Source organism: Equus quagga, chromosome 5 (genome assembly GCF_021613505.1).
Source record: "Equus quagga isolate Etosha38 chromosome 5, UCLA_HA_Equagga_1.0, whole genome shotgun sequence".
NCBI lineage: Eukaryota > Metazoa > Chordata > Mammalia > Perissodactyla > Equidae > Equus > Equus quagga.
The window spans coordinates 91,563,594-91,635,682 of record NC_060271.1 but is presented as its reverse complement, the minus strand read 5'-3'; the positions used below and the strand labels follow the sequence as shown (position 1 = coordinate 91,635,682).

Sequence of the window (72,089 nt, the reverse complement as noted above, 5' to 3'; positions counted from 1 at the left end):
AGTCACCCATCTTGGCCAGCCTAACATAAGAACCACCATTGACATCTGTCTTCTCCCAAACTTCTACCTTTGTCTTGTTTACCTTCCTCCTTTTAAAGACATGCTACCCTCGTCTAAATTCCATTCAACCTAAGGATTTCTTTCTTCATGCTCAAACTCCCCTTACATCTTCCGTCTCTTCCTTAAGTGGCCCCTCACTTCACATTAACAGATACTTGACTTTCTCCCTTGAGGACATTTCCTATTGAGACTCTGGCAAGAGGAATCTCATTTACTTCTCTGAACTAATACAGAATTTTATTGTTACTCATCTAAGTTTCTGGTTTTGATATTAATTCATTTACACCATGCTTTCCACATTCTTATTGTAATCACACCCAAACTCCAATGAATAAATCTATTTTAACAATTTATATGAAAAGGAAAAATGTTCTACCGTTTTTTTATTATAAATTTAATAGTAGCAACAATTTGGAATTGCTACTTCCACAAAGCTAATTTGTTTGGAGATTGCAAAAATAGATAGAGATGTAGAGAAATAGGTAGATTTTGGTTCCCAATTTACTTTGCATTTCAATGTCTGAAGTTGCTCAAGCTCTGACAACTACATTTTAAAGAACAGATGTCAAAAGCTCAATACTAGAGAGGAGGAGAGCCAGAATAGTGGATATGTGTGGAAAGTATGTCAAATAAGAAAGACATTGTTGTATTCAAGGGTTATGCTTTTTCTATTTAGGTATACTTCTATCTATCAGGTCTAGATATGTATTTCTCTGTGTATAAGTAGGAAAGAGAACTATGAATAGTCAGGAAGAAAGAAGAAACTGTATCAAGGACAGGAAGGAATTAACAGGTAGCTAAGCATAGTAACCCGGTGGAAAAAGGGTCCAAGAAGGAGTTCCAATATGATGGATTGACCGCATGCAATAAAAGAAGACGTTATAACACAGATTCAGCGTCTCCTTTACTGAGAGATAAAGCCTCTGGATGACTGCCAGCAACAATGCATTGCTAATAAGTCACACTGACTACGGGGCAACGTTCTGTGGACAATGCTTGCTGGATTTAGGGAGATTCTGGGGAGGCAGCGAGAAAGAAGTTGGAAGTGAAGAGAAAAGTGAACGAAAGGCCTCCTAAATTTTGTGCTAATACTTGGAACCTTGTGGTTGTCTATTACTTACTTCAAATTACAGGTCATGGTGTAAAGCAAGTATTTTCAACAGAAGAGTTGAAGACATTAGCCTTGGTTAGCAATGAAAATAGAAGACATTAGTAGCCATCATCAAAACTAAAGGACTGACTTAAAGAACTGAGATTAGGGGCCGACCTGGTGGCACAGAGGTTAAGGGCACACGTTCTGCTTTGGTGACCTGGGATTCGCTGCTTCGGATCCCGGGTGCAGACATGGCATCACTTGGCAAGCCATGCTGTGGTAGGCATCCCACATATAAAGTAGAGGAAGATGGGCATGGATGTTAGCTCAGGGCCAGTCTTCCTCAGCAAAAAGAGGAGGAATGGCAGCAGTTAGCTCAGGTCTAATCTTCCACAAAAAAACAAAAAAAAAAAGAAGTGAGATTAGAGCAACTGGTACCATCCTTAGACCCATTCAAGGGATTCCCCTGCTCTGCACCATGTGATACAGGACGCCCTGCATATCACACATGCACACAAAATAAATGTTCTAGAGAACGCTCAGGTACCTCTGTCACTCAAACTCTGGCAGTCAGTGCTGGCACAGCTCAACCCATAACCCAAACATTTGTTCTTGTGACTAAGTCTTTCAGGCCTCTAGGAAATTCTTCACCACATTTCTTGCCCTCCATCTTTGAAACAAAAGGCAACTGTGTGTGAAGGTTTTGCAGGTTTGAATTGTGCTGCTAACCCCTTTGGAGGTCTCTGCTTTGAGCAAGAAGATGAATTTCCACAGTGGAAACATTTGTGTAAGAGGAGAAACAATATAACTTGTGAATCCTTCCTCTCCAATCACAAGAATGCAGTACAGTCTTGCAAAGTGGAGTAGCTTTGGCTGTTTGTGGTAAGCATTTTTTTGCTTGCCTCTCTTTTTCCAATCTGTGTTTCTGGAGATAATCACCAAAATAAAGCAATTAGATTTATTTTAGACAAGACATGAAATGCAATAGGAAAAAAAAGTGAAACAAGAGTGATCTTCAACAAGGAGGAAATCGTGGTCTTTGGCAGAAATTAAACAAGTGTGATTTGCATTATCCACATGACTTGGTATAAACTGTCATTTATTTTTAATAATATGAGTAAAAGCTTAGCAAAAAACAGTTAATGGATCTGACTGCAAAAATTGCAACACAAGTAGCATTCAAATAAAAAATAAGATAATTAGAACAAGGAAATGAACACCATACCCATGACTGCGAAGAACAAGATTTATGTGCAAATAATCTCAACACTGATTTCTACAAAGAATAATATTTTCTGGCAAGTATGGATTGAAGTGTGTGAAGAGAAATTGGAACAAATTGGGCACCATACTGCTATTTTCATTTTCTGCATAATATCCTAGCATTGAAAAATTTGAAACAAGAACACAAGCACTAATCTATGGAACTATATATTGCCTTACGAGATGGTGAAAATGGCAATCTGAGATAGCAATTTATAAGGTGATTTTAAAATATTTTGTAATATTTTCTGTGATGATGTGACTTTACTACTTGCTACCCCATTACAATGTTTGAGCATATTATTTAAAATCTATAATTTCTTTTTAAACCTTTCACTTTAAGAATTTTATTGACAATTCCAGTGGCTACTGTCTCAGTAGGCTACAATTTTCCGTATTGAAATTGTAAAATAACTAAGAACGATAATAACTCAATAAGAGCTGTTGGGGGCTGAGGGTGATGGGAGGGGATTATCTAAAGAGCATGAGGGAACTTCTGGGAGTGATGGAAATATCAAATAACTTCATGGTTTTGGGGTTTTCATGACTTTAAACATTGGTAAAATTCATCAAGTGTACATCTAAAAAGGGTGAATATCATGATTTTTAAAGTGTACTTCAATAAAATTGACTTTTAGAAAGGTTGCAACATCTGATCTTTGAGCTCTAATGCATAATATGTAATAATACACCACTATTTCAATAAATGATCTAAAAATCATTTGATTGTTTTTGAAAGTTGTCTAATTCGGTATTACTGTCAAGAAAACAAAAATACATTAAAATTGTGATTACAGCAACAATCAATGATGTTGCTAAAATGAAAGCTAAGATTGCATAGAACAAACATAATAATTTATGAATTATGTCAGTCTTAATTTATTAATCATCCAAACATCACTGACACATTAATATTGAATATCCAGATAAACACAATGAAATTAATTTATTTACTGTTTACATTTAGCCATATTTTAGTCTACTAAAAATGGCATCTTAATGCATAAATTTCCATTTTTTTATTATGTAGATATTTTTAAGAACAGGAAAATAGAAAATATTTTATGTATAAATTGTGCTAGTTTGATTGTAAGTTTTAGACAAAGGGTATGTGATCCTCCATGTCCCAGGAGGTGCCACAAATGTTAGAAGGGGTTCTGAGGCCCCCTTAATCTATAAGGCTATTTATTAGGGAAGTAATTTCAGTTGTAACATAAAAAAGAACATGTTAGCCATTGGTGCTGCCCCAAACCAGAATGAGCCAACTCCTTAGGCTGTGTATGACCCGTAACTAAAAGGGTTCACGTTCAGGTTGAACAGTTGCCGGAGAAAGACACTGTAGACAAGATTTCTTGCATTAGAATAGAGTTGATAAATGACATAGTGAGGTATTTCAAATACTAAACCACCTTCTGAAGACATTACTGTTTACTATTTATTGAGTACTAGATTCTGTTGTAAGCACTTCTTAGATCTCAACTCATTTAAACTACAAATTTTAAGGTAGGTGCCATGTTCTCTGTTTCATAGATAAGGAAGCCCAGCCCGAGAGAAATTAAAGGATATTCTCAAGATCAGCCAGCCAGGATATTCAGTCTGCATTTGACTTCTGGTCTCTCAGCCCCCAGTGAGTCACCAGAAGTCAGTGTGATTATTCATTAGATGATACTGCTTTTCATTTATTTCTCATTTTTAAAAGGATGTTTCTTCTAGAAAATGTTGTAACATGTGTTGTCAATGCCTTACCATATCCTCTGAGCACTTAGTTATTCCCTGCATTTCAGCCTACCTTCCAGCACATCTTCCAAAATCTAGCAGCTTCATCTTGTTGCCAGAGGACTTTCTCTGAGCCAGGAACTAGCCCTGCATACACGGCTGACAGGTTAGAAACAGCACGGAACTAAGGGTCCCTGGGAACAGCTCCTGGCCAATGACAGATGGGAATTACACCGTAAAGACCCTACCCCTTTCCACTTCAACTGGGAAAACTCTAAGGTATATGTCTCCAGTGCTCCCCAGTAGAATTGAGTTCCCTTCAATTTATTTGGAGAATGATACACTATTAGTTTATCTTATATAATAAAACATATTCTATAGAATGTATTACAAATATATAAATTTGATTTCATTATATAAAAGCATATTAATTAACTGGTCAATTCATATCATACGGTTTCCAGTTGGAAACCCAGGTAAAGCAGCAGTGCTTCAAGCTATTAATTTCTATTGTCAGTCTACAGGGTGTTCAGGACTATTCAATATAGAATCCCCAACAATTCAAGTTAAAGTTACTAAAGAAAATATTTTATAGTGTCATAAAAAAGTTAAAGGTAGCTTAATTGAAAAATGCTTAAAAATACAAAGTTGAGTATAATTGAAAATAAGTCTTCTGTCTAACTTTTTAGGCTTTGTCTGAAATCTACTAATAATTGAATGGTATTCATTCTCCTGTATTATAGGTATTGCATTACAGGATTAAAGATTTTTATTTCTTACATGGATAAAATCATTTACCTTTCAAATACTCAGTATTAACTAACTCTGCATGCTTATCAAATAATCCTTAATTTTCTTTTTTTTTCTTGAGGAAGATGAGCCCTGAGTTAACATCTGTGGCCAATCCTCCTCTTTTTGCTTGAGGAAGATTGTTGCTGAGCTAACATCTGTGCTGATCTTCCTCTATTTTATATGGGATGCTGCCACATTGTGGCTTGATGAGCATGACTAGGTCCATGCTCAGGGTCCAAACCCGTGACCCCAGTCCGCTGAATTGGAGCACGTGAACTTGATGCTACCCCACCAGGCCAGCCCCAAGTTGTCCTTAAGTTGTAGAATAAATGAAATAGCTTGAAGTGCTATCATAGTGCTTGTTACAAGTGGGTGTTGAACAATCATTACCTCCTTTCCCCCATTTCTGCTGATTAGTTTAGTGCCAGTATATAAAATTTTTTTTAGAAGAATCACACTTAGAAAATGTAATTATGTAATAAACCTTAATTGAATGAAATGATCTTTATATTTGTGTGCTCAGGGATTTCAAAAAGAGAGGTGCTGATAGAATCAGAGGATTAGAGGTTGTTGCAGTGGACCCAGTGATTTCTCTTTTTCCTAAAGGAGAAGATGCAAGGTTCGCAGCTCTCAGGAGGTCCAGACAATGGCATGGGGACTGCAGGGGGCTCTATGGGAGCTGGATATATTGGGAGGACTCCAGATGTTATGATCCTTCAGTTCTCAGTGCTCACCAACATGCCTCCATGCTGAAAAACAGATGTGCCTCCTGGTTAAGACTAGCTATTTATTTACTTTTTGTTAGACATTTTAAAATGTATCCTTTTAATGGTATGCTTTTAATTGCTCACATATTCATTTTTTATAAGTATGTTTGGAGCAATCACCTTGGGATTTAGCCCAGTATTTTGGAAAGACTTATATACTGTGTTTTGGGGACTCTCATTCTGTGGTATGTGAATAGAATCATGAGAAACCAAAAGTTTCTATGCACACATAAGTTAGGAAATGCTGTAATTAACCAATGTCAGTCAGTCTATTATTTAGTAATTGTAATGTGTTAAGAGGAAGATATGAAACATCAGCAAAAGAGGGGGGAAAACAAAAAAGAAAAAAAAAGAAAACACAGAGCCAATATTGAACAGGAATATCCCTCAAGACTTGGGCTCCACACACCATACCTACATACGTGTACTAACGCTTCAGCATAAGCTTTAGGGTAGTGTGGTAATTACCTTGGTTTCCAACTTTTTACTGAAGAGGAAATGGAAGAGCAAAAGGAAAGAGAAGTATTCTTCCTACTGACTGTATTTAGGGAAGGAATAACTAACAAAATTACAGGCTGTGTCTCCATGCCCTCAAAATTCTCCAAAACTGAGTTGGAAGGCCAAATCAGGACAATGTTCACAACAGTTCCTGAACAGTACAGTGTAGAAACAGTGTCAGGATCAGGAGATGATAGAGTAAAAGCTTTCTGTAAAAATTAATCATCAGGCAAATATAAGTGGTGGCTACAGAATGTTAGGAATAAGAAAGCTAATATATCTTTAAATTAAAAGGAGAATAACTTAAAAATAACCATAGAACTACCTAGGAAAAAAATCTCACTACATAATGTGGTATTTACGCTAAGAAATTTATAGTTTTTAAGACATTTGCAGGATTTAAATGTTAATTGTTTTCATGAATGTTCCATGTCATGAATATTCATGTTTAAATAACTTTGGGAAGGAAATACAGGTAATAAAATCAGGCAGGGTATCATTTAGCCTACCCCATGTAATTCTGTGCTACCTGGTTGGAAGGGATTAGAAATGTATGTACTTATTCCTGTGGTATGAAGAACGCAGTCCCTTCCTCATGGTGAGTACTTTGTATACATCCTGGATTTGGGCTCCAGAGCAGCTAAAACCTCACTTTGGGGGAAAGTTATGTTGCTCTAAAGAAAATGAATTTCTCCATCTAATACTCCTTTTTATGAGTTTTTTTATTTCAAGTTTATAACGGTAAGCTACCTAAAACATCTCAAAGGATGTTACTTATGGTGGCTTTATTTTGCTTTTATTTTATGTTTTAAAGATTGGCACCTGAGCTAACAACTGTTGCCAATCTTCTTCTTCTTTTTTTAATTTTTCTTCTCCCCAAAGCTCCCCAGTTACATAGTGTATATTCTAGTTGTGAGTGCCTCTGGTTGTGCTATGTGGGATGCCACCTCAGCATGGCCTGATGAGTGGTGCCATGTCCCCGCCTGGGATCCGAACGGGTGAAACCCTGAGCCACTGAAGCGGAGCGCACGAACTTAACCACTCGGCCACGGGGCCAGCCCTATTTTGCTTTTAGTTGTCACTCTACGAATGTTACTAAAATTGAATTGCAGTGGTAACTATTTTTAAAACAGGCTGACCTAATTTCAAAGGAGTAACACAAATGTTAATAACCACGAGAAATCGGAGTACTACACAAGCACTGGGAAAAAGTAGAAGGAAGAGGTGCTTCTACCAAGTCTTTAATGATTAATTGGCATTATAATTAACACCTTAATCCATTCTTTCTTTGTAATGCTGGATATTTAACCCTTAGAATCTATTTCTCTACTCTAAACACAACACACATACACACACGCACATCTGCACCCTCCCCCACAGTGAGAGAAAGGAAATATACATGCACCAAGATAACAAGAGAAAGTCTAGAATCTCTACAAGGCAATAGTTTTTGAAGCATTAAAAATATCAAAAGGCTAAAAAGTTTATATCCACAGAAAATTATTTTGATTATATATGTGAATAAAACCAATGAATGAAGTTGGTTGAGTATTCTCTTTGAATTTTGTGAAAAATCTGCTTGAGTAATAGTATAGACATGAAGATTAAGACGCTGAGATAGAATCTGAAAAAGAACAGCAGAGCTGATCAATAAGAAAAAAAGTACAGGCACTTGAGAAGGGCACTGACTAGACTGAATTGAATTTTTTCTCAGCCTAATAGAGTAATAAAAAAAAGTCACTCCTACAGTGATTATTACTCCCATCACCACCACCGCTAACTGCAGTGAATGTAAACAGAATGAACGTGGAATCTCAGCACTAAATGATGCTTCTGCGGATCACAGTACCCTTAATTAAAGCAAGGAAGCAATTCTATATACTGAGTGCACCACGTAATTTGTCATTTAATCTGCACAACAACTTTGTTAGGCAGCCTTCTTATCTGCTTTCAAGTCATGAGAAACCTGAGGTGACTGGAGATTCCCAGTCTCCCATCATTTGTAGGATTGAAGGTGTGTGTTTATTTGCCTATTTGTGGTTGTACATTCAATGGATCGATGGAATCAGGAGGAGAAAGTTTCTGTTTCTCAATGACTTTTTATGGATGTGAGACCCAAAATGAAGTTGAGAGAAATGAGAAAGTACAAAATCCTAGTAGGATTAACATATAAAATAGATAGACATATTTAATATTCCCAACAGCTCTTTCAGATTCGTACGGTTGTTATGCTCATTTTACAGATAGGAAAGCTGAAGTGGAGAATTAATAAGCCTAGAAATCAAGCAAGAATAGGGAAATTTAAGGAAAAAAATAGATGAACAACTTAAATGTTCCAGAAGCGGATATTTAATCTATCAAACTGGCTTCTTCAAATTACAGATAACTTCAGGAACGTGTAAACTTCTGGAAAGCATCCTTATAATATTTTCCCAGAATTGGGAGAATGTCTCCTGGAAAGGCGGTCCTAGTTGCCACGTGAAGGCCTTTGGTTTCAGCTAGCTCAATGTGGAGGAGCTATGCACTGCCCTGTAGACACCGCTATGAAGTTCTCTGACTTTGCTTATGACAGTGAATGCTACACACGAAAAGATCACATGGGATCCAAAAGGCATCACTTTGCCTAAGATGAACTTTTCTTCTTTCTGGTTATTTTTCACTGAGCCATTTCTCAGGGTGGAGTTTGGATTATAGCTGTAGAAAGGAGGGGATTTAGAATAGGGTGTTGTCACATCCTTCTCTGTTATTTAGAGGAAGATGTCAGAGCAACAGTCTATAACCAAAACTAAAATGAATGGTCTATTCCACTGGGCCTCTGTGTGTTCATATTCCATAGTGCTATATCAAAGCAACATACGACATTGTCATGTCCCCAGATTTTTCCTTTAACTTCCCAATTTCATCCCTGTGTATTCTTACCACAGGGAAAACAGGTAGAGTGCTATCCTAGAAGAGAATGGAAGAGAGAATTTAAAATAAAAGGATGTAATAATAATGCCCGAAAGCTGAAGAAATTAAAGAAATTCAAAACTAGCAAATGTCCGTTAAACTTTAGTATGATGTCATTGGTGATTTTGAAGACTGTAAAATCAATAAACACAAAGACTAAGGAGAAAGCAAGAGATGAAGATGAAAAGATAGATACCAAGTATATATTCTTTAAAATAATTTTGTTGAGGGGGAAGGGTGAGATGGAGCCCTAGCTTAGAAGGGTAAGAAGATTAAGTGTGGGGATTTTTTGTTTGCTTTTTGGTTTTTAATGTTGGAAGAAACTTAGGCATAGAAGTTGCAGAGCAAAGACAGTGATGAAGACAGATAGCGAAAGGAGGGCGGTGGGGATGTGATCCACAGCAGAGTTGCGGGGTAAGTTTGGATGTGAGGAGGGGCATTTTCCAAGGACTCCAAAATGAAGCAGAGAAAGGCTGATTGGATGGAAATGCACAGGGATGTTTGTGAAAGTGACAGGATTTAAGGGACTTCACACCTACGGGACTCAATAGTCATTAGGAAATAGGAGCCAAGGACATTTGCTGAACGTGAGAAGAAGGTGGGGTGGCAGGGCTGAAATGAGTGGCAGTGATATAAATTACCAATTGAAGGGAAAGATTTCTATGAAAATAGAGCATTCAACTAAGGCTAGAGATAGGAATGTGTAATGACTTCAGGATAAACAGTTGTGAATCTTTTGTCTAGGACTTAGCAATTAGGGTGTAGGGACTGGAGAGATGAGCAGTTAGATTTATACAAGGTTGTTCCTCTTCTGGATACAAGTGGGTAAGTGTTTTTAGATAATTTGTGCTAAATTTGGTAAGGAAAATGAATGAAAAATACAAATTCAAAGTATCTGTAGCTTTGGTTTCTGCTGAAGGATTTTGGGTGAGGGGCTGTGTTGGTGGAGCGTTCCTAGCCTCTCTGAAGTCACACTTTGCACCTGTGTAACTAACAAGCCGGAATCACAGAGTGGTTACTTGCTTGGGCACTGTACTCAGAATGCTTGGTTTCGAGCCCTGCCTCTGGTACTTTCCAGCTGTGTAATACAGGGTCAGTTTCTAAATTGTTCGGTTTCCTTACTTTTAAAATGGAAATAAAAGTAATTGTACAAGCCTCACAAAGACTGATTAAGCTAATACCTAGAACAGCGTCTGCCTGGTCACATTAAGTATTCTATAAATGTTGGTACTAATTAGACTCTGTGGCAGTCCCTTCCTCAAATTCAATGCGATCTCCAAGTGATAAAAGCAGAAAGTTTAAAATATGCAAGGAGTGAAGCCAAGAAATGCTTATTTTATTTTTCTATTAATGTTATAAATAATATATGGAGTGTTCTATCTTTCAATTCCATTAACTACTGAAAAAGGATAAGGTTCAGGGTTAATTTTTAAAAAGAAGTTAGTTTGCTCCAGTAGTGACAGAACCTATTAACTTATTGCCACTTACTCCATTTCTTTACACATGAACGGGAATCTTAATTCAACTCTGAATATAGCTGTTCCACAGGCTGCGAGTAGTTTTACTGCCAGATCGTTAGAAGATCACTCTGAAATTTCCTGCTGAAATATATTTTAATGGCAAAAGGTCGGCATATGCTAGATAGAGCAGGGTAGTGAAATTTGAAGAGAACGCTCTTTCTTCTCTACTCAGAGATAATGAGGTGCTTAATTAAGGATGATTGGCACATCCTTATACATCCATTCATAGGGCAAGAGAGTAAACAATCAATTCCTAAATGCCTAGTATTCCCCTCTGTTTTATTTGATCACTAATCTTGGAAAAGTCTATGGGTCTAAGGCAGGTTGAGGTGAACTTGCACAGACACTATATTTGGCAGTTGTGCTCTGAGTAATTGCACCAGCAACCTCAGCAGGACCTGTAAGAAATGTAAAATCGCAGGTGCAATTTTAGACCTATCCAAACAGTCCTGCATTTCAACAAGATGCCCGGCTTTCCACATGCACACTAAAGTTTGAGAAGTGCTGCCTAGTGAAGCAGCTCATATTCTCTGGGAAAATGAAGACTGATTTAAGATCTCAGTATTCTGCCCTTTTCCATTCCTTTGGTTTCTAACTAGAAAAACTGTTAAAGCAGATCTGGGAAATTTGAAAACAAGCCAGGAAGGCTCCACCCTTCCCTGCCTCCACATCACCTCTCCTCTCCCACATCTGAGTGTAAAAGACTCTGTTCACATACCCCCCTGACCTTGATTCTCCTCATAAAGTGATGGATTTTTGGTTGAAGAAATAGGATGCTCGTGCTGTGGCTACCAGTACAGCTCATCAATTTCAGCAACTATAACTTTTGAAAACAAAATCATAAAGCAACTGAACATACAGTTTGAAGACGAGGGATAAATTTTCCTATGACAAGAACATTTTTTTAAACCCACAAGATTGTCCTGGGTGATACGTGCTTTATCAGTGAAGACAGTTGTTGTGTCAAGTGGTCAGACTAAGTGGATTTAGGAGAACAAGGAAGGATGGGACAACACAGTACAAACACATTTGTTTAAGTTATGAATTAGGTATTCCTTGTTGTATTTGTTTCGCTGGCCTATATAATCTTAACCTTTAAGAGAGACGAGGAAACAATAAATTTGGTTCTCAGAACAAGATTTGAGATTAGAATTCAGTTTGAAGCTGCTCTAATCATCTCTGATGCCTTTTTAAATGATAAATGAACTCTTTATTTTGAAAGTATTTGATAAAACTAAAATCTCACAGTTGAGTGTGAATGAAATTTTTCTTCATAAAATCTAAGAAGCATATATCTGAAGTAATATTTAAATGGTATTTTCCCCCTGAGCAGTAGGGTCTTTAAACATAGCAAATTGTGGGTTACCCATTACTATACCATATCAATTTCTAGAACAAAATTATGCTCTCTCTATTACTGTGCAGATGAATTGAACATTTTTTAGATGATAACCCATTTTTCTTGCCTTGATATATCTTCTATGGATTAATTTCCATCTCAAAATTTACTTTGAAGTTCAAGGTTAAGGAACAAGTTGAGAAAAACCAAGAAAGCCAAGGTGAATGATACAAAAAAAAATAAGCATGACTATGAATACTTCGTAGTAGTTAATCTACTATTTTGTTACCCTATCTATTGAGACTTTAAACAACAAGCAAACTTTAATTTAAACAGATAATCAAACTTTGGAGATTCAAGAAATATTTGAGATTTGAGGTTGAATGTTTACATTATAAGGTCATCCAAACACTATTTACATGGTGATTGGGAACAGTGCATCCCAACCCTGGGAGAAATGCAGCATCCAGGCGCACGCAGCCCATTGAGTCAGAATCATCTGGAAAGTGTGGCCTGTGCATCAGTATTAAAAACAAACAAACAACTCTCCAAACGATTCTAATTGCAGTTAGTGTTGGGATCTACTTCCATCTGTTAGAGGACACTCATGGACTTAGTATTTGATGTATATAAAATCCAATCCAAACTAAAAATTTCTAATAAGGAAACTTATACCTATTTATTATACATAATGTCTGGGTATGAATTTCAAGTGGGGAAAAGTCATCTTACAAGACTGTGATCACAAAATCCCCAGCTGAGTGAAATGCTCGTTTAACACATGAAAAATACATCCTGATGAAATATATGAACTCACTTCTTTTGGAGGAGATCACAGATGTCATTGTTTTTCACTCTTATTAGTGCAGCTGAGATTTTATTGTCTTTTAAACTTTATGCAGTGGAGAATACAGTCTTGTAAACATCCTTCTAAGAAAAATAGAATACAGCTTTCTTCTTGGATGGCTCCATCCACAACATAAAATATAACTAGAGTTCAGCATATGAAAAACGATTGTTTTGTTTTGTTTGAAGTGATGGCCATTAGCTAAAATATCATTATTTACTTTTTCTTATAATGCTCAGTTGTTAAAACATTTCAGCAAATTTCGTACTGAAGCATTTTGGATGGCACTGAGCTGAGCTATTATCGCTGTTAATGGCTTAGTGACTTATCCCATGTTCTTGAGGAGACACTGGAGAAAATAGTTTACCAATTTTTTTTTGGAAGTGTAGCTTCTCTGAGAGGTAGGTTTTATTGATATTCATGGCAAAGGAAATATTAGAAAGTGTACATATTTGCAAATAGATATAGACCCCAAATGAGGAAAGTATTATACTCTTTTATACTTAAGAACTTTGCTTTGAGGATTTAGAAAGGCAAACAAAGAAATAAAAATCCCACTGGAACAAGTTTCCTTTTAAGATTGTAGATTGTGTGTTCTACTTAAACTGAGTAAGATATAATAGTTTCACTGGCTTTGAATGACTTGAAGGTGTTATCTAAAGTTAGGTAACAAGGATTATTATTATTTGTAAGTGGGTCACTGTAGACTCTAATGTCTCTCTTATAACTGAAAATACATAGGAAAAGAAAGCATTTTTAAAAAATGAAAAAAGAGGAATGGCTAAGATGCATACAGATGAAAAGATGTAAATATATATAATTGTAGAACATGTTTGCTTGCAGCCATTCCGGGGTGACACATCCAGAGAAGAGGGACAGGCTGATGACCCTGGGGGAGAAGGAAGAAAATACGATGTCTGGGGAAGTCTTTATTGGACAGGAAATGAAAGTGAGAGGCATTTGGAACTGAGGAGGTAGGTTTACAAGAGAGTGGAGACCGAGAGAAGGAAGATAGGCAGTGAGACACTGACATCTTGCCCCCTCATCAGTGGGTTGAAGTCTTGGAGTGAGGACTAGGAATGTCAGGTAGTTTGAAGGCAAGTATTTATCCCACTTCTTTGTATGATGCTAACATGGCTACAAGGGTCTAAGCTGGCTGCACTCTGTGGGCCTGGGAGGACTGCTCCTCAGAGCTTTCTAGCTCTCCCAAGGTATCCAGCAGTTCCCACGTGCCCTGTGGAGAGCTGCAGGAGGCGTCTGATGGTGTTGAGTGACTAGCTGGCAAAGGGTGTCACTGTGGCTCCAGGGAAAGGATCCTGTAGCTCAGCTCTACTGGGCAGCACATCTGGATTTGGGATGAAGAAGGTGCCCAGCCATTCTTCAGAGAAGCCAAGCCAGGGAGTGCTAAGGTGGGGCCTGCCTGAGCTGGGGAATCATTAACAGTTCACCAGCTGCAGGGAAGCAGCAGATACTGTGAGAGCAAACGGTGACTAAGAAGGTGGGGGTACCACTATTACAGAAGCCAGGGAGGCCCCTGTAAGCTCTACCATACTCCAGAAGCCCTCGATGGAGGGAGAAGGGAAAGAGCCAAAAACTGGCACTTAAAATCAAGAAGCTGAGCTATAAAGAGTCTACCCAACCCACGGAAAACAAAACATGACTGCTTACCAAGTTTAATGTTTAGTTTAAAATTTAAATACCTACCTCCAGAGCAAGGACAGTTGGGAGTGAGGATTGCAAGGACAATAACAGTAGTTATAGGAAATAAAAATGCATGTCTGAGTATATATGGTGAGTGACTTCCCTGTATATTTGTAATAGCAGTTATTCTTCCACACTTCAGCTTCTGATAAAGTCTTAGTCATGAGAAAACTGAAAGGTAGCTGAATGTTGTTCCAATGTATTTCTTCTCTCTAATCATTTCACAATTGGACTTTATCATTTAATAGTAATTTTTACATATTTGCGTTTTATTGCTATGGCAACAGTGCTTCTCCTGAGACAAATCTGCTATGCCAAGGGCCATGTATTTTTGGTTCCCTGTTCTGAAATCATGTGTTTACCAACAGACACAGTTTTTTGATGGTGGTTTTCAACTTCATTGCCTCAAGCAATGTGCTGTGGGCACTGTGCTGTGCTGCCTGGAGATCCCCAACAGGATTGAAGAATATTTTCACCTAAATAATCTTCTTTCAAATAACCTTCAACAGTCAACCCTTTGGAAATTGCCCTCAATTTCCAAAGAAATTTTCTGAAGAAAGCCTCCTTGTTCAAGATCATGTCCCCATACCAGGCACAGCCTAAATCCAGTGACTGGTTAATACAAGGATTTAATATTTGGCTTATTATCCCAACTCAAGACAACTCTGAATATCCTTGCCAGCTTCAGAGCTTTCAAGGGGTCAGCCAGAGCCTCCTTCTCCCTCTGTCTAAGCCTGATTTCTTTCCATTCCACTCTGGTGTTAATTCTAAGAGCACTGCCTACTAAACCTCCTGCATGAAAATCTCCATCTTACAGTCTGCTTCATGGGTAACTTGACCTACAAGAGTTACATCTAGTAATAACTAAGAGAGAAGATGGACTGGATCACTTGCTAGCTAGTTGACAATGAGGGCCAAATCACTGGTGGTAGATGGAACTTGGATAGCTTCTGTAACAAAGTACAGTCGTGTGCCAAGTGTAAGTGTTCCAGCCAACAACAGACTGCATACATGATGGTGGTCCCATAACATTAGTACCATATAGCCTAGGTCTGTAGTAGGCTATATCATCTAGCTTTGTATAAGTACATTCTATAATGTTCACACAATGATGAAATTGCCTAATGATGCATTTCTCAGAATGTATCCCTGTTGTTAAGCAATATATGACTATATCAGTGAAACTGTTAAAACTTTTATCATTGGTGACCTGAAGAAGTAACCTGGTGGACTGAAATGTACTAGTAGGTGTAATGTAGCAGGTGATTGAGAAATGGAGGAGAAATAGTATTTATAAGGATAGTGGAGTTGCATGACTATTGCTAGGGGTAAATGATGCTCTGGAGAAAGAAAATGAAAGTCTGGGGGTTATTAATTTTCCAATTAAATGCTAACTGTGAAAGCTAGAGGGACTGCTTGGAAGCATATAGCAGCTTTTATTCCACATACTAAAGACAGAGAAATCTGAGGAGCAGGACCAAATGCAAAGAGTAGCAAAGCTCCAGAGAAGGTTAAACACTCAACCTAGACAAATCTGCTATGCCAAGTTTAGAGCCTTTATCAGGAAAAAATGAAACCCTGAGATATGAGATGGAGTCATCTTGGTTTTGAAAATCTTGAAAAATTTCCAAAGCCCTTGAAAATCTTGATTCCTCAGATCCTTTGAACTCTTTGGACCCCTGGAAGTTACCCACTTCTCTCCACTAGAGGATATTGCTCCCGCTTGGTCTTGAAGAAAACCATTCTCTTGCAAGACATTGTGTCCTCCTCAGGATCTGAACGTCCCTCTCCTCTTAGAAATTAGGCCAACAACTCTTCTTATGTCACACCACAGTCTGGCCATGGAAGTGACAGGCTTGCAAAGGGAAAAAGGGACTATATCCCAAGGAGCTGCCAGACCAAGCCTACCAGTCTTGTAGAGAAACTGGAAAAATACATATGGAAGTGTATTCAGAAAGAATATACAGTCATATAAGGCAAAGTTTATTGATACAGGGGAATTGTTTTTGGAAAAAATTCCAGCAAAACATTCTCATAAATACTGAGAGATGGTGCTAGTATGTTTCTAGGATATCTCTTAGAAGCTTGGAGAAAATGGTGGCCCCGAATAAGTGAAAGGATTGCTATGGCAAATGATAGTCAAATGAAAGTGGTCCTTTATCCAGTTGCCAAGTGTATAATTTTACTAAACATTCTTGGCAATTAGCACAAGCCCTACATTAGTTCCTTGGCCTATAATGTAAAATCTATCACAGTAGAAAAGGCAAAATGAAAGGCTCTGACACATGTCACACCACCCCCCCCAACATGAAGAAGATAGTGACAGTATTCCAGGTAAAATGACAGAGATTGGTGCCACTTTAAAGATATAAAGGAGGCAGAGGTGGCATCTGTATCATATCTGCATTTAGTTCACCACGCAGACCCTAAATAAACCAAACAGATCACGGAAAATATTGTAGACTACCACAGACTCAACCAAGAAGTAGCAAAGGAAGAACAGAAATAGTTAATAATCATTCAGGATGGACAACAGAATTCATTTTCAGTTTTGCACCAAAACTCTGCTAACTCTCCTACTCTCTTAAACATGATCTGAAGAAACCCAGACCATGGGGACACCCTGTGGAACATCAAAGCAGTTCACTATATTGATGACATCATGCTGATAATCCTGTCTGCGCAGGAAATGACAAGAACAAAGGAAGCCTTCGTAGGACACGTGTGATCCAGAAGGTGGGAGCTAAGACCTATGATGATTCATGGGTTTGCTATCAGTGAATTTGTAGAAGACGGGTGGTCTGGAGCATGTTGGGACATTGCTTCTAAAATACAGGACAGGTTATTTCATCTCACTCCCGACCACAAAGAAGGAAGTTCAAACCCTGATAAATTGATAGGTTCACTTGGGTTTTGGAGGCAGCACATTCTAAACCTCTCGCCATATTCCATAGATAAATCATATATTCCCAGTGACGTGAAAAGCTCCCAATTTTGAATGAGACTCATATAACCTGGTAGATTCTAAGCATAGGTAGGGTCTATAGTAGAAAAAGATATGTGGACTTTATGGCAATCCCCAAAATGAGAATTACACTATAGACTAAGACAATTCTAAAGAAGGATCATGCCACCTGCGTCAGACTTTTAATACAAATTTTAATTTATACTAATTTTGATATAAATTTATTTAAATTATATATTTAAAAATAAAAACAGATCTAGACCTAAATATAGTTATAAATAGATATTTATACCTCTACTATACCAATATCCATATCTGTATTTCTATATCTAGCAGGCTGTATTTGGACCCCATCTACAGGTATAAAAATCCCCTGATTCAAATACAAAACCATTTGTTTTAGTTTACCATTGCTCCATCACTTGAGAACAGGTCTTCTGATGCAATTAGTTCAAAGCGCTCACTTGCATAAAGACTAATGATTTATTAGACAACCCAGAAATTTAGGTATATGAATACCTTGTGCATAAGATGACCATATGATCTATTAATGAGGGCTACTCAACCAGCTCCTACATATGCAAATTATCTCTCTCAGCGGTCCTTACAAGCAACATGTATGTCATTTCCAATGCAACAGCCCCACCTCTTGGACCGGTAGCTTGGCAAGCCAACCCTGAGATTCTGTATCTTATTTCTGCCTTTTCTTCTTAGTGTTCTATCTACATCTCCATTTTTCTCTTTATGCAAAAACCCTCTGTTCTTCATTCCCTTCATGGTCCTTCTGTCTGGTGCTGGATCTGGAACTTATATCATTATCATCAGAGAACTAGTTCTCTTTTTATTTTAAGTCAGAATGGGATCATTCCCCAGGAGCACAGTTTCTCCAAACCTGCTACTTTTAGGGTGAGGAGAATTTTCTTTCCATCGTGGGAAGCTGTCTCACCCCACAACCATGACCTTCCACAGTGAATTAAACAACTCCTAATACAGCAAAGAAAATGATCATAAAGCACAAGAAGTGTGATGATCACAATCAGTTACATTCTTCCTCCACAGAGCTGTTTGCATCACACAGAGATAACTCCAGTACGACATTCCAGAATTCTTCCCCAACCTTTAAACTTAGAATTCTCATTCCCTATCCAAAATGAAATCTTTCATTCCAGACTACATTACAATAGGAGAAATAGAATCTTAGGCAGAGAAAATATTCCAGGTTAGTTTCCTGATAGCTCTGGAGAGCCTCCCTTTCCTCCAGGGCAAGTATTGTCTTCTAGCTCCCTTGGCATCAGACCTCCTCTCAGCGTGGTTTTTGCCAAACTAAGAGTTCAGATGAGGAGAAAAATCTCAAAGGCATTCAGCAAAGCCCTGGCTCTTATTTGTGTTACTGCTTCTGTGGATCTATTCTCCTAACAGATCTTCCTTTTTATACCCTCTTTTAAAAAAAATTTTCCACAAGTAATCACTTTGTATTGCTATTATAAATAGCAGTAATCTATTATTTGAATAGAAATAAACAGGAAATTATTTAAATTTATCTAGTAACAGAAAATGCCAATTCATGAAAAATGATAGAATTAGAAAGACTAGGAAGAGAAGGTGGTAGGGCACAGGCGATATAAAGGCCCAAGGCAGGGATGTCTGCTCACCCTGATCCTTTTCTTACCATGGAGCATGATCAGTTAGGGACTCACTCTTTTCAATAGCTGCTAGTATTAGTTTCCTTTCACTGTTTATAACAAATTCTACAAAATTCGTTGCTTAACACAACACAAATTTATGATCTTACAGTTTCGGAGTTCAGAAGTCTAAAACAATTCATGAGAACTGCATTCCTCTTGGCCTGCTCTTGGGGAGAATCTATTTCTTTGCCTTTTACATGTTCCAGAGGCCACCCTTATTCCCTGACTCATAGCCCCACATCACTCCAGCTTCTGCTTCCACGGTCACTCTGACACTCGCCCCTTTTAAAAGGACCCTTGTGATAATCTTGAGCCCACCTAGATAATCCAGGACAATCTCCCCATCTCAAAACCCTTAACTTAATTACATCTGCGATGTCTCTTTTACCATGTAAGGTAACACATTCATAGGCTTTGGAGATTAGTTTGTGAACATCTTCGGAGGCCACTAGGTCATTGTTCTGCCTACTATCTCACCCCTATGCCCCATTCAGTATCTCAAAATAAGTAGTGTTCAGTCATGCCGAACATGAGAAAGAGCTGCAGGGTTTCAAAAATACCCATTCTGGATCCCATTCCAGAGGCTCTGGTTTAATTGGTTTAGAGATGAGGCCCAGGCATCTATATTTTTTGAAAGATTCCTGATTGCCTTGTAAGTTAAGAACCATTTCCACTATTCTCCGTGGAATTATTCTCAAAGTCTCTGGCCTGGCTCTCATTCCCAAGAAGAAAGAATGTTCAAATATGGTTCAGTTTTCCCTCAACTACTTCTTTATTCTAATCATTCTCACAAAAGTTCTTTCCCCATTCAATGTCCCAAAATCAACTCAGCATTCCTATATGTCCTTGGTTAAAAATATTAATTTTCAAGCCTTTCTTGGTCCCACCTTCTCTGCAAAACTTTGTAGAATCTTTTGAAAATGTCTTCTTCTCCCAAATTTCTACTTCCTTATTGTTTGTACCTATTATTTCAGCTTACCTCACTTGAAAGAAGTTGCTGACACCCCTGCTTTGGCCCCTTACAAAGACTGATTTGTATCTTGGATTGCTTTTCTGTGCTTCCCAGGCAAAGGCAACTGTAATCCTGGGTGTGGGTCTTTGCTGCCATAATACATGGTTCCCTTTCTCGAAATATAAGCTTGCATTATTTAGGAGGAATATTAACGGTCACAATAAATTTCTCAAAATATTAATAAAATTAAAATTATTTAAAATAAAATTAGCATTACATCAAAAACAAAAGGAGTAGTGATATGAATGCATTTTTTTTTTTTTCAGACTCTATGGTGATCCTGATTCATCCTATTCGATCTATATAAAAATCTTTTGAAGAAAATCTGAGGTTCGGAAAGGGAACTTCTATTCCTAAGTTGTGGGATAACAGGCTTAAGTGGCAGTGTCTCGAGAGACCATGCAGAGTAGCAGAGAGGAACTTTGGTAAAACAGAACTGTGAAATATTCACCTTTTCCTACAGGTCAGAGACTCAGTGGGCCCTTCAGGAGAGTGGAGGACAGCTGTTCTCAACTCTTAGACACCTGCCTGCCTGTTTCTCTCCCCCTTACCTCCTCTTCTTTTTTTCCTCTGTGCTCCTTCACTTCTTCCTTCTCTTGACTGAAAATACCTTTCCCTTCCCCCTATCCTCTCAAGGAACTCAGATATTCTTAAAAGCCATGAAAATCATTTGTTTCCAGGCAATTTCTGCTTTCATCCTCGCAGCCAAACTCTCCTTGGGGAAAAACCAAACAGAACAAGATGATGGCTACATTCTTGGTAAAGGGAGAGAAAAATGTACACAAATTAAAGTCTCAGTAAACTTTGTGGCTACACATTATAAAACACTTCTTCTCAATAATACTCTCGGGTAAGTATCATTATGAAATACAAGCTGCTTGGTCCCCAAACATTTAGTGAGTGTAAATATAAATGGACGCTTATGGAAAAGCTAGCTTCGTGACCTGGGGTCACTTCTCTGAGCCTCAGATTTCTCATTTATAAAATGAGGATGTTAGACCAGGTGAGCTCTAAGGACCCTTCCAAGCCCCAAATCTGCCTCTAAGTTATTGAAACGGTATGAAGAAAAACAGCTCAGTGGGACAGCAGCTTATAAAAAATTTAACATATTCCAGCCAGAGAGTCTTCATCTTAGCGGGCTTTATATCACGATGGGAACAGATGTTGTTTGACTTTGTAATTTGAGTTTAATTGATTTACAGACTTACGGTGCCCTGCAGTGCAGTGGCTTCTCCAAGTAGGAGAGAATTGCTAGTCTAGAAAATCTTTAAATTCTCTGATATGAAAATATGCTTATGTTTCACAGTGAAATCACAGTTGGCTTTCTGACTTTCCCAAGGACCTGCCCTTGGCCTGCCTTTCCTCTATTCATTCTCTCTTGTCATGCCTGTTCCTGGCATCCTCTATCACCTTCTTCTAGAAAACTCTGAAATATGTCTCTCCACACTCTTTTCCTGAGTTCATCCTGCATTTTCATCTGCTTCCTGGGCATCTCCACATTTATGATCCATAAAGACCAAAACATAACTTGTCAAAAACAGGCTCACTTTGTCTCCCTTCATTCTCCTATGTCATTTTTCTGTGATTATCCTTTGCATCTTCTCAGTCTCTAAGGCTGGAAATCTTCTGCTATCGTGTGAAAAGTCTTGCCTTTCTCATGCCTCCCTGTCAGTAAATGGGGTTCTAGAATGGTACAATTGCTGAGATCACCAGCTTTGGAGTGAGACGGCCTGGGTTCAAATCTCAGCTCCCCTGCTCCACAACTGTGTGCTCTTGGGCCTCAGTTTCCTCTCTCCAAAGTGGAGCAATAGCCCTTCTCCTGGGCTTGTCATGAGAATAAGATTAAATAATGTACGTGGAGTTCTTGGCACAGAGTTATCACCTCAAAAATCATAATGATATTCTAGTTGTGGTCCAAACTCCTCAATTTGTTTTTGCAGTGAAAGATTCACCCTGAGCTAAGATCTGTTGCCAATCTTCCTTCCCCCCCCACCTCCCCAAAGCCCTCATGTATTGTTACACATCCTAGTTGTAAGTCCTCTGTGTGAGCCACTGCAACAGCGTGGCAACTGACAGACAGGCGGTGTGCTTCCACAGCAGGAAACAAACCTTGGCCACCGAAGCAGGGAGAGCACTAAACTTCAACTACTAGGCCATCAGGGCTGGCTCAATATTTTTCTCAAATCTCCATTCTCACTTGCACTAAGATGAAATGGACTTTCTTCGCCTCACACATAACCTTCTCACTGGTTCCCTTTTTTGTCATTTTAACCCTTTATTTATCGTATCAGTCTCTGGCCTCCCATTTCCGACAGAATAGCTTCCCACTTCTGATTTCCTCCTGTTGAACAAAATCAAAATTCTTCGGTGTAGCCTTCAACAACACTCACGATCTGCAGCCAGTGTTGTTTTCCAAATTTTTTTGCTACAGTTCCATTACATGTAACTTAAATCCATACAAATTTAAATGGTTACTTTCTTCGCACCATACTGTGTAATTTGCCCATACTCTTATATTTATTCTTGCATGTTCTCCCTGCCAATACCTTCATACCCACGAAGGAGCTCAGATGCCACTTAGATCTTTATATCCCTCATCATCGGGGAGTTTTTCCCTCCTCTAGTTTCCCATACTTGACCTGTCCTTCACTTACAGTACTCATCTCCTTTCTCATTTTCATTAACGTTACTCACACACCTAACTCATCTTCCTTATTTAACTGCAAACTACTTCAGGGAAGGAACCATTTCATTTCATATTTGTATACTCCAAATAGCTGTTCCATTGGAAATGTAAGTGGACAATATTTTTAAAGAATGGAGGGAAGAAAGAAAGAATGACATAAATAAATAAATAATGAATGTATAAATGAAGGAATGAGCTATCAGACAATATTTATTTAGCATGTCCTTTATAAATGGGCAGAAAATTGGCAAAGCACCAAAAGAATATTTGGGTAGGAGAAATAAAAACAAGTGAAAATTACCTCAAGAAATCATAATGCGAATGTTACCACTGATAGCGTGAGACGAACAGTGAGAGAAAGTCAGCCAGAGTAATTAACGTGGAAGGACTAAGCTTTCCATCTACACCACCAGGTTGTTGTCTTCATCACCTACATATATATATGCAATTTTACCCTAATATAAAATATTTTGAATTCGACCATGGACCAGTCTAATTAAATGTTAATAATATGCTAATTCCACGTAGTACCCTGCTTTATAGTTTCCAAGTATTTTTATGCACATTGCCTCATTTTTAGTCTTCACAATGATGTGGTATCAGTATTTTCTTTATTCAACAAAGGAATTTGAATATCAAAAATAATTAAGTTGCCCACCTACTTAGTAATATAAAATCTAGGACTCGAATCCAGAGCTTCCAAATTGAAACCCAGATTCTTTCATTCTTTCATTCCTGCAACCCACATAGGGTGGATGGTATTGTAACCAAGCAGAAAGGGGCTCGTTATGCTCGCTGCAGTCTGGTGCCAATCAATTGCAAACAAGCCGGTGTTTGAGAAAGGAAACCTTATACGATTAGCCAGCATGATCAGAAGATGGTGGACCAGTGTCCTGAAGAAGCATCTTAAATTCACACAGACTCTTGAGGCAGTCATACAGGAGAAAAGGGCAGGGAAGGAGGGGGCTTAGGGATGTCAACTATCCAGTGTGATGAACTTCAAGGCACCACATTATCTCTTTCTTTTGTCACTTATGATGGGTACCAATGCAGGTTTTCTTTCTGGAGGTCGTCATGTTCCTGGGGAACTCAGAGAGCAAAGATGTCTTGTCACAGCTGGGAGATATACGTAAGCAAGAGTCACAGAACTAGCGGATCATGTATTTTATAAAAGCGAGAGATGCTTAATCATCTAGGCTACATGCAGGCTGAAATGTATTCACAGAGACTAGAGAATCAAGGTCATAGTTACAATATTGTTTCTTTTCCCTAAATTGGCTTCCCTCGTGGTAACTTAAGATCTAACTGTTACACTATGTATTCAAATTCAGCAAAACAAAGTGACAAAGCTGTTTATTACCCCTCTAAAAGTCCACTCCTACTCTGGTCAATGCTATTTTTAAACAAAATAGTAAGTTCAGTTTGTCAGGGTTGAATATCAACCTTTTACGTGCTGCTCATGCTGCCCCTGACAGGGAGTAATAGCCCCTCTACAGATTTCTCACCACAATGTAGCAAGCCTGGAATATAGAATCCATGTTGCCAACCTGCTCTGAGGAACTGTGTTGTTCCCCTATAATTTGTTTACTTTCTCCCTGGAGTCCATTATCTCTGGATGATTTTAGTCCTGAAAAGAAGCCAGAGGTAGCAGCAAGCATATGAATGTTTGCTGACAAATGCTGCTTTATTGTTCTGGAACACAAAAAAATAATACATGGAAGAGCTGCATATTGCAATACTATGAAAAGAGTCATTCTTTTTTAAAAAGCAAAGAATACTAAGAAATAAAAGCAAAATTGATTAAGGGTTTCTCAGTCTGTGTAAGACAGACAATAATTTACTAAGGAATTTGATCTGCTATATTTAAAATTATTTATTTTATTTGCTTACTAAAAGAGCTGAAGTTTAAGTTAAAACCGTATTTATAAAATTTTTCTCTGTTCTAAATGTAGGAGATAAAACTAACTACGTTAATTTGATATTAATAATATCAAATTATAATAATTTATTCATATATTATCATGGAAAGCATCTAATCAAAATTAAACGTAAAATTGAGCATGCTAAATTAATAATTTGGGACTCTCAAAAACGGGAGCAAATTCCAAATTCTTCAAAAAGCCTGCCCATTAAAATACCTATAATGGACAGAAAAGGACAAAATCACCAAAGAGTAGGGGGAAAATCAACCTGAAGGTATTAGCAAACAGTTAACCAAGGAGGAGATGTATGGTACTGAATTTGAAATCACAGTCAGTAAGAAACACTTGTCTTTTTCCCCGAGAGGACTCAAAATTGGCAAAATTGGAGAAGTCTTTCTGGGAAACTCAGAGCTTCCTCCACCTTCTGTCTCCCAACTTATAGTCTTAGAATCATCCGTGAAAAGAGAACTGAGCAACCATCCCTCTCTTTCATTTTCATCCAGTAAGGACAATATTTTGTCTCTGCCTCCACACGTCACATCCCATCAGTATCTCTCCATCGGTGTTCATAGGTAGATTGCAACACATACATACACACACACACACACGTGCGTTAGAAATTAAATACAGACTTGTGGTGTTACTCATATTTTGGGAGTGGAAGGACGTGAAATGCTGATTTTTAAAAGTTTCTTAGTTTGGGAAGAACACAGAAATGGAACTAAGAGTAGTGCATGATGGGAAATGTAGTTTTTGTTTGTGCAATCTGGGCAGTTTTTCAGTGATGACATCTATTAGAAAACAACTTGACTGAAATTAGCAAATGTACTCTAGTTAAAGTCTATTTAATCATACGCACTGGTTTTGAAGTGTATCATATCAATAATTCTTCTATATTTTAAGCGGAATTGGGAATAATTCCAATAAACAAGTTAACAGTGACCTAGGCTTAAGGGAAACCCAGTTCTTCCCTTGATGGTGGACATGGATCTGGGATAGAACTCAGATTTTTCAACAATAAGTAAACAATAAGCAAAATCATACAGAATGAGACATATGAAAAATACTTCAGCACAAGGAAACATATAATATCATCCTAAATAGCTCAAAGAATAAAAATACCACTGAAAATTATTTCTCAATAAGAAACTAAAGAAAAAAATTAGAATCCATTTGATATTCTCAATACATAGCAATTATACATGAACCACAAGTAACACCTGCTTATAACTGTGCCTGGAACATAGTAAGCATTCAGCAAATTGTAACTATTGTTACTAGAGACAAAAAGGATGTTATTTTATTTAATGTTAAAAGGATCAATTCATCATGAAGGTGTAATTATCGTGAGCATGTATGCACCTATATATAACCAATTAGACATAGCAGAGATCTATAGAACAATCCCTGCAAAAAATCAGAATATAATTCTTCTTAAGTTCCCATGGAACATTCTCCAGAATAGATAAGATCTTACGCCACAAAAAATTTTCAGTAAATTTACAAGTATTGAAATACTACAGTATATTCTCTGACCACAATGGTGTGAAATGAACCAAAAACAGAAGGAAATTTTGGAAATTTACAAATATATGGAAATTAAATCACACACTAAATAACTTACCTAACGTCATGGGTCAAAGAAGAATCGAGGAAGGAATTAATTTTAGAAGGAAAAGAAATAAAATAAGAAATAGAAACAATAGAGAAAAATCAATGAAACCGAAAGTTTGGTTCTTTGAAAGATCAAGGAAATTGCCAAATCTTTACCTATACTAATGAGAGAGAAAGAGGAGACTCAAATGACTAAAATGAGTAGTAAAGAAGGGACATGACTACTAATCTTACAGAAATAAAAAGAACTACAAGGGAATAAAATGACTAATTTTCCACTAATAAATTAGATAACCTAGATGAAATAAAGAAGTTACTAGAAAGACACAACTACTGAAATTGATTTAAAAAAATAGAAAATCCCAATTGACCTATAAGAGCTAAGGAGAATAAATTATTAATCAGAAAACATCCCACAAGAAAAGCCTAGGATCAGACTTCACTGCTGAATTATACCAAGTGTTTACAGAATCACACCAATCTTTCTCAAACTCTTCCAAAAAGCAAAAGAAGAGGGAAGACTTCCCAACTCATTTCATAAGGTCAGAATTATTATGAAGCAAAAGCCAAAGACATCCCAAGAAAAGAAAACTACAGAATACCCCTTATGAATGTAGACACAAAAATTCTCATAAAATACTAAGCAAATTGAGCAGCATATAAATAAGATTGTACACCGTGACCAGGTAGGATTTATACCAGAAATAACAGGCTGTTTCAACGTATGAAAACCAATCAATGTAAAATACCGTATTAACAGAATTAAGGAAAAAGATCCACAGGAGCATCTCATTAGACACGCAAAATCATTTGGTAAAAATATAACACCCTTTAATGCGATAAAAACTGTAAGCTAACTAGGAATAGAAGTGAATTTCCTCAACCTGACAAAGTGTGTCTATTAAATATCTAAAGATAATATCATATTTAGTGGTGAAAGAATGTCAGCTTCCTCCCTAAGATCAGGAACAAGACAAAGATATCTTCTCCTGCCTGCTATACTTGGCATAGTATTAGAGGTTCTAGTCAGGGCAATTAGACAAGTAAAGGAAATAAAAGGAATCCAAATTAGGATGGAAAATTAAAACTATCTCTATTTTCAGATGGCATGATCTTGTATCTTGAAAGTTCCAGTGCATCCACATCAAACACCGTAGAGATAATAAAAATATTTGCAAGGTTGCAAGATACTAGATCAACACGCAAAAATCAGTCTTGTTTCTCCACATCAGCAGCCAACAATTTGAAACCGAAATTTCACAAAAACCTATAGACAATAGCATTAAAAATAATAAAGTCCTAAGAAATAATTTTAACAAATAAGTTCAAAAGTTGTACACTGAAAACCACAGAACATTGTCCAAATAAATTAAAGAACACCTAAATATAGAAAGATAACTCATGTTTATGGATTGGAAGATTTGATACTTTAAGATGTCAATACTCCCAATATTGATCTAGAGATCCAATGCCATCCCTGTCAAAATTCCAAAATTAGCAGGCTGATCCTAAAATTCACATGGAAATGCTAGGGACTCAGAATAGCCAAGACTCTTGAAAAGAAATAACAAAGTTGGAAGATTCATACTTCCCAAATTTCAAACTTATTAAAAAGTGACTGTAATTATGATAGTATGGTACTGATATAAGAATGGACATATTGATAAATGGAATATAGTTTGGAGTTCAGAAATAAGCCTTTACATTTATGGCCAATTGATTTTTGCCAGTGGTGTCAAGACCATTTTATGGGGAATGAGTCTTCTCAACAAATGACACTGGGAAAACTGGATAGCCAAACACAAAAGAATGAATTTTGATCCCTATGTCACATGATGTACAAAAAGTAACTCACGAAAGAAATTGAAGAAAATATAAATAATTAAAAAGATACCTCCTCTTCCTCGATCAGAAGAATTAATATCATTAAAATGTCCCTACTATGCAAATCCGTGAATAAATTCAATGCAATCCCTTAAAAAAAGGCATTTTTCACAGAAATAGAAAAAACAATCCTAAAATTCAGATGGAAGCAGAAAAGCCCCTGCATAGCCATAGCAATGTTGAGGAAGATGAAAAACCTGGAGGTATCACACTTTCTAATTTCAAACTATATCACAAAGTTATAGTAATCAAAATAGTATGGTGCTGGCCTGAAAACAGGTACATAGTCTGATGAAACAGAACAGAGAGCCCAGCAATAACTGCATGCATATATGGTCAACCAATCTTTGATCCTGCCATGTGGGATAACATGGATAAAGCTTGAGGGCATTATGGGAAGAGAAGTAATTTAGACAGAGAAAGACAAATACTCTATGATCTCACTTATTTTTGCAATCTAAAAATGCCTAACTCACAGAAACAGATAGTAGACTTGTGGTTGCCAGGGGCTGAGTTGGGGAAATGGGGAGATGTTGGCCAAAGGCTACAGACTTCTAGTTTTAAGTTGAATACGTTCTGGAGATCTAATGTACAGCAGGGTGACTATACTGCCAACAAATACTGTATTTTATACTTGAAATTTGCTAAGTGAATAAATCTTAAATATTCTTACCACAAAGAAAAAGAAGTAACTATGTGAGGTGATGGATGTGTTAACTATCCTTATTATGGTAGTCATTTCACAATATGTATTTATGTCAAATCATCGTATTGTACACCGTAAACTTACACAATGTTACAGGTCAATTATACCTTAGTAAGGCTGGAGAAAAATTTCATTACTAGTTTTTACTTTTTCCATTTACTCAAGAATGCTAGAAATCTTAGAACATTTCATTCTCTTTACACTCCTCTTGAATAATGTATTATTTTTTATCATGTATTTTAATTCTTATACTTTAAACCACAAAATATATTATTTTCTTCATTCAATATTCATTTCTGTATGCAGGTTTTCCCTACTATCAGAAAGTAGTGCATTCTTATGAAATCTTTCCTAAGCTGAAATGGCATAAAGTGAAGAAACAATTACCATTAATTTATACGAGAAAAATTTTTGAGCATTCCCAGACTCAAAAGATAACCCACCACTTCATAACAAATAACACATAAACTCTAAAACAACACTGACGTAGTAAAATCAGGAATGATATGATAAATGCACAGCCTGTATAAAGTAGACATAATGTATGTACAGTGTAACTTCACAGCGAGCCAAACAAACACTGAACACTACTTTCAGTTCTTACCTTTTTTCTTAAAAGTGAAAATCCTCTTCAGATTTCTTTCAGTTAGTGAAAACAGGTACTAATGTAGGTCTTCCACAAAAGCAAAGTGGCATAAAGTGACCCTTTGGATAGCAGGGGAAACTTGTACCCAAATATTTACCATTTCTGTGACTCCATTTCTCCCAGTATTTATACTGAAAAATTCACTTTAGTATTCATTGTTTCAAAGCATCTTTATGTCAAAATCATATTTTAATATAATTATGGTTAATTTTTTATTGCGTGAATAAACACAATACATATCCATTCTAATACTTACATACACTTGGATAATTTCCAACTGTGTGCTAAGATAAAGAGAGACTTCTGAGTCCCTGAAAAAGCCTATACCATTCTAGTGGAAATAGAACCCAGGCTGAAGATGATAAAGGAACCCAGTCTGTCTCCACATCAAGAATTCATCTAACTGAGGGTAAGCAGGTTATATTATAGTTCAGGATATATTTTGGGCTTTAGCCGCTAGTAAGTTTAACTCATAAATGGAAGATAATGTGGTTTCACAATTTGGTTCAAATACTAATGTCTTTAGACAATAATTTTCAAGAGAATTTAATTTTTGGATGTTAATATATAACAAGAACTTCATAATGGGAAAGGATTTATAATAATATTTAAGGCATATCTTCGTTGTTGCCATTCTTATGGATGTGTCTAAATTTGATTTTTTGAAGTGTGTTTATTTAATATATTGCATAACTTCAGTTGAGCTATAATGGACTACATGTTTGAACCAAATTTGGGGAGTGATAAAGAATATGGGATTGAATTTTAAGCCTTGTGTATAAAGTGCCCTTGGACATAATGTAATCAAAGTACTGCTCTATTAGATGTAAGAGATATCCAGGGAACTCTAAAATCTCCACTACGTACTAGTGGTCCCAAAAAGATGCATAAAGCAACTACAGCTGGCAATGGGAAAGTGGGTTAACAGAATGCAAGCCACTCGTGATTTCCTGTTCTGAGATAGACAAGACTGCTTTGATTAAGAATGAGTTTAATGGTTAAGCCCACAGAGAAATGAACCACATGCTACAAAATGTTGACTAGGGAGGGAATCTCTTTCCTTCAATGTCATGATATCTTCCGAAGAGAGCCACATAGAGTAACAATTTTAGCCTTTTACTCTTGTATTCGCTCTTCTCGGTGATGAATTTGGTGAGATATGTTAAACATAATAATGCCCTCTAAAGATGTCCACACTCGAATCCCTGGAGCCTGTGAATATGTTGCCTTAGATGTCAGAAGGCACTTTCCAGATGTGGTGAAGTTAAGGATCTTGAGATGGGGAGACTATCCTGGATCATCTGGGTGAGTCCAGTGTAATCACAAGGGTCCTTATAAAAGGGAGACAAGAGGATCAAAGAGGAAGAAGACAACGTGATAAGAGAGGGAGAGGTTGGAGTGATGAACTTTGGAAGATGGAGGAAAGGGGCCCTAAGCCAAAGAATGCAGGTTGCTTGAAGAAGCTATAAAAGGCAAGGACATGTATTCTCTCTCTAGAGCCGCCACAAGGAATGTAGCTTTGCCAACACCTTAATTTTTAGGACCGTTGAACTCCAGAACTGTAAGACCATGAATACATGGTGTTTAAGCTAATAAATGTATAGTAATTTTACAGAAATAAGAAACTAATAGGAAGATTGTATCGTGCTTGCCCACTTCCTCCTCTTTCTCCTTGTTCCTTTTTCCTCTTTGTGATCTGCCTGCCTGCAGAAGACATACGTTCTGTTCTGCTCTTTTATGACCTATATTTTTCAGGCAGATGACCCCAGAAACTATTGATCTTTAAATCCCACCACGGACAGTGACTGGACAAGTGTGTCCAATTTAGTGCTAACATATTAGCAACCCTACTTGTCTAGCAGATTTAATGCCATGTTGTTCAACAAAGCATTATAAGTAACAAGTTGATTTTTTTGTATACATCCACTTGATTCCAATATCTATTTCTCACTTTGTCAGAATGGTGAAAAATTGGTGCTATATATTAGCTCTCTCAAATTCCTGCAATAACCTCATAGGTTAGCCAACTATTTACATAGTTGGTGACCATGGGCATGTCACTCAATACATCTGCGTCTCTTTGTCCTTATCTCTAAAATGTGACTAATAATAATACTTGCCTTTTAGGGTTGTTATAAGGATTAAATACATTAACGTTTGTAAAGTGCTTAAATCAGTGTCTGCCATATAATAAGTACCCTATCAATGTTAACTACCTCTTCTTTTAGATTGTAAACTCTTAAAGAGCTTAGTTAGTAACTACCTTTCAGTGCTTACACCATAACACACGAGCTAAGGACTCAGTAAACAAGGCTGAAAGATGAGTTCTTTTAGCATCAAATATTTCTAAATAGCTAAATCTCTTGGAAATGCTTTCACGTTATAAAATTTTTCAAATAGATCTTTTCCCACCTGCCAATTTAGCTCACTTGAGGAGAAAAGGAAACTCAAAAAGTATCAAGCCTGAAGGAGTACTCTGCAATTTTCGCTTCCTCTTCACTGTCATAAATGTTCAGTCTGCCTTGAAAATAGTGATTCATTGGGAAGCATGGTCACTTTCAACTTTGAGTATGCAAAAAATGAAAAAGGAGCAACAAAAGCTAAACCTAGCTAAGAAATCACACCAGGAGAAAATATTTTGGAAAAAGAACCAGCCGAAGTTTTTCCTATAGCCGTGAGCTCCTATATGTCCTAAAATATTGAATAATACATTTTAAAGATCAGCTATCTGCTTCAATGAAAGAAATGTTTATTTTTCTCTTTCTACCTTATGTTTACTGACATAGCAATTTGAAAATCATGAGGTAGAGGTAATATCTTAATCATTGGTATTACGATTTTAAAGTGTTATTTCAATACTGTGTTCACACAGTGTGACAAATATAATGTTTATGTCCAGCAAATCTTGCTAAAACGGTTAAAGAGCGGGTTGCCTTAAAACGGTGTAATTGTTCTGGATAGCTGTCTCTTTGCATATAAATCATAGATGTTTATCAACCTTCTCTGTCCTTGTCATGCTGACATTACTGATGGCATAATATTAATATACACATCTAGGTCTTAGGGTTGCTTGAGAGTGAATTACAGACCTGGAAGGACTTAGGGTCATCTTAAGTACAGCTGTTATTTTATTTTGTCTATAGATCTTGCCTTAGGAAAAAACTTTCCAAATGACTTATATTTCTCCTGTTTGCATTTGGTACTTGATAAAAGGTTGGGAAATAAGCACAGTATTCTCTCCACACATCTATAAACATGACTCCGGATCCTATTTTAAAACTAAGAATTTAAATAATCTTGACAGCTTTTTCAATATAAGTGCAAGAATTTAGTTTATTAGATGCTCTAGAAATGATGCCATTATCCAGTCATTGTTTTCCATAATGTTTTTTAGGATTTATTTCAGTACAACAGATTTTAAGAGACTGGCCACATTCGAGATGGTGCTGGAATTTTCTGTTCCACTGAAAATTCATTTCAATAGGGGATGATGTGTGTGTGTGTGTATGTACATATATTTTTTTCTCAAAAAATGGTACAGTACCAATATTTACTAAAGCAGAAATTAAACTAAAATACTTAAGATGAAACTTCTTCTCAGTGATACAAAGTAACAAAAACAATGTAACGATGTTGGTGATAGTTGACTATGACTGACAGCCTCTATAGCTGGGCAATTGAAGTGAATGTGGATGGATGGGATTAAATTAAAGATAAATGGCAATCCATTTCCTCTTTTGGGTGACTCAAGTCCTCTTCCTTATTGTTGAGCAGTTGCAAAACACGTTAGAACATCTCTTTTTTCTCCTTTTCTCATCTATCAACTTCACTCACACATCTAATGTTTGAGAATTGCAGCAATTCCCAATGTATCTGTGAAGTCAAGGTCATGTAAACATCCATGATGAACTGGACAGGTGAGTTGTGAGCAGGTCTCTGCAGAATATAAAGTGGTATATCTCTTTGTTGAAATAAACTGGCACTTACTTCTGGTGAATTCTACTCTGATTAAAATTGTTATGTTTAACTGAGGGTAAGAAATATATAATGGCTCAAATGAGATCCTATCCAAAGTACTATTTTTCCCTATTTGGCTCTACTTTTCTCTCTGGTCAACATGCGTTTGAAATAAAGACTCAGGCCCTTTCATTTGGAGTCAGTTTGCTGCAGCTGGTGTTAAGAGATTTTCAAAGTTTCTATAATTTTTCAAAGTTTTTTTATAATTTAGCTTCAATTGGCATGGGATAGTTTATCAGTAAACTTCAAAGGCACAGCAAACGTATTGAACTTTAACTTCAGTCAAGATTTGTTGACTCAGCAGAGTCAGGAAGCAATTCTGAAGGCAGGTCTTGCCTTTAGCAGGGAAGTTTCTTTCAGGTATGGTTTCACTGTTTCAATCTAGCACTTTTGCATAGCAAATCCCACTCTTGCTACGACGGGCTTAGACAATGAGGAGTTTTAGAGAAAGCTATTGGAAAGTGTTTTCACTACAGTTTAACTAAACATTCCAAATCTCTGCATATATGACTGAGCAGAAAAATAATACTAGCTAACTCTTTAGCCAACTCAATAGCTAATAAAGACTGGATCTGTGTAATTGCAGAATTTGCAAATAAGAAATCTCACTTTCATGTACAGACTCCAGTTCCCCCAGACTGTGATTCCTAATTCAGTCTTCCTCTTCACCCTAATGTCTGCCTCCTTATTGCCATATGTGTCCCTATCAGATGCTATTTCCAATGTCTTAGACTCTAACATCCTTCACTAAATTTCCTCAATATATTTGAGGTGGCATGGTACAACTTGAACTTTGGGATCATCTAGAATGACTATCCTCACTCTGTGACACAGCCTCTCCTAACTCTCCTTTCTGTATATTTGCTATGGCTACTCTTCCACGTCCTTGAGTCCCGTAATCTATCCCTTTTCCTCTGTCTCATGCTCATCCCTTCTTATCAGCCCATTTTCTTCCTGCTGGCTTCACACATTGACCTCTCTATCCAGTTTCCATAGGGAATCCTTCAACCCAGTATAGTCTACTCTTTTGTTCTCTTGGGTTTTATGCAGGACTCACTTACAACTTACCAAAACCAAAACAGACAACCAGTCTGTATTTCAATATTCACACTGTGAAAAATCTCTAATCTAGCCCTTAGTCAAACTACACCCATGAGTTCTGGACCAATATTTTCATTTACCTACCGAACACTCCCATCTTTATGTTTCACAGACATCTCAAAATCAACATATTCAAAACTTTTCCCCTCCATGCCTTCTTCTCATTCTATATTTCCACCTTTGGTTAAAAGAAGGAAGCATCCTCAGTTATAAACGACCACAAAATATTGCCTATCATGGGAAGCCCTTATTAAAGAAATAGCATTTTAAAGTCTCTGTTTACGCTTTTATGTGTAGTTTATTCCATTTGAATCCTCTATTGAAGCCCTTAAAATGCTTGTGCCATTATGAAAATATTCTAAAATGTACATCATATATTTCCAGTGAATAATGGCAATAATTTTAAAGCAATTTAATATTATGTATGTCTTAGAAGTAAGAATAAGGAATAGCATTTAAATAAGAATGTCAGTTATATTAAGGAGTCTCCCAAATCATTAGCATCTACTTGATTTTACATAACATATTCATCACAGATACTATTTACATTTTTTCTTTTCTAACACAATTTTATATGAGAGACTTTACACTAAACACATTTATTTTCTATAAAAAGCATATATTAGTCTTGATAAACCAGTCTGAGACATGTTCAGAATTTTACATAACAAATAATAAATAACTTTTTCAAGCATGTTATAACAAATACATCTCCTAAACCTCACATCCTTTGCTTATCATTAGTCTTCTAGATGAGAAATGATACTCCCCCCTGAAATAATCATTTTTAACTTTTAGTCTACTTTATATTTTGATTAATAGTCCCATAAGTGAAGAAAAAGTTGTTTGAAAGGAATCAGCCTTTATCTTTAAAAAGAAAAAATCATAGTGTTAATGTATATACCAAATATAATTATTAACTGTTGTCATATCAAACAGAAAAATTTTTAATTCTTATTCTGTTAATAGAAATATAGGACATAATTAAAACTCTCAAGCACTTTTAATTTTTGCTTTTTAATTTTCCTTACCTTCTGTGACTTTACAAGTCCTACAGAGTTTTATGAAAGAACTGTGTCCAGTAAATCATTTTTCAGATGATTTATTTCTGAAGAAAAGATTCATAGCTTTATTGAAGGAGAACTTAGATGCATGCTAACTCAGATCATGGGCAGTGAAGGTAAAGCAGTAATATTTGTTAATTTCCATATATATGTTAGACACATAGCGCTTAAGATACATGATTCTGATTCCTTTTAGTTCTTGAATTCTGCATCATTCATTGAAACAACATAACACTGACTTGTGCAACACTTCAATCTAAAAAGAAATAGCCTGTTTTCTCTTTATGATGGATGCTTTCCTTCAAATACAATTTCTGAGCTTCAAACAGGAAACATAATACTGCCCCCAATGTTCTCTTGCTTTCTAGAAATAGCATATGATGCTCTATCCATGTCCAGAAATGGTGCAGCCTTATGACTTCATTTAAGGACTCTGTATTCCGTGAGCCAGTTGGTTTTGCTGTTCACTAACTGAGTGGCCTTAGGCAAGTTGTTTAACTTCTCGATATAAAATTGGGACAATAGTGCCTATTTCATAGTCTTTGTAAGGATTAATGTGTTAATATATGTAAAGTGCTTAGAATAGTGCAGAGCACAAAAGTGCTCAATAATTATTAGTTCATATGAAGTAAAAAGATTCTATATAAAGAAAAAATATGAGCCATAGACATATTCCAACTTCCATAATTTCTCATCTGCCCCAATCCAAGAAGGAATTTTAAATCAGATGATTCAGTTCAAAATACTTCTTTCCAAAATATGTAAATTGTAGGCAATGACTCTATTCTTCACCTTTATTTCCTTAAGGACGAGCTTTGTTTCCGCATTCTTGTCTAGCTTACAGACAAACCAGTTGGGAGTGAGGAGAAGGGAGGTGGAATAATTGCTCACAGATCAAACCAGGCATAGTATTAGAAGTTGTCTGTGAATAGGCTGTCTAAACTACCACAGAAAACTTACAGCTCAGTTCTTCGTCCTAGGTACAGATGGCAACATGCTGAGGGGCTAGAAAAGGAGATTATGTACTGCAAATTGTGGCAGCAGTAAAGCTAGGAGTGAAATACAGAGTGGGCAATGGAAGGCAGTTCAAGGTGTGAATCAGCAAGAATAAGTGGCGCAGCAGGAATGAGACTTAACGGTGCCATTTAAGTCTCCACACATTTTACTCTTTGCTAAATTAACTCCTTTATTGCATTAGGCCTTAGAAATTAAAGTGATTATCTCCTATATGACAAAACATATAATCAGAAGCTCATCAAGTTAAACCGTAAAATCTGCAACTGTCAAAGTAAAAACAGGATCCTAGCGAAAGTGATAGCACAGTGCATGATAAATGTGAAGTAATTAAACAAGGAGGCCATTAGGCTGAGGTAGCTCCAATGCCTTGGTAGCTTATTTAAGCAAACCAAGACAATACACTTGAATCCAAGAAAGTGAAACTTAAGAACAACCAATCACAGACAGCCAACTAGGTTTTCCCAAATAAGGCACACACTTGAGCTATAACTAATTAAATCATTGCTTTGCTTTGCTTCTGCATCTTCTCTATAAAAACATTACAGTTAGCTGCTGTCGCTGGAGTGCTTCTAACCACTTCTGGCTTGGCACTGTCCAATCGGAATCAATGTTACCTCAAATAAACTCTTCAAAATTTTAATGTGCCAAAGTTTATCTTTTAACAGTAACCACTAGTAACTCAATAATGATTGCTATTATTAGTAAAGCTGTTATGCTCAAAAATTTTGCTCTTAAGAAGACCAAAACTCTAAATAGCTTGCCATTGGAAATAATAGGGAAGTTGACCGACTAAAAAGTTATACTTGAGATTCTAGCTTCAAATATTAGTGGCAAATTATTATTTCTCTCTTTCCTTTGGCGCGTGTGTGTGAATTCAGAGTTGAAATTCATTAAGACTGTGCTGTAGGCAAAAGCTTTTATTAAGTCAAGTAGACTTGATCCAATGAAGCCTTGCCAAATATGGAAGTTGTTTCTCAAAATGAGTCTAACTGATTTCTTCTACAAGTGAAGTGTATAAAAGAGAGCATAATTGGATGTATATTAATAGTATGTTCTTCACTCATTTTTGCCTGTTTAATTTTAAAATAATATTTTCTATGAATCTGTGCAGCCAAGAATATTTCCATTAAACTTCCAGTAGATTATTTCCTATGTTGAACTGGATTTCAAATTGACTAGATTTTGAGTCTACTGTAACAGCTTTATTGAGATATAATTCACATGCAATATAATTTACCCATTTAAATTGTATAATCCAGTGATTGTTAATATATTCACAGGTATGCACAAATGGTATCACAGTTAATTTTAGAACATCGTAATCACCTAAAAACCCCCAAATCCGTATCATGTAGCTACTACTCCTTCTCCGCTTATCCTGTCATACCACCTAAACCTGTCATACCACCTAAACCTGTCATACCACCTAAACCTCAGCAACCACTAATCTATTTTCTTTCTCTGTAGGTGTGCCTCTTCTAGGTGTTTCATATAAATGGAACGATATGACATGTGAACTTCTGTGACTGGATTCTTTCACTGAGTATAATGTCTTCAAAGTTCATCCATGTTATACCATGTATGAGTGGTCCATTGCTTTTTCATGGCCAAAAAATATTCCACTGTATGAATCTACTTTTTTAAAATATCGATCAATTAATGGGTATTTGGTTTGTTTACATCTTTTGGCTATTAGAAATAATGTTGCTATAAACATTCATGTACATGTTCTTGGGTGGAATAAGTTTTCATATCTCTTGGGTCTATACATTTATTATATTTACATATATTTAATTTTGGGATAGTATGTTAATTTTATGTTTAAGCATTTGAGGAACTGCCAGACTGTTTTCCAAAGTGGCTGCACTGTTTTATATTCTAACCAGCAGTGCCTGAGGGTTCCAATTTCTCTACATCCTCACCAACATTGGTTATTATTGGACTTTTTGATTTTAGCCATCCTAGCGAGTGTCAAGAGGTATCTCATTGTGGATTTGATTTGCACTTCTCTGATGACTAATGATGTCAAGCATTCTTCATATGCCCAATGTGTTCTTTGAGAGATGTCTATTCAGATTCTTTGCTAATTTTTAAATTGAATTGTTTGTATTTTTTACACTTAGTTGCAAGCATTCTTTATATATTCTAGTTGAAAGTCCTTTATCAGATAAATGATTGCAAATAGTTTCTCCCATTCTGTAGGTGGTCTTCAAATTTTCACAATAGTGTCCATTGAAGCAAAAAGTTTTTAATTTTAATGAAGTCCAACTTATCTTTTTTTGCTGTTGTTCTTTAAGAACCAATTGCTATATATAAGCTCAAAAAGATTTACCCTTATGTTTTCTTCTAAGAGTTATATAGTTTTAGCCCTCACTTTTGGGTCTTTGATCCACTTTGAGTTAATTTTTGTGTATGGTATAAGTTAGGGGTTTGACTTCATTCTTTTGCATGTAGTTATCCAGTTGTCCCGTTACCATTTTTTGAAAAGATTATTCTTTTCCCATTGAATTGCCTTAGGAGTCATAGATGCATAAGTTTATTTCTGAGCTCTCAATTCTATTTTATTGATCTTGAAGTCTATTCTTATACCAGTACCACATTGGCAAATATTACTCTCTTGATTAATATTGCTTTGTAGTAAGTTTTGAAATTGGAAAATGTGAGTTCTATTTTGTTCTTCATCAAGATTGTTTTGGCTATTCTGGGTCTCTTGTAATTCCATATGAATTTTAAAACCAGATGATCAGTTTCCATAGGGAATCCAGCTGACTGGTTAGATTACTTTAGGGAAGTCTATTTCTCCCGGCAGTTTGAAGCCTTTGATATTGTTTCTCAGGGGGCGGAGCCTGGGATATGCCCACAGTCACCTTGGGATAACATTGCCTTCAGCAAATCTCTCTTTCCCTATGCACACCCATCTGTCAAACTCCACTCATTACTAGCTGGTTGCCTACTGTTTACAGGAATAATCTGGGACATAACTTGCTTACAGACTGATCTAATCAAATCCAGACTCCTTTCAAGAGATAGTTCCTATGGTTAGTGTTTCATATTTGTCTTCACCCAGAAAAGTTCCTCCCTGATCTTTCCTCATTTCTGTTTTGCAAATGAGCCTGCCTACAGTTTACCCTATATAGTCAATGAATCTATCTCATCTCACTTCTCTTTCACGACATTCTCCACTGTTTTTTGAGTGTTCTTAGATTTAAACGTCTCCAATCTCTGTTGCAAATTAAGTAACCGCCTTTGAAAACAAATTACGAACTCTCTGTACTATGGCCTGCTTCTCTGGGCAAAATCTTTGAGCCATATCTCTGGTGTCGGGGGTGGGACAATGATGCTACTCTCTGAGTGACCTCCCCGATTTAGGAACTGAATATTTAGTTGGAGTGGGAGGGCAACAGCCCCAGGCCTCCTTGGCTCTTGGCTTCCCACTCCTGGTATGCAATCCTTGCTCCACACACCAAGGCAGGAAGCAATAAGGCCCCGGTATTGTCAGCGCTGTCGTGCCCAAGGTAGAGCTTTCATCTCATGAGTGGGGACTGGGTGGGAGAAGGCACCCCTCAATCTCACTGTTCCACAGTCCCAAATCTTAACCTCAGTAGCAAGTAGTTGGGGGAAACATGAGGCATTCCAATGATGTCCAGCCTCTCCTGGGAAGACAGCCCTCTGACTAGGAGCTAAAGGTGGTGAGGGGGCCTTGTGTACTTGGCTGTGCCAGTCTGGAGTTGGAGTTTCCAGCTCATGACTTAAGAGAGGGGAGAGATGGAGTGAGTCTTGGTTCAAAACAACTCTTATTGTTCTTACCGAATTTTAGTAGATTTTCTTGAGTAAATGTTTCTTCATTTGCTGTATGCCCTTAAGACCATTTCCAGAGATTTTAATGGTTGGGATTTTGTTTTTAATAATTTTCACCAGTTTTGCTGGAGAGCATGTCCACAGAACCCCTCACACTGTCACCCTAGAAATTCTTTTAAGTTTTGAGTTTTGTACTAACAGAAAGTCTATAAGGAATGCATTGAAAATATTGCTTGCAATTTGAGACATTATGCAAATTAATACTCTGAAAACATGATTTAGGTAACTTTTTTCTCTGAAAACATCTTAAAATAGTTGTTACATTTTCCTTTATTGTGAATTTAATTTCAATATCATAATTGAACATGACCCAAGAGATGTTCTGTCACGTTTATTGTCTACTGTTAAAGTAATAGCATGAAGTAGTTACTACTAAATTTTGAGTATAGTATTCAATTTCAAAACATATATTAATGCTCTTCATAAAAATAGTGAAAGTTACCTGGATACTTAAAAATAAAATACATTTTTTCTCTCTGGCTTTTTTTTTTTTTTTTTAAGATTTTATCTTTTCCTTTTTCTCCCCAAAGCCCCCCGGTTCATAGTTGTGTATTGTTCGTTATGGGTTCTTCTAGTTGTGGCATGTGGGACGCTTCCTCAGCGTGGTCTGATGAGCAGTACTGTGTCCGCGCCCAGGATTCGAACTAAGGAAACACTGGGCCGCCTGCAGCGGAGCGCGCGAACTTAACCACTCGGCCACGGGGCCAGCACCTCTACCTTCTTTTTAAAATCAACCCAACTAGTTCAGCATTTCTCAAACTGAAATCCTATTAAGGTCACTGAACGATTTCTAATGTTTCAAAATCAATTTAGCTGCATAAAACAGCATCAGGTTTCTTTGTTTTGGAATGAAATTATTTTAATTAAGTTCAAGCACAGAAGTTATCAAATACTGAAAAAAGGTCTGCTTAGCTATTAAAAATATTATTCAAATTTCCAGAATTTATTTTGTGTGGTAGGGAATGGTAGGGAGAGAAATATTTGTCTGGTTTATCACCCTAATTTTCTCCTATTGTTTTCTCCTATTTTTAATAAATATATATTTATACATGAAGAATGCAGTTTTTTTAGTTACTCTGTTGCCTGACATTTAACTTTGCAAAATATCTTTTTTTTAATGCAACTAATATTTATTGAGAAATTTGGCCCTAAGGGGTCAAGAGAGGGACAGGAATATTTTTTACTATAACCACGTTAAAATAAAATTTCTAGCACCATTTGTTTTTCTTTTCAAAGAAGACAGTATGGAGAAAAAGTTTGGCAAGTCTTCTTCAGGAGATGGTTGCATTTTTTTTCTGCTAATTTTAATTTTCAGTGGGAATTATATTAGCATTCTTTGAGAAAAAATGATGGGGAGGATCTGAAATGATTAACTGACGTATTCTGATGTTGAAAGGGGAATCGAAATCAGACGATTTTTATTTTAAAATAATCCAAAGAAGCAGATATTTATCAGCTCCGTGCTCCTGGAAATCCAGATGTGTCCATTTTTGACACCGAGTTCTCCTAATCTATTTTAAGCGATATGTTTGGTGGATTCATTTTTCTCCCTTTTTTATATAAGAAATGATAATTTTTACATTTCACTCATCTGTATTATGACATTAAAATTATAATTAATTTTGATAGGAAAGATGATGATTAATTACTATTTTTTTCAGTGTCCCATCATCATTTTAAATCATTTTACCATGTGATACCAAATGACTTGCACTTGTGTACTTGAGAAGAGCTTACATCCTGGAGATTTAGTTGTTCCGTAGTCTAAATTAATATCAACATTAATTGAGAATAAGCATGGGAAATTACTTACAATTAATAAAATTCATATTACTATTTTATTCAATTAAGTCCTTACCATTTCTTGAAATAAATGACCCTAACGTAGTTGCTATATATATCTATGGTGCACACGTGTACACACACACCCTCCCACATCTCATCACATTTATGGAAATATTCCAAAGCCATAGAATTGAGAAAAGTTACCATACCACTTTCAGAGTCCCCTGAAATTAAATATATGAGCTTTCAGGATTACTTTCTTTGATGTATGAACACCCCTGGAAATTTATATGAATATTAATATCCTGGTATTAAAATATTTGCTATCTTCAGTTACACCCGGTAGAACTATAATGACTGTCAATCATTTAGGGAGTGATATAATTCAGAGGAGATCCAGCTTCCAAAGTGATGAAGCTTGAGGAAAAATGTTTCAGTAGCAGTGAGAAGGGCCTGCTGGAGTGTGAGCAGTCATCACAGCTGTTAACACTACCATGGCTGACGATTCATTTACAAACAGAAAGTTACTTTTAAAAAATAATCTCCTCAGTTGTATCAGGTTCTCAGTTGCAGGGCTTTCTCCTATGTTCTCCTGCATTCTAAATACACTGTGTGCCTACATTTAGCCTAAATGTAGTGCTTCCAAGGTAATCATTCCCCAAAGAAGCATGCGCCGTGCTATGTGATGGGGGCTAGAGTGTATGCTGATTTAAGGGGGCTAGTCTGTTCTGAGTGAGCTTCCATGACTGTTAGAGACACAGGCTGCATAAATCACAGTTAGTGAGAAAAAGGCAGTGCCAATAACAACACTATTAATAGTAAAAGCTATCATTTATGTGGTACATTCTAAATATTTCACAGAGAATGTTAAACAAAATTCAATAACACATTTAAGCATATATTATACTTCCCATTCTATTACGGAGAAAACCAGAGCTCAGAAAGATGAAAATAAATGACCTAAATTCACACAGCTAGTAAATTGCAGAACCTGGACTCCAATGCAGTATACTTCTCTATTTATACACTATCATTAAGAATTGAGTCTTCTGGTTTCTCCATTCTTTTTTTTTTTATAATTCCCTTACTATTCCTGATAATATTACTGCTTTTTTGAAAAGTATAATGTCACATGGAGGTGATCACTATAAAATATCTTCCCTGTCTTTTCCCTTTCCCAGTAGGTTGATCATTTTTGCTTGGTATGTTTCCTTCAAATTTCATGCACTTCCCCAATTTATTTTCCACTGAATGCTAGTGATGCCTTCTTAGGACTCTTAATAGAGAGATTGTAAGGACATGTTAGAGCTTCAAGTTAAATGATTTATAACCAGAGATCAGAAGCCTTTGGCTGTCTTAAAACACGTTGATCATGTGCTCCAAAATTTGTTTCAGAAAACAAAATTACCATTTCCATGTGTCTATCCCCGCACCTTTGGTCTTGTTTCCTACTGCTTTTCACATTAGCCCCTTCCTTCATGTTTCTATTGCCACCACCTGTTTTAGTCTGTCATGGTGACAATTGCTATGCAACTAGATTCTATTCATTTCTAGTTTCTCCTAAATGTAATCCACCCTGAACACACTGCCCTCAGTAATCTTCCTAATCCAGTCACTTTAGGTGATCAACAATGTCTTTGGCTTTGTATTACTTCCAGCATAGAGTCTAACCTCTTTCACCTGTTAGCAGACAAAAATTCAAATTTTCAATTAACATAAAAGAAAAAAGTTAATGACTATTCTCATCTCAAAAGAGATGAAAGGGAGTAGAAAAAAGTTCTGGCTGGAAAAAATATTTGTGCCATATTTTTGAAGCATAATAGGCAAAATTTAGCAAATAATTAAATATGCAAAACATTTGATCAAGATTGTTATAGACTAAATTGTGTCCGTCTCCTCCAAATTCATATGTTGAAGTCCTAACCTCCAGTATCTCAGACTATTATTTCAAGATAGGGTCTTTAAAGAGGTAATTAAATTAAAATGAGGTCATTAGGGTGGACCCTAATTCAGTATGATTAGTATTCTTATGAAACGAGGAGATTAGGACCCAAACATACATAGAGGGAAGACCATGTGAAGACACAGGGAAAAGATGGCCATCTGCAAGCCAAAGAGAGAGGCCTCAGAAGAATTCAACTGTGGCGACATCTTGATCTTGGACCTCTGGCCTCCAGAATTGTGAGAAATACGTTTCTTTTGTTGCAGGTACCTGTCTGAAATTCAGCTACCCATCTGAAAATTCAGTCTGTGATTGCTTGTTACAGCAGCCCTAGCAAACTAATACTAATATTCTCCTTCAAGGAATTTATCATATAGAAATAGTCATAAAAATGAGGGAAGATAAATGTGCCAACTGAGTGTAATATTTTAAAAATAGAAATTCTCCAAATATAGTATATTTAAGATATACATCAAATTGCTGGCATAAATAGACAAAACGGAATTTATGGAGAGGGGTTCTTGTTAATACAAGAAACAAGCTTCAGAATAACATGTAAAAGATAATCTTAATTGCATCCATTATAATAATAAAACCCCTTCTGAGATGTTTCTTCTTATTTTATTTGCATGTTCTCATGGATATCATAATTTCTAACAGCATCATAGCTTACAATTCATTTCAAAATAGAAATTTACTTTTTAAAAATAATTTTTCCAGTTGAATTGGTTCTCTTTTTAGCCTCTAGAAAGTTGTTTTTATTTGTTCCTGCTAGTTATAAATTTTTATTGTACATAACATTTTAAATGACCTTATATAAATATTTCATCATTTTATATCTTTTCCAAATATTTCACTCCTCTACTCTTAAGCTCTTTTTTTTGACTAAGATTAACTTATTTTGCTCTTAATTCTGAAATCACTCTGCTTCTTCTACTGGTAGGGTGTTAACGAGAAAGTCAAACATAACCTGGGGAAAACCGGAAGCACAGGTCTGTTTTATTGCGTCATCGGCACTATGGGTGACTTTTGAGTCACTAATGCAATCAAAATGGGTTCAGTAACCTGTTTCCTTCCTTGAGCCTAAACTGCACACTGTGTGCTCCCTGAGGACAAAGGCCCTACTAGTCTTTACCACTCTAACCCTACCACCTCAAACAATGCCAGGCACAGGATTGGTTAAGTGAAGAAAGAAAGAAACATTGTAGCTGTTTTTCAAAATGTCCCCAAATTTTACTAATTTAGTAAAGACTAACATAGTTGATGCTGGAATATTTTTAAAGCAATTTTTATAATTTTAAGATAAATAATTTGCTATCTCAATTGGAAGATATTTTTAATGGATATGAAACAATAGGTGAAAATCACAAAAGGAAAGTCTATGTTGTTCAGGCTCTTAATAAATGCTGAAGGATCTTGGTATTTTACTGTGGTTCGTGGGCCAGTAACATCAGCATGACTTAAGAGGTTGTTAGAAATGCAGGTCCTATTGCAGAGCTATGGAAATGTTATTTGTATTTTCATAAGATTCTCGGGTGATTTTTATACACATTATGCATTTTTTTTTTTAAGGAAGAATGACCCTGAGTTAGTATCTGTTGCTAATCTTCCTCTTTTTATTTTTCTCCCCAAAGTCCCGGTACCTAGTTGTATATGCTAGTTGTAGGTCATTCTAGTTCTTCTATGTGGGATGCCACCACAGCATGGCTTGATAAGCAGTGTCTAGGTCCACGCCCATGATCTGAACCCATGAATCCCAGGCCATGGAAGTGGAGCACGTGAACTTAACCACTCAGACACAGGATCAGCCCCCACAATATGCACTCTTGACAGATATCAAATAATGTAAACATTCAAAAGGGGCCAGAGGGAGTCAGGAAAGACCTCACATGGAAGGCGCTTGGTGAAGTCATGTAACTATATAATCACAAGAATAATAGACATGCTCCTGAACTCTAAGAATTTTCTAAACACAAACTGAAATTGTACAAAATTGGTGGTTTTTCCTGTATTCAATTTACATTAACTAGACAGTTTATTTATATTCTTTGGAAATAAAAGAAAAAAATTATCCATGTTCCATGTTCCTAATTCATAAATCATTTATTCTAACATCCAGAATACTCCCTTATCTGAAACTTTTCAATTGATGTTAACAGCAATTAGACATCATTTAAGAGTCTATCAACTGAATAGTGTAATTAGTTCATGTGATTTAATGAAGAAGCAACAGAGACAATATACAAGGAGAGGATTGATGGCCTTAGGGTTGGCACAGGTAAGTTAGGAGCTCCAAGTCCCTTGAAACTATTAATTGCCCATTAATCTTCCGTGAACATATTCTAGATGCAAATAGTATTACTTTCCTATTTGTTCATCTTTTGAGGCACTTGAATCAACAATTTGAAACAGCCATAAAATATCAAATCATAGCAGTTCAGTGTAACTTTTGGGCTGTTCTTATTTCTCTATTTGTATTGTCTTCTAACACATTCAATATTTTCACAAATGACCTTAATGCTAATGGCCATTTAAGATACCTAGTTTCACTGGTTTAACAACAGCACAAATTGTTAAAAATAATTTAACCAATTACTAGTTAAATAGAATCGATGCTATTTTTGTTACATATTGTTATGGCTTAGCTCTTCATAAAGCCAATATCAACTACATATGTTAATTGTGGAGAATATTGAACAGGTAACACAAAATCAAGAATAATCCGAAATCCCTTCATTGTTGTCATTGAAATGCAGTGAATGATTTTCAAATCTGACTTACCTTTCCAATTAGCTTTTGTAAAGTAGGAGTAAAATGAAAATTTAATTTCTAATTGATACAAGGTCACATGATAGTTGGGTGGTTACTGGAAATATATAACGAATACCTGACTACATAGAATGGAAAAATTAATTTAGGATAGAAATTTTTGATCATTATAATAACAATCATAATACTTTTATTATTATATTAAGTTTATGTGTGTTTATAGATTTAAAATAATCTCTAATATAAGATTTTGACTGACAGGAATCACACTGAGATTCTGCAAGGATGTTGATCTTAGACAGGATGCTCTAATTCCTGCATATGGGTTAAACTTGGGAAGAAAATTATTCATAATAAAGACATTTTTAAACAAGGTGTCTCAAGCACTCCACAGCTAATGTTTCATGTCTCCTTATTTACTGTATCAGCTTTTCTTCAGAATATAGTTTTACAGCTTAACTATTGTCATTATAAATGAAGATGGTCTCAATCTATGAGTTTATAACAGATAATGCTGGAATTTGGAGCGTTTCACATATGTTCTGGTTTTCTGCTCTCAATCTTTGCATTATACAATTAATATTACTTCTTAATTAGTTATCTTACATTGAAATAGAACTGTACTTAACCTCTGGCATTTAACTCTCTGCTACAATGTTATCTTGAAAGAGCTAGTATTAACTAAGAGTTCACCAAGCGTCTTCCTTCATTTAGTTGATATTAAATTGCATTATAATGTCATGATAGCAGAAATAATATGTTAATAATTAACCATGAAATATCTCATTAAGAAACTAAGTTAAAAAGTAATCTCATTTTAACATGAATTTTTTTAAGCAAAACTTGAAATGAGGGACTGACCCTGTGGTGTAGTGGGTAAGTCTGACGCGCTCCGCTTCAGCAGCTCAGTTTCGCTGGTTCGGATCCCGGGCACGGACTTACACCATTCGCCAGTCATGCTGTGGCAGTGACACACATACAAAACAGAGGAAGACTGGCACAGATGTTGGCTCAGGGCTAATGTTCCACAAGTAAAACAAATAAAAAAGAGGAAGATTGGCAACAGATGTTAGCTCAGAGCGAATCTTCCTCAACAACAATAATAAAAAACTTGAAATGAAAAACATAGTGAACAAAGCATTACAAATTATCTTGCCTTGCCCCTTTGTTCAATATTTATAAGTTTAAAATTCAATGATTTTTTATTTTGAAAAACTAGCATGGGCCTTCCCACATAACCCAATCCTGGTGATGCTACAGAAGTAAGAAGAAGACTGGTATCCCAGAATTTAATTTCAATTAAAACAAAGAAAGAAAGAAAAAGGAATCTCCTTAGGAAGCAGAATGTGTGGAAGGTAAGTGGTAGCTTAGAAAAGGAGAAGATGTTACTGATGGAAATGGAGATGCGTACACTTTCCTTTCCTCCCTGTTGTTTTGTTCCTCCTTGCCTACTTCATTGCCTAATTACAGGCTAGGAAAGCAGCAATGCCAGCCTGACAGGACAGACAGGTTGGCAGGAAACCATCAGGGCATTCTCAGACCCCAGCATCACTATAGCACATGTGGGTGAGCTGGCCTATACTGAGAATTTGCTCTTCTACCTCCTCCAAGTTTGAAACCAAATGTGATCTGTATCATTTGCCTGAAGCTTTTCTGTCACCCCATTTCCTAAGCACCAGGAAGAGAAACGAGGTAGGTCATAGGGCTTAGCACCTTCCCAGAGGTGACACTATTGGCCATAAACTCTGTTAATTGCAAGAAAATTGAGGTGAAGATGGAAAATAATGTATGACCAGTGAAATTTCAAGCACTATGGAAGACAAACAAGAAACTAAGCAACGTATAACAGAATCCCCTAGAAAACAGAGCTTGGGGCAAAACTTTTGCTCTAACGATACTGCAAAGTGCAATAATCCCAGTGCAATGCAAGGAATGGGAAGGGGAAGTGAGGCAGCGACGTGTAGGAAGCAAATGCGATGGGATGCATTATCATGCTGGCCATGATGGTTTATCCACTTACCTTCCATAAGCTTCAGCTCTACTCAGAGGATGCAAATGTCATTTCACGTCTCTGATTTCAGAGTCAGCTAAGACCTCGTACCAAACAGTCCTCAAAATGTTTTCATACTCTGTCAGATGGCTGCAGATGTTGATGGAAGTACCAGAGCGTGCATTTTCAATGGGTATGATAGCACCCTGAAGGGCCAAAAATTGGATCTTGGTGGTGGAGGAGAAGGGGTTACAAAATATTCTTATGCTTAAGTAAGAAGTATATGTATCAATAACAAATATACATACAATTAGGGCCAGGTACATAATTTGCAATGCCCTGTGTAAAATGAAAATGCAGGGTGCCTCATTTAAAAAGCAGGAGAAAAGTGCCACTAAAGATACTAACATATATGGCTTTTTCCTTTCTTCTGCTGTCTAGCTCTCTACTTGTGACAGTGTTTATTTGCTATTTAACGCCATTCAAAATCAAGAAAAATTACAATTTTAAATTTTGCGTTGAATTTTTTCATCCATCTTTGTATTGTGTAATCACAGTTTTAAATGCAAATATAAGCTCATTTAACTCCTCGTATGTGGAATCACTAAAATTACACACTTTGTATTTCATAGCTCGTACATACATATGTATTTTGGTTTTTTGTCAGCACACTAGAAACACTGTGTAAAACTGTCTTCCAAAGTGGCCGTACCATTTCTCATTCTCACCAGCAATGAATGAGTTCTCGTTGGTCCACATCCACTCTAGCAGCTGGGGTTATCAGTATTCCAGATTTTGGCCATTCTAATAGGTGTGATCTCTCAAAACCTTACCTTCCATCTGGGCCTCATTTGAATTAACCACTTGTGAAAGCCGAAGGAATTGTGATGTCACTGAATGTCAGGTTACTATCCCATTTACCAGGGCAGTGAGGTCCCTATTGCTTTCACATGAGTAGGTAATGGGGCTCTGACATCTCAGCTTGAGATTCTGTTTTCTAGAAACACTTCTAATTGTCTTAGCCCAGGCTTCCAGAGCCTGAAGGAAGATTTAATGTGCTAATGTCTTACTGGGGAGTACAATCTCACTGAAGTAAGAACTAAGAATAACAAACTGTTAGACTAAAATAGATGTGAAATGAGGATCCAGAAAGGAGAGCTGAGTACTAATGCTACACTTTTCCTGATAGCTTTTGCCCAAACTTTTTATATTGAATGAAATTTCAGACTCACAGGGCGTGAGTAATGGACCCTCGGAAACCTGCGATACTATAGACTGCTGGAAAGTGGGAATACTTTTATCACTTCTGGTCAATTTTTTTGGTCATTATCTCTTTTTTTTGTTTTGAGGAAGATTAGCCATGACCTCACATCTGCCACCAATCTTCCTCTTTTTGCTGGGTAAGATTGGCCGTGAGCTAACATCTATGCCCATTTTCCTATATTTTATAGGTGGGACACCTGCAACAGCATGGCTTGGTAAGTGGTGCTGAGGTCCACATCTGGGGTCTGAACCAGAGAACCCTGGGTGGCTGAAGCAGAGCACATGAACTTAACTTCTACACCACCAGGCCGGCCCCTAGTCATTATCACTTTTTATGTAAGTTTTCCATTTTTAATTTTGTTACTAATTTCTGGTTTTATTTCATTGTTTAGTTTATTTGTACTATTTGGAACTTATTAAGGTTTTTTGTGTGAATACATTGTCTACTTTCATGAATGTTCCATGTGCTTTTATTGTAATACTTTTTTTTACTGAGGAAGCTTCACGCTGAGCTAACATCTGTGCCAATCTTCCTCTATCTTGTATATGGGTCACCACCACAGCATGGCTGCTGACGAGTGGTGTCAGTCTGCGCCCAGGAACTGCACCCAGGCTGCCAAAGTGGACTGCTCCGAACTCAACCACTAGGCCATGGGGCCGGCACCCTGTGTGCTTTTAAAAAGAGAGTTTATTCTCTATCATTGGTGCACGAAGTTGGATATATTTCTTTAAATATGTTGTTTTAACATACCTTTAAATTATATTGTTTAGAACTCCTTTAACTTTTTTGGGGGAGGGATGAAGAATGGTATTCCCAAATCCCCCTTTTTTTAATTGAGGTTTTTATAAATTTATTGTAAATTTTAGCCTTTACAATTATAAAACTGTACTTATTTGTCTTGTTTACTGATGCTTTGCTTAAATTAACCTTGCCAGGTATTACGTTTGCCACCTTGCATTTTTCTTTTTTTCTTTTTGGTTTGCATTTGTCTGGTATTTCTTTGTCATCCTGTAACGTTATCTTTTTTGAATGCCTCTGTTTTAGGTATGTCCCTTTTGTGTAGCAGAGGGCTGAATATTGCTTCAAGTGCCATCAGAATATCTTTTTTCTTTTAAAAGGTGAGATAAGTACATTTACATGTTTTGAAGAAATTGATTTGCTTGGTTTCTGTTCTGTCAGATTATTTTATTTTTGTATTATGTTATATTTGCTGTTTATCTTCCACTATGCTTTCTTTGAATTTAAATTGATTGTTTTGTATATATAATTTGTGTGTGTACATATATACACACACAGAAATATGTATGTTAGTTCTAGTGAGCACACTTGTATTATTAATACCTATATAAATTTCCACAATCCCAGTCTGCCTCACTTAAGATTCTACTAATGGTGTGTCCACCTACAATCTTGTTCATTACTCTCATTTCTTGCTTGTGTGCTAATCAAGAATCAATTCTACTTTTCTTTTCATTTTCCTCTTTCTTCTCACTTTTTAAATTGTGTTATTTCCACTTTGTCAGAGCATGTAGCATATGTGTATTATTACACTTTTATACTCACCTTTGTTACACTTTTAGACCTGCAATTTTTCCCCCATTCACCTTAGGGGTGAGTGAAATTTGGTGTTAACAAGATTATTAAAGAAAGGTTCATCAACAAAAAATTACTTAAAACTGGATGTTCCAAACAGATTTTTTTGTAGTCTTTCTTCTTGAAGGAAATTTTGGTTTGATATGAAAAAGAGCACAAACAATATTACCAAGTAAACTTAAATTTAATAATTATGCATGTTATAATTTTATATGTAGCTATGGGATAATAAAAGCGGAATGTGTAATTTCCATGCAAATAAAGACTTAAAAATGTAGTGATTGAACTAATTAGTCTAAAATAAGGCAAGAAGTAAAAAAAAGGAACCAAGGAATTGGTCAAGGGAACTAAAAATTAGGGGATTATGGTAGAGCTGTAAACCAAATATATTTTGATAATTTTGTTAACTCCATTGCATGTAATTATTCTAAATGATCTGATTAAAAGACAAAAGTCATCAGACTTGACTATAAAGATCTAGTTTTTTATAATAACTTTATCTAAAACATTCAAAAGTAAGAGAAATGATAAAGTATCAAATGAAACTACTGTAAAAAAGATGACATCTCTACATCAATTATTGTAAAATAGTCTTCAGACAAAAAGTACCTGTAGGAATACATAAGGCCATTCCATAATGATAAAAAGTTTATTTCATCAGGAAAACAACATATTCTGAAAGTGTATGTCTTTAATTATGTGATCTCAATATGAAAAAAAGTAAAAATTACTAGAAGAAAAAAACTAATAATTATACTGGGAAATATTAGCACACACTTCTCAGTAATTGATAGAAAAGTTAGTTAAAAATCACCAAGGATAGACTATTTTAAATAAAGTTGAGATTTATGTAGAATGCTGCATCTATAAGTTTCAGACTGTACATCTTTATTTCACACTCACATGGAGAATTTACAAAGATTCATCGTATACTGCTGGGCCACAAAAAGTGTCAATACATTTCAAAGTTTTGAATTCATACAGAACATGTTTTCTGACCTCGTGAGAATTAAGCTAGAACTCAATAAGAACAACAAAAATATGAAAAGACCTCAATGTCTGAAAATTAACTGAGAAGAGCCTTTCAGGAATTGAAGGTTCTGATGTGCCCCAAACAGAGTATCTTTTTAACTCGATTTGGTATAAGTGAGAAAGGGCAGGAGAGGGTGAGGAGAGAGACAGGGACAGAGAAGAAAGGAAAACAAGGCATACATCTCTCAAAGTGGTTACATGGTGAGAAATATAAATTAAGATGAAGGATAAATGCTTGCCAATTTTTTTTTTCTATTTCTGATTTTGTTCTTTCATTTCTTTGCCTCTCCCCACCTTTGGCTTCCATGATTTTTAAAATCTCTATAGGCAAAGATACTCTCCTCAAACAAGCAGCTCTGAGTGATTCAGCGATGGTCTAGCCTCTGCCTGTGTGAAGGCCAGCTATAGCTATGAGAGATGTCATCTTACTTGACTGGTAGGTTTTTCATGGGCATTGATGCCCACTCCCATGGCAGGTATCAAGTGAAGACTCCTTCTCTCCTCTGAGATTTTTCAAATTGGGACCTTGTACCTACAGGTCTCTTATGTGCTCCAGGCCCCCTCAGCCAATCAGTTGTGATTTCTCTTAGACTCCAGATCTCTACAGCTTACCATCCCCAGACAATCTGTTTCCTCCCAGTAAGTGCCTTTTTTGCTGGACTCTCTTCCAAAATGACTAATAGTGGCTCCCTAAATAGAAACATCTAGCAGAAGAGAGACAGGCCTCCGACCTCTCCTATTAGTAAAAATAAAATAAAATTTATTTTCATACTATTTTTACTCTGCCATTAGAGGTTGCATTTAGCCACATGCATCAGAGGTTGCATTTGCCTTTAGACAATTTTAGATGTAAGTCAGGTGTATTCACTATGGGTTCCAAACTCTGGTGACATTTGTTAAACTTTTCAGATGCTTCTCTAAAGTCTCCTTCACTCGGCTTGGTTGAAGAGAGAGGAAATGCCTCAGCTTTCTAATAACTCTCACTGTATAAATCCTCTCTAATCCTCTCTTGACCCCTGACCAGGAGCCCTTGTGGTCTAGTGGTTAAGATTCATCACTCTCCTCACTATGGCCTGGGTTCATTTCTGGTCAGAGAACCACACCACCCATCTGTCAGTTGTCATACTGTGGCAGCTGCATGTTGCTGTGATGCTGAAAGCTATGCCACCAGTATTTCAAATACCAGTAGGGTCACCCATGGTGGACAGGTTTCAGTGGAGTGTACAGTCTCAGACAGACTGGGAAGAAGGACCTGGGCACCCACTTCCGAAAAAATTGGCCATGAATAGCAGCAGAGCATTGTCTGAGTTGTAGGAAGATGAGAGGATGGCACAAAAAAGGCTGTGCAGGGTTCAGTTCTGCCTTACACAGGGTCGCTAGGAGTCGGTATCAACTGGACGCCATTAACAACAACCTGACCCATCTCCACGACTCTGGAAACACCCAAAATGAGGAGACAAGCCATATGCTTACCGAACTGGTTTTCCAATTTGTCACCATGTCATAAATAGATGATTTAGCAACCTAAAATCCAAGCATTTAGGAAATCTGAAATTCTGAGACAACAGGAAAATAAGTTAACTTACAGTTAAAAATATTGATATATGCACATAAATGTTTACATACTATTACATATAAATAGTAATGCTATTACATCTACATAAACACGTTTTATAGGCTACTACATACATACATGCAAACACACATGCACATACAACCCACATATAATTAGTAAGCCAGTATAATATTTGGGTATTTTATCTCACAAGCTGTTGAATCAATTTATTATACATTAATTAATTAGCTATTTTCATTATAGAAATGGAAACCAGTTATCTTGTTATTCTGCTTGACCCGTGAATTGGGGAGAACAGAGTCTAAAATTTGAAAATATGCAAATATACAAAGGGTCATTTATTAAGTATGATGTTAATTTTAGAACATCAATATTGATAGGCGAGAGAGTACACAGTTTAACAAAGTTGGATTCAGTCATCATAAAATTGGGATGGTTACTTTGATTGCAATATATTTTAATTGGAACAAATTTAGCCCACCATTCAACCACTGGGTATATGTCAATTTAGGTATATAGTCTCTGACTATTTAAAACTAAATATGGACCAGAAGCCCCAAACTCTAAAATTATATGTAGGATAGTATGCACAGATAGAATAAAGAAGTCCCAGCATTTTCTAAATTCTTTAACTAGTTTTCCCTGAACTTTTCATTAATATCTGAGAAAAGATCATGTTAATAAACAAAGAAAAAGATAAAGCTGAAATAATTTAACGAGGATTCTTCAGCAAAAGAAAAAATACATAATGGATACCATATGTGAAAAATGTTCAACATCACTAGAAACTGGAAAAAAAATTAAAGCATAGTGAGATGCCCTCTTTCCCCTACAAATTAGCAATCAGACTAAAGGTGGGCTGAGACGGGCACTTTGATACATTGCTTAACGGAGTGTAAATTGCTATAACTCGTCTGAATAGCAATTTGACAATCAAGGACTTGAGAATGCTTCATTGTCTTTGCCCCAGCAATTTTACATCCAACATGAGGAAATAACTCTAAATAAAACCTCACGAATAAAGGCATCTGTTGTGAAGTTATTTATAATAGTGAAAATAGTAAAAATGTCCAACAAAAAGAGAATGCTTAATTAAATTGTTATACTCACATTATGAATGTTAAGCAACCATTGAAAATTATGTTTATGCAGAGGTAGTTATAAGAAAGTACTTGTGATGAAATTAATAATAACTGACAAAATTTTTATAAAAACATGCCCCTCAACTCCAAATACCAAACCTCTTTGCAGGAAAGTATCTTCAGCTCAGACTCCTTCGTGCTCCCACAAGTGAATTCAATAAAATATGAACTAAAAAAGAATTACAAAACACAGGAGCTAACCAGCAACTATGAGTGAGAATATTTCAGATATAATAACTTCCATATATAAAAGGTGAAAATTATCTTTAGTATCTGCAAAGAAACACAGAGGAAAGAAACAATGACCAACAAATAAGAAACCATTAAAAATGATACGAAAATTTTGATAAAGAATCAAATAGAACCTCTTGAGTAAAAATATATAACATATGACATAATAATACATAATGCAAAATAAAACTGAATGCATATTTAAATACTGCTGAAGAATTAATGAGCTACATGATAGAGCTGAACTTTACATGGCATATTTTCTCAAGGTGGCCTTTTATTTCCAACAATCTACATTATTCATACTTGCACTTGAAAGTAGAGAAATGGATTTTGCAAACATTGACTTAAATAGGATTGACTACATTTGGATTCATATGAAGATATTTTGAAATACTCCTTTCTTTGTCCTGATGATCTTATTTTAAGTTTTCTCTTCCTTTTGGGCTAGGGGCAGAACCCATATGAGAAGCTGTTCTGTTTATGTTAGTGACCTGCACTAATGTATTCTCATTGCCTGGGGCCGTATTTGAGCCAATGTGGATGTCAAAATAGATTCTGTCAAAGAATGCCTTTAGAGAGTTATCATGGCCTCCACATGGAATGTGAAAGGTCATAATATTGTCCATGCAAACTCCTAAAATTGTAGGCTTGGAATATAAGGAATAATTCTGTAGTGTGAGCAATAAACTCTGATCCAGTTAGCCCTTTAATTTTGAAATGCAGATTTCTGAACTACAACGTGCCATGTTGGTAACAAGCGTGTCTTCAGTTTTTTATATGCTCAATAGAAGCCTTGGATGAAATATTCAAATGGCCTAGACAAGTCCTGACACATGGTATTAGCTTCTCAGAAATAATGAACAGCACCTTCTGAGCCTAAACACAACATTAATTCAGACTTCTGTAATGGAAAAACATGTAAAAGGAGGAAAAAACCTAACATTTCTTGAGTGTAAAACCTGTGTGCTCAGAACTGTGACAGATGTTTTACAAATGTTATTTCGTTTTACCTCCACAGTGACCTTAAACGTTATATTATTTTACACATTAGAAAACCAAGACTTGGAGGCTAAGTACTGAACATGTCACAGATGGAGCTTGAGTCTGTGACGCCAATCCAGGACTGTATGACTATAAACTCTATGCCCCTTTTTATAGAATACACTTTCTCACAATTTAAATACAATTTACAAGCCCTTTATAATCATTTTTTTAAAAACTTAACTATATAGTATATTTCATTTTTTCCATGATCTGCTTTTTATATTTTAAGATCAAATTTAATTTGCTTTTATGTTTTGTTTTATTTTTACAATTGAATTGTAGCAAATTTTCTAAAGAAAAAACCATTGCAAAATAATACAAGATCTTCAGATATTAGAAGAGTAAATTTCTTCTCAACTAATTTGACAATATCAGTATAACATTTGTACCAAAACCAGTGACTAGAATAAGATAGAGTCACGCATCAATCTCATGCATAAAATAGATGGAAAATTCTAAACAAAAATATAGCACTGTATAAAAAATAAACCCAGATCAAGTTGAATTTATCTGAGAAATTCAAGGATAGTTTTACATTAGCAAAACTGAAAAGCTGGATAGCTGTACAAAACATTTAATAAATGTCAACTTTAATTTGGGACAAAAATTCAAAGCAATCTAAGCAAATGATGAAATTTCCTTAAATTGTTAAAATGATATCTAGAAAAACAGCCTAGAGTAAGCATTATTCTTACTAGAAAATAACACAGTGTTACCTTTAAAATCAGGAACCAGTAAAGGCATCCAATAGCACCACTCTTATTACATATTGTACTGAATATTCTAGACATCATATTAAGGCAAAAAAGTAATTAAAATCATAACTATTGGAAAAGAAGAAATGAAATTATCATTACCCACAGATAATGTGTTTTTAAAATATCAAAGTCTTTGAATAAGGAATTCTACTGCAAGAATTCTATTATTTAGGAACACTTGCATATCTGCACATAAACATATGATTAACGATGATCATTTTAGCATTATTTATAGTAATGAAAAATTGAGAAACACATAAATGTTAGTTAACAGAGCATTTGGCAACCTACATTAGGTTTTCTATTGGGCCAGTAAAAACAAGTGAAGAGATTAAATGAGCAGGTTCATTGCAAAATAATACAAAGAGTACCATCTCTATCGAATGCATTTGTGTGTGTGTTCGTGTGTGCCCTCATGTGTATATGTATATGCAGGGAAATTAATACAAAACATGCTAAGAAGATGCACATCAAACAGTTGATAGAAGGTAACTCTGGAAAGTCTACGTATATGGAGAGAGGCAGGAATTAAATAGAGACTACTCTCTTTTGCTCAGTACAATTCATTGTACAAATAGTATGTGTTCAAATATTTACTTTTTTTGATAAAGGGGGATATAAAATAAAGAAAAGCATGATAATCAAAAAAGGTAAATGACAATATAAAAAAGAAAAAATAACTTACAAGGCCAATAGCCATATTAAAAGATGAGTAACTTCACTAGTAATCAGAAACATACAAATTAAAAGTGTTAATATATGATGTTCATCTAAGACATTTTCACCCACAGCAGTAAAGGGATTGCTAATATCCTCTGTGGCTAAGGAAGAAGAAGAAAAATAGATGAGCTAAATCAATGTTTGCAGAGGTGTAAACTGGTGCAATTTTCCTTGAAAAATTCTTTGGTAGTATCCATAAAAATTAAAAAGCGTATACTATTTGAGCAACAAATACATTTCTAGAAAGCTTTCCTACACATATGCAGTAAGACACATGTAAATAGATACTCATAGTATCACCATTGGTAAGGGTGAAAATAAAATGCTTATAAGTTAGAGAATAGTTAAATACATTGAGCAACATTTAGCAGCAATTACGAAAAAAAGGAAAGTATGACGTAGTTCCAAATACACTAACATAAAAGATTATCCAGATACTTAAGTTAGAAAGAAAAAATAACAAAAATATAAAGCATGACCCAAACTGTATTAAAAATGTTAACTAACATTGTATATATTCACATGTGCTCCTATTGATGATTATGCATAGGGAAACACTATCATTAGCAGTGTTTATTGCTGAAGGGGTAAATTGAGTTGAAAGAATGAAGTAGTTCTCTAACTCTTTTCAGTATCAAATTTTGTATCTTTTATTTTTATTCATTAGCATTTATTCTTATATGATTTGGGGAATTAAAAATAATTAATCAGAATAAAATTGCAGTATAATCTTATAAACAATAAAATAACATTCATTGGGAAGTCGCTGAGTTTTTATTGCTTTCTGAGTGCAAATGTATACTGTTAAGCATCTTTTTTTGCATGAATCCAAATAGTTCATCTCCATTTTCTTAATATACGATCTATTGATTTTAATCTGTTTTGCCTACAATTTGGCACTTCCATCTGGCACTAATCTCCTCTATGTATGTCCTTCTTCAGCCTAAGAGTTTACAAGGAGACAGAGAGGAAAGAAAGTGACAGGCAAGTATTAAGACTTGTGCAGAGTCTGAGATTTTTAACCTGCTAGAAGCCATGATATTCCTGGGTCAGAAGCAAAGGACTTTATTACTCACAACAGCAATAGCAAGCATATTAGTATTTGAGACGAAGGACAATACACTCCTAGTAGAAATAGTCAAATATAAAAAAATTTTGTAAGACAATACCCCTAACTAAAAAATATAGAGATATTTGGGAAGAATGAGCTATATTACCCTGTGTTTTATGAGACTACACTAAGTAAATTGAGAAGGAAAGGGTTAAAAGTATCTTTTTTTTTTTTTTTGGAATGAAGATTGGCCCTGAGCTAACATCTGTGCCAGCCTTCCTTTATTTTGTATGTGGGATGCTGCCACAGCATGGCTCAATGAGTGGTGTGTAGGTCCCCACCTGGCATCTGAACCTGCAAACCCTCGACTGCTGAAGCAGAGCAGGGAAACTTAAACACTATGCAATGGGTTGGCTCCAAAAGTAAATTTTTTAACTCATTTTTCCCTTCTCCTGGAAAATTAGTTGATCCCAGGGCTGCATTTAGGAAAAGATACATATTTTCAGTGGAGAAACCTGGAAGACGCCATCTCAGCCAAGTGGTCAAGGTTAACATCACCAGCATATCACTACTTATTGACATCATGTGCTTCAATCGATGCATTGAAAAGGACACAACATCCCTTCTGTGGTATACTTGCCAAAAATGCATATGCTTAACCCAATCATGAAAAAGCATCAGGCAAATCCAGACCAGGAGACATTTCACAGAATACTGACCAGCACCCTTTAAAAGTTTCAAGTTCATGACGGACAAGGAAAGGTTAAAGAACAGTCACAGATTGGAGAAAACTAAGGAGATGTAATAATATGGAATCCTGGATTGGATCCTGAAAGAAAAAAATGATATTAGTAGGAAAATTAATGAATCTTGAGTAAAGCCTGCATTTTAGTTAATAATATTGCTAATAATATTATTAGCATAATAATATTAACTATGATTAAATGTTAGTTTTGTTAGTTGTGCTATGGTTGTGTAAGATGGCAATAATAGAGGAAATAAATGAAAAGTATATGGGACCTCTCTGTACTATTTTTTTGCTTCTTCTGTAAGTCTAAACTTATCTCAAAAAAAATTTAAAAGGTATACTAAACCAAGAAAATGAGAAAAATAAGCCATGATTTTATTTATACTAGGGCATCATAGTAGATTGTTAAAATGATAGCCACCAATGAATCATATCTCCCAGGATCCACACCTTCACATATTGATGCAGGCCTTGGTCATGTGATTTGGCTTAGCAATTGCAAATCAGCAAACATGAGGAAAGCAGAGGCTTGATAAGTGCTTGAACACTCAGATTTGCCCTCCGAGAAGGCCACTACTGCCATGTACACCAGCAGGCTATTCTACTGGAGAGGCCAAATGGAGGAGAATGAGGCACCCCAGATAGCTGGTGCAGCTAACTGCCAGATATGTGAGTGAGACTCTCTTGGACAATCCAGCCTCAGTCAAGCTACCAGGTGACAAGAGCTATAAGAGAAACTGGACAAAACCAGCAGAAGTAGCACCCAGCTGATTCCAGCCCAAATTGCAGCATTATTGGCAAATAACTTGTCTTCATCTTAAGCTATAGATATAGATATTTATTGTGGCAACTACTCAACCATTTGCATAACTTGTGTCATTTATGTTGAATAAAATGAATATGACAAGAAATACCTTTTTTTAAAAAAATGAGTACGCATCAGTTGTAGTTTAACACAACTGAGGTCAGAATAATGGTCACGGTCTCTTAGATGTACTGTATATATGGGAATTTTCTGTCCTCTACTTCTGAACAGTGAAGGTGAACAGCATCTCTAAGCAACGGACCTCGTCTTGTAGATGTCTGTAATCAGTAGGTGTAGGAAGAAAGAGCGCATCTCTGTGAATGAGAAAAAATGCCTGTTTGGCTATTGTATACTTGAACTGATAGCTACTCTACTTTACTCAGTGCAAAGCCCTTGCTGTAAAAGCCACGGTAATTTAATGGAATATTTAGAGTTATTGCTTAAAGATTTGGCCTCTTGACTGTAACAACAACAAAAACTGGTTCAGTCAAATTTGCATACTTTGGTCAATATTTTTCTCTGGATTTACAAAATCTCTGAGATAAATACACTACGTGCAAGTATTTCTAATGGTGCAGTCTCTCCTTACAATAACTTTGCAAGGTTTTTCTGATAGGCTCTGATTCAGGGGGATAAATGAGGTGGGTTTCTTTCAAGACGCCCAGACAGCCCATAGCCTCTGAACACAGCCTTCAGGTATTTGGAGTGTTGCTCTTTTACCCCTGTTCCTCTCTTGGTCAATATCAGTCTTCATCAAATTTTCTTTGAGGGGAAACTGTTGGATTCCCCTGAAGCCCGGAGCTCAGAAAGAAGACTTCAGGTTCTTCTGTCATCAGTCATCCCGTCTTCTTCTAAAGGTACAAAGCGCTATGCACTGGCTGCTTCCTTCAGGTCTTCCTAAGATAGATTTCTTCATTACCAGCTATTCTTTTTCTTTTCATTTTAAATGTGCTTTTGCTTTGAGAAATGCTACCATGCTGATACAGAAATAATGAAAGAGGAAAATAAATTGTAAGGCATTTTTTTTTTCTAGATGGAATTTCAAAGGCTGCAGTCTTTCAATGAAGAAATTTTGTTTGATGAAATGTATTAAGGAGCAGAAATGAAATATAAACCCATCATTTTTGCAGATTATGTGATACTCTACATTAAAGATCCCAAGTATCTATAGATACATCACTATAATTAAGAAGAGAATTTAACAAAGTTGTAGGATACAATGTCAATATACAAAAAAGTCAACAATATTGACTATCAACTAGCAATAAAATACTTGAAAATCAAATACTAAATGATACCTTTTATACTAACTTCAAAAATTATCAAATGCAAAACCACAATGAAATACTAGTATACGTTACAATTTAAAACAAATAAAAACATCAAATGTTTCTGAGAGTTTGAACAATTAGAACTCTCACACATTGTTGGTTGATAGATAATAGACATGTCGATACAGATATACTCTCATAGGGAAATAAACAATTTTCTTGGAAGTTCAGAGATACCTATGTTATCACTGACTTACTTTCTATTCACAAACACATATGGAAAATAACAACAAAAAAAGAAATCAGTTTTATTGTTATTTTGTAACAAATGCCATCGAAGAAAATCTAATAATGTTGTTAGAATATGATGATGTTGAGGCAAATTGTTTTTACAATTCCTTTATATTCATTCACATTCAAAAATGAATGGAAACATTATTTGCTGCAAAATGGCAAATAAGAGAGCATGCCTGCATGTAAGGAAATTGCACTCTAATGGATTTTAATAGATAAGTTTATTCAAGTATCAAGTAAGAAAAAATGTGTTAGTGGCAACACAAGTGTTTTTCCTTCATTCATATGCATTTTGTACGTATTTGCGAACAAATGTGCTTCTCCATGTATATCAATCGACATCAGTTCCCATGAACCCTAATGTTTTTGCCAATTTCTCTAGAAAATAGTTTTTCAAGAAAAATGTATACAAAATTGTTAGGACTCTAAATACCTGGTGGCTACTGGAAACCTCTCCAAAATTTGGTTCATGAATCTAATTAGAATCTTTTTTAAGCAATCACTTGCTTTATCATCGTTTACTATAAAATTTAATGTGGTAGTCATATCGATTACTGAATATAATATGAACAATTATCAAATATTCCTATAATAGCACCTAACACACTGGAGGAAACCAACAAGAATTTGCTGAATGATTGAGTAAATGTTAATAAGGAAACTATGCAATTATTTTAAGCAAGAACAAAGTAGAAGCACTCAGGAAATGAAAACTATTTTTTTTTTCAGTTCCTTTAGTGCATCATTTTATTTGCATTTGGAGAGATGCTTTGTCTTTCAGTATTCGACTTTCTGCTTCTGACATAGTCCAGAAATTGTGTATCATAATGTAGACATTTTTAAATATTTCTAATTTGGCAAAAATATGAAACTCAGTTCACATGGCTGAGGTGTTTTTCCATATTCTCTCCCCTAAGTTAGACTCAAACCTTTGCTCCCTTGTTTCATAGAAGCATCCTCTTTTATAGGCCTTGGAGGATGTAAAACTGCATCTATGTCCTGTTAATATAAAGTTAGAGACGTCACAAGATCTTGCTTATAATTCATGCTTCTCTTTATTACTCTATCCTTGCTTTGCCTTCTGGCTCTTAGTTTTGTTTGTTTCGTTTACTTTTGTTTTGCTTTTTAATTTTTTTTTTTCAGTTGGCAAATTCCCCGGTAGGTTTTTCCATGAGAAATAAAATTATATTCTCGGTACTAACATCTCCATGCACGTACCTCTTTAATATTAAAATATTTGTTTTGGTTACATTAAAGAAATCACCCAGTTTGATGCATTACAGAGTCTCCTAGATATTCCATATTATGGAGATCCTGAAATTATTCTCAGTCCTTTCCAAAAAAATATGCAGGGAAATGGTTTCTCAATAATACTCTTATTTTCTCTTTGGCTTATAATATTTAAACAGATTTTAATTAATACATATTTCTAAAGTATAAAATAGGTTATAAAATTAGAATTTCATGTTAATTTATGTGATATAATACTTTTATGCTAGAGCTGTCAAATATTCCTGATTCATTAATCTGTCACTCATATGCCTCCAAATTCTGGCAACAACTGACTTCTTTCATGTGTTCGTGTAGTCATGCATTCATTCATTCATTTGTTCATAGAGCAAGTGATTATTAGCTAATTACAATGTTCTAGACTCTGAGCTAGTTTCCAGAGATAAAATAGCAAACAATATGGTGCTTAACATTACATTTCAGTTTTTCATTTGTGAGCTTCCTCTAAGCCTTAATTGAAATATTAAAGAGAATAAGCTTGCATAATTGCTCAAGGCATCCAGGAAGCAACTAACATTTTGCAGAAATTCTCATGTTATTTTCTTCTATTATTGTAATATATGTAATTTCTATCTGAGAACAGAGTGGCCTTGGGATAGAAGAAAAGAGATACACGTTTCTAATAATAAAAATGATTTACTTCAGCCTTTATGATTTTTCAAAAGATCCATCCACTTTTCACCAAAAATTACAATGCACGCAAAAAGGTAACACACTGCCATGAGACGGAGCAAGCAAGAAAAACACACTCAGGTGTGATGCAGATGTTGTAATTACCTCACTGGGACTTTTAGATACCTATGGTAAATATGTTAAAGGACATTAAGGAAGATACTAGAAAAAGGTGGATGATATACAAAATCAGGTGTGTGATTTCAGCAGATTGATGCAAACTACATGAAAAAACTCTAATTAAAAGGTAGAAATAAAAAAACACAGTAAAAAGTGATGAAGCATGTATTCAGCAGGCTCATCAGCAGATGCAACACGAGTGAGTGAGGGATCAATAAAATGTTGCCCTTACAACAGGAACAAGGGAGGAATGACTTCTCTCACTAGTTTTGAAAGTCCTAGTCAGTGAAATAAGACAAGAAAAAGAAAAGTCATGCAGAATGAAAATGATTCCACATATAAGTGAAATTATACTGTATCCTTCTTTCTCTATCTGACTTACTTCACTTTTCATTAGACCCTCTAGGTCCATTTACGTTGTCACAAATGGCAAGATCTCACCCTTTTGTACGGCTGACTTGTATTCCATTGTATGTGTAAGTATACCTATATATCTATATCTGTCTATCTACCTATCTATCTTTCCATCTATCTATCTGTATCACATCTTCTTTATCCTTGCATCTACCAATGGACACTTAGATTCCTTCCATATCTTTGCTATTGCAAATAATGCTGCAATGAACATAGGGGTGCATATTTCTTTTAAAATTAGTTTTTTCATTTTCTTTGGATAAATACCCAGAAGTGGTATTGCTGGATCATATGGTAGTTCTATTTTTGTTTTTTGAGAAACCTCCATACTGTTTTCCATAATTTCCACCAATTTACACTCCCACCAACAGTGCACGAAGGTTCCCTTCTCTCCACATCCTCGCCAACACTTGTTATTTCTTGTCTTTTTGATGATAGCCACCTGACGAGTGTGAGACGATAGCTCACTGTGATTTTGATTTGCATTTCCCTGATGATTAGTGTTGTTGAGCACCTTTCATGTACCTGTTGGCCATCTGCATGTCTTCTTTGGAAAAAACAAAATAAATGAACAAACAAAACAGAAAAAGACTCAGAATCAGAGAACAAATTAGTGGTTGCTAGAGGGGAGGGGAGAGGGTGGAAGAGTGAAATAGGTGAAGGGGATAAGAAGCACACACTTCCACTCAAAAAATAAATAAGTCGTGGGGATGTAATGTACAGCACAGGAAATACAGCCAAGAATATGGTAATAATTTTGTATGATGACAAGTGGTTACTAGTCTTGTCAGGGTGATCATTTTGTAATGTAAATAAATGTCAAGTCACGAGGTTGTATAGCTGAAAGTAATACAAAATTGTATGTCAACTATATTCAATAAAAAAAGGCAATGATGAAATAAATCTCTGTGGATTTAAGACCTGATATTAACATATAAATTCCCCCAAAAAATCTATAAAAAGCCCATAGATCTGATAAATTATTTCAGGAATGCCCCAGGGTACTAAGTGAATATGAAAAATTCAATTACATTTATGAATAATGCCTGTGAACAATTGAAAGTTGATTTTTTTAAAGTAACATTTACAATAGCATCAGGGGAAAAGAGATATTTAAGTGTAAAGTTAACCAAATACATATATCTTCACGTTGATAACTACAAACATGGAATAAGAAATCAAGAATGTCCTAATAAATGAGAAAATATATTGAGATAGTGGATTGGAATAACTAACACTTTATGATGTTAACATTATCCAAATTGATCTATAGAGTGAATGTGAAATGAAATTAATTCCTTGTAGATATTTTTATAGTACCTTGTGCTAAATTTATATAGAAAGCGACTGTAACTAGAATTACCCAAACAAGTGGAAAAAGAAAAACAAATTTGGAAGACTCATACTTCCTGATTTCAAGGTTCACTAAAAAGTTGCTGTAATCAAGATATTGTGTTATGGGCAAAAGGAAAAACACAGAACCAATTGAACACTTTAGAAATAGACCACAAAATATAATCAGCTGTTTATTTACAAAGACACAAAGGCAAGTAAATAGAGAAAATTTTATTTATTCAACAAATGGGGCTGATCCAATAAATACTTCAAAACCTATGCAAAAAAATAAATATGAAGCATAAATACCACATCTTCTTTATCCATTTGTCCCTTGATGGGCACCCAGGTTGCTTCCAAGTCTGGGCTATTGTGTATAACGCTGCAATGAACATATGGGTGCAAGTATCTTTATGCCTTTGCATTTTCAATTTCTTTGAATAAATACCCAGCAGTGGGACAGCTAGATCATATGGTAGATGATGATGAAATCCGGCCACTTGTGACAACATGGATGGACCTTGAGGGTACTATGCTGAGTGAAATAAGTCAGAGGGAGAAAGTCAAATACCATATGATTTCACTCATAAGTAGAAGATAAAAGCAACGAGAAACAAACACATAGCATTGGAAGTTGGATTGGTGGCTACCATAGGGGAAGGGGGGAGGGCAAAAGGGGTGATTAGGTTCACATGTGAGGGGATGGACTATAATTAGTTTTTGGGTGGTGTACATGATGTACACAGAATTTGAAATATGTTATGATGTGCATCTGAAAAAATAATAGTAAAATTAAAGAAAAATAAATAAATATGGAGCATAGACTAAAATTTAAAACTTTAACTCATCAAGAAGAATACACAGAGGAAAATCTTTGTAGTCATGGCTTAAAAAAAGGATTTCTTTTATGCCATATTACCAGTATAATCTGTAAAAGAAAAAATATTGATAAATGAGACTTTATCAAAATTAGAAGCTTTTCTTGCGTGAATAAGTGAAGGAAACTTTGTTCAGTGAATGAAGAGACAAGACATGCATTCTCTCAAAAAAGGAATCAAGGATTCTTGGAGAAGTGGTTGATTCTAAGGTGAGTTTGGAGCATGTTGTGGTGATTGAAAGTAAGGAAATATTCAAAAATTATGGAGACGTTGAAGTGGCACAGAAAACAATCTGAAAAAGCTCTCAAAGACTAAACCTAGAAAATCTTGAGCAAAAAAATAAATAATGAAAGTATTGGATTATGATCCAGAAAATAAAATAAATATTCATGAGCCCATACTGATATAAATAAACAAGTAAATAAATAAATGGGGGAGAATCAGCAGCTTTTCCTCACAAAAGAATTCCTTTAATATGTGTAAAAGGAATAATGGGAATAGAAAATCACCACTCAAATATCAGTGTAATAATTTTTGCAGTCAAGATCCAATCTGGATGCTAAAATTAGTGGGCAGAATTAAAGGAGAAACAAGATATTTTCATCATCTCCATGTTTCTCCATCAAGATATTTGTTAAGGACAAAAGGAAAAATAATAACTTTAAAGTGAAGCCATTGGAAAAGCACTATCTTACCCAAGCGATCAAGGTTAACATTATTAGTAATGATGTAGTGTCATTATGTAACTCCTGCTATGAAGCATTGAGAAGGTCATACTTGTTTATTGGTTTTCTTCCCAAAAACCCATAACTTTGTTCTAATGGTAAGAAAACATTAGACAAACCTAAATTGAAGGATAGTCTACAAAATAACTGACCAATACTTTTCCAAAATATCAAGGTCATGTAAGACAGAGAAAGATTTAGGAATAATCATAGATTGAAGGCATCTATGAAATCTAAGGAGAAATGAAGAATAAATGCATTATGGGATTTTTCTACTTGATCCTGGAACAGAGAAAAGCATTAGTTGAAAAGGTGGTGAAATCTGAATAAAGTCTGTGGTTAATAAAAGTAGTGTAACAACGTTAATTTTTTGGTTATGTTTATTCTAACATACTTATGCAAAATGTTAATATTAAGGGAAGTAGATTATAGAGTGTATAGGAACTTTCTGTACTCTTTTTGCAACTTTTCTGTAAGTCTAATGTTTCGAAATTTAAAAATTTAAAAAACAGGGGCCAGCCCTGTAGCTGAGTGGTTGAGTTCACTCACTCCACTGCAGTGGTCCAGGGTTTCCCAGTTCGAATCCTGGGCGCAGACATGGCACCGCTCATCAGGCCTTGCTGAGGCAGCATCCCATATGCCACAACTAGAAGGACCCACAACTAAGAATATACAACTGTGTACTGGGGGGCTTTGGGGAGAAAACGGAAAAAAATAAAATCTTTAAAAATTTAAAAAACAATGGACACGCACATACAAAAGCAAAAACTGAGGAATACATGTACCACACAAACAGTAAACATAAGAAAGCTGGTGTGGATATCAGATTAGATAGATTTCAGTAGAGGGAGTATTACCAGTGATAAAGAAAAGCATTTCTTTTCAAGTGTGTCAACTTCATCAATTTTTGTAAATGTTTCTCATCTACTTGAAAAGAATGTTTTGCAATTATTTATGTGTAAAGACACACCACCAAGAACCCATTAAGGTGTCTAAAGTTAAAAAGACTGACAATATCAACATGGACAATACCAAATATTGGCAAGGATATGCAGCAGTTGGAAGTTGCATATAATGCTGGTGGGAAAGCTAAAGTAAACTTTACAGCCACATTGGAATACAGTTTTTCATTCCTCATAAAGTAAAACTTATACATAGTATGCAAGGGAGTAATTTCATGACTAGCTACGTACAGAAGAGAGATGAATACAAGCGTACCCCCAAAGACTGATATGTAAATGGGCATAGAAATTTTATGCATAATAGACAAAAATTGAAAATGGGCCAAATGCCCATTAACAAAGGGATGGATAAACAAATCGTGGATATCTGTATAATGGACTATTACTCAGGAATCAAAAAATGGACAATCAACAGACACACCATTGAAAACAATTGGAGGTAAGGGAGGTATGATGCCATCATCCTTCTACCATCACCAGAGCCACTGATAAAACAAAGATATATGGCATAGAATGTAAGGAAACAAAACATAACCAATGAGTCATGGTGCCTGTTTCCTACTCCAACTGGAACAATTAGCAGCGTCTAACCCAAGACTAGATCTGGATTATTCAAGCCCTGTAGTTAAAAGAAATAGAAGCTGATGGAGTAGATTAATATTAACTAATTTTTAAAAATAATTTCCTGTAGAAATAGAAGAAAGAACATAGTTTTAATTATGTTCCACAGCACTCAAATGACATATTTACTATGTCTATTCAAGTATTATTAATTGAGAATCTATTATACCTCTGGTATTTTGTAAATTTTTGAGAATATCAGAGTAAATAAGATACAGTTTTTTATATTTGCAAGCTTCCCATCTAATTAGGGAGACGTTTTAACAGTTTCTCTCTCTCTTTCTGTCTCTTTCTCTCACACGCACATATACATGCACAAGGGGGTATAATTTTTAAATTTCTCCTTTTAATTTGATGTATTCCAAACATCAACCAAAGTCTTATCTTTTGAAATACAACTTTGATCCCACATCTATCGAACTTTCTCAGGTTCCTACATGCCCTATAATGATGGACGAAATAGAAATGAAACACACAGCTCCCCCTTCACTGCCAAATGAAGTCAACATTTCCAACAACAAGAGTTTTTGAGGAAAAGATATCAGGTGCAGCTATAGGTCCATTTCAGGGCAGGCTGTTCATTTAAACACTAAGGATGAAACCTCAAACTCAACACTGGGAGCGAGAACTGATTTATGTTACTTCATCAAAAGACAAGGTGAGATTTTCTTCATTAAGGAGACATAGGTTTAATCTCTTTAACTTGAGCTGCAAAATATTTCTAGGTCTAAATGAAGCTATTTAATGATATTTTTAGAGTTTCAAATGTATTTGATCTACTAAGATCTAAGTTAAAGAAAGCCTCACTTGAAAATATGATTTTCTGAAATCCTTCAATTTCTGGAATTTAGATCTTAGCTGCTATAAATCTGTGAGTGTGTGTGCACAAGTAATGAAGAATAAGCTAACCTTCTAACTCTTTTGAGATTTTCTTCTGCCAGCAAAGAGAAAGCTGACAGGCAAGCTCCTCTCTTCATCTACTGTTGGCTAATACTGAGCTTTCTGCTTCCCTGTAAGATCAAAACTATTTTAGATTCCTACATTGGGTTACATATTTTTACAAAGTAACCATAGAGCCACAATAGGAAAACAAGAATGCTCTGCATTTTATGAGGACACAGGTTTATAAGATAATCAGGCCCAGCATTAAAACATCTTGTGAGTAGTAATTAAGACTACAACTTTCTTGGTCTTTACCTAAAATATGCCTGATTGGTAGCACCTTAGCAGAACATACGTCTTTTAACTTAATGTACAATTTAACCTGATATTTGAAAATTTTCAATTTCTCCAAATTATTAGTGAGATAAATAATGTACTAACAAGGAGTTTGATATGAATATATAAAGCTGATCAAATATTATAAAATATATTTGAGAATCTTACAGAGGTTAATCTGGATTTGTCACTCAATGTAAGATTTCCTTCTACACAATTTTTCAGGATGGCTTCCCATCTATGTAAGCTCCTTACCCACTCTTGCCTTTCAGAGTAGCTTTTAGGTTGGGTATCCGTCCCAGATATTTGGGATGATCTATCTCCTACCTCTCTGATATGCAATCACTTGCTTTGATCTGGTCTTATTCATTTCCATCCTTGTGCCACGCATCTGGATTCTGCCTCTCTACCAATTCTTTTCAGGATGATATCTTATTTAGTCTCTCTGCATGCCTTTGATTTTAAATCAACACTAAACTTGCTTCTTGTATCACACTCAGTTTCATGCTCTGTAGCTTGAGCATGAGTCTACTTCCCAACTGCAGGTCCTCAAGATGCCAAAAATAATCACTCAGCCTCTTCTTGGCTTTTAAATTTTTGTTTAATTAGCTATTGCATCTTCATTTAGTCCTTTCTTCTACAGTCAAAACATCCACAGTAACTTCAACGATTACTCATAGGCCACACAATGTAATGCAATGGTTTTAAACTCTAAGCAATGGATGTCTAGAAATCATGCATATCCCTCATCATCAAGGAGTGAGTTGGTAGGGGCCTGGCAGAAAGCCAGAATATATGTGGCTTTGGGCCTCACATCTCTACTTCAAGCACAGGTTGAGTACCTCCAGTAGCATTTGTTTTACATACAATGAATCTATTAGGCACCTTTGAAGATTTTATTAAACAAATAATTTCACCATAAGGCATTCCTAAAACTATCAGTATAATTGTTAAGAAAAAAAAGATTTTATATTCCAATTGACCTGAATTTAAAATTGAGCTCAATACATATTAACCACATTAACTTTTATTATTTCAGATAGTTTAAGCCTACAGACACTCAAGATCTTGAAATGTAAAATAAAGAAAGTAATCTGTAATTCATATTTTGGAG

General features: G+C 35.7%; 1 long non-coding RNA gene across 1 annotated transcript; it reads left to right on the top strand.

Annotated features, from left to right (window-relative positions):
- Positions 1-50,765: 50,765 nt before the first annotated feature.
- On the top strand, positions 50,766-53,560 carry LOC124238873 (uncharacterized). The gene is made up of 3 exons (XR_006888434.1): positions 50,766-50,807; positions 51,517-51,590; positions 53,425-53,560. It is a non-coding gene; the product is annotated as an uncharacterized LOC124238873 (long non-coding RNA).
- The last annotated feature ends 18,529 nt before the right edge of the window (positions 53,561-72,089 follow it).